Consider the following 72,089-nt stretch of genomic DNA (forward strand, 5'->3'; position numbering starts at 1 on the left):
ATCTTCTTCTGAACCCTCTGTGAGTAAGGTTGCGAGTGAAACTGTCAAACCACCTATGAGTGAGGTAGTCAAACCCGTAGAAGTTTCACCTCCTAAGAAGATTAGGGTTGATTTGAGAGAAACTAAACCTACCCTTTCTAAGGACAAGATGCATGGTAAACCTGCTTGGGTTTGTCATTTTTGTAGTAAGTCTGGACACATTCGTCCTAACTGTTACAAGCTTCAAGCTGCTAAGAGAGCAAACAAACCAAAAGTGTCTGTGTCTCAAGCACAAGATCCTATGGCACTTATTGGTGAATTGGTAAAGGCTTTGAACCTTTATTCCAATCCTGGAGTTGGAAATCACTCGAATGTGAATAAGAACTCCAATGCTCGTGATGCATCTAAAAGGTTTTGGATGCAAAAGACTCGACCTAATTGAGTCTTTCTGACATGGTCCTTGTGCTTCATTGTTCATTCCTTTGTGACCATTGTTCTTTGGTTTTGTGTTTCTTTTGTTTTGTTTCTAGGATTTGCATTACATTACATTCATGCATTTCATTCTAAGATTTATTTGTTTTCTCAAAAAAAAAAAAAAAAAAAAAAAAACCCACACACACACTATGCAATAATCCTAATACAAGTAGTGCCTTTCAAGAAAGACAAGTTAAAGCCAAGTCAAGATTCTAAACCTTCTTTTTTGCAACAACTTCCAAGGTTCAGATCTTTTAGACTAGGCTTATTTATTCTGTAATCTTGAGTAGAATGTATTGAAGGACATTCAATGCACTCTTGTTGTTTTGTCATGGATTGCCAAAAGGGGAGATTGTTAGGGACATATTTTATGTAATTGGCATATCCTTTGATAAAATGCACTTTACTTATATTTGGGTAAATCTAAGTAGGTTCAAGATGATCATTACAAGTGGTTGAATTGAAGACATGAAGATTACTCAAGAACTGCTCAAGAAAAGTGCAATCTGTAGGTCTCGATACCTCCTCAACAGAATCTCGATCTGTCGAGATTCATTAAAGCTTGACAGATGTCTCAATCGATTGAGCTTATAGGTTTTTAGATTATAGCCAGCAACGTTTTTATTCTAAAAGGCTATTTGTTTGTGGGTTTATATAATCCTTATTGAACAAGGAAAAGCCCAAGGTTTGTGTAAACCAATTAGAAATAGGAAAGCCCATTAAGCTCCTATTTAAAGGAGGTGGAAAAAGAAAAACCTAACCCTAGAGAGTTTCATAAGGTTTTCTTTTTGAAACCTTAGCCTCCTCCTACAAAAGAAAGAGTTCTTGCTGCGTTTCTTGTATGCCTTTGGGTTTTGTAACCAAGCAAAGTCTCTTGCACCAGCATTGAAGATCTTATTGGTGTTTCTATGTGAAGCTGCTGCAAGCCCAAGCCCAAGCGCAAGCGCAAGCCCAAGCTTAAGCTTTTGTCTCACGGTTTCAAACTCCCTTTCTGTCTCCTCACCTTTCAGTTTACTGTGTTTCACGATTTCTCTCTCCCCACCTTTTAAACACCAACCCTTCATCAGCGTTAATTTTTTAGTGATTTCAATCCCTCAACAGCAACCCTTCAGCTTTTGCTAACACCAGCCTGTAATAGCAATCTCTTCGTCTTCTCTTCTTTGTCTCTGCCTCCCCTCACAACATATTAATACTGACAAAAGGTGGATGATTCAATTCAAGTATCTGTGCTCTATTCTTGTGACTGCCAGGCATAATAATTCAATGTAAGGGTTAGATCATTTTGATTGAATTTTTTTTTCTTTTAAAAAATTGTTATTGCCTCTTTCGTGATGTGATATGGATGATTGTTATGTCGATATTTCTTTGTATTTGATTTATTTTAGGATGTTGATTTTTTATTGCTGGGTTTTTTAATTGGAGCTCTACCTCATTTGTATTGTGGGTCGTATATGGGTTAGTGTGATTCTAATTTCTTCGTGTAGTGCTATTGTGTGGGTACCTCACCAATTTGGTTTGGTTAACATGTGGGGAAGTTCTTGCTAGGGATATGCCAACTGGATGTTTTAATTGGAGTTCTTCCTCTTTTGTGTTGTGGGTCATATATGGGTTTATGTAGATATTGTTTAATGAGAGAGGCTGAACAGTGTATGTAGACTTATTTCCTATATGATATGAGGGGTTGCCCTAAATTAATAAAAAGTGAATCCGAGTGGCCAAAAATTTCCTATATTCGATGTTTTGGTAATGATGCTATTAAAATTCATCCCTAGCTACGTAGATTGGTCCAAGACAGATCCCAGCCGTAAGTTTTCTCGTATTGAATCAACCAAACAATTATCAAAGATTGCCAAATTACCTTTTAGTGTTTTTTCCTCTCTCTTAAATTTCCATTTATACTTTAAGAAGTAATAATAAAATGGAATGTTCTGTTCTCTTCAGCTGCAAATGATCAAAATTCAAGAGCTGCATGTGATGACAAACCAAATAAGAGAAGCTCCAGATTTGTTTGCGCAATGGTAATACAAAAAGAATGAGGTTAGTCCATCTTTTACTCTCTCTTTTCTTTTATAGATTTCTTAATTTTTTTTCTCTGTTTTAATTTCAAGTGTAATTCCCAAATTTTAAATGTCTCTGTAGGGTTATTTGATGATTATCCAGTTGGGGAGAGGTAAGAAATTTTTTTAGCTGCAAACAAGTTCAAGTATTTAAATTTCTCCTTCTGCCCAAGTCATTATTTCTTTCTTAGCATAACACAATGCAAGACTAATGCAATGATATATTTTTCTAGCTTAGATTATTGGTAGAATTTATGTGAAACAATCTTGGACAATATTAAGGGTCTACTTGGATCCATAGGAAATTTTAGGAAACATATGCATAATTTTTCAGATCTGTAAAATTTTCATTTGCCCAAACTCAAACACTCAAATACACCTTATACACTAAAAAAAAAGTCTTTTTTTTTTACAAATTCCTGATGCAATAAGCTATTCTTGGTATAAAGTATGCATAATAAAAGAACACCAAAATCTGCTTAAAATTCTGCAGGGCAAGGATTTTGTTATTATAAAGAAAACAAACCTTTCCCTATCCTAGCTGTCTTGACTAAGTTAAGCAGGAAGTATCATATTCTTTTTTCCTTTTCCTATCTTGGATTTTTTCATTTTGCATGATAATTAAGGTTTGTAATTCCATTTATCAAAAGCAAAAAAAATATGTCTCTAATTCCACTATTTTACTATTTCATTTTTCCATCTACTCTACTTAATAGAGTGGAAAGTGGCCCCATTTATGATGACTCAATTCTTGATAGAGTCTTATGCAGGAATTGAAGTCTCAATTCTAATATCCCTTAAGTCCAAGTAATGGAATGGACTGGATTCATTTGTATAGTTTTGTACAAGTGATTTTGGTGTAATTTGGGTTCTCCTTTGCTGTAACAGTATCAGTCTTTGTGTTGTACATGGAGGTTGTAGGTTGCAACTAGAGCTGTAATATGCTGTACAGAACGATGTAGAGTTTGCTTTGTTGTCTGGTTGTTTGGCTAGTGCCAGGTTTTCTTTTTTGGTGGTTAGATAGGGATTAATTTAAAGATTTTGAGTTTATTTACGTTGCATGCATCATGTGAGCCTAGATTTTTGGGTTGGGTCTTCTCCTATGTGATTTCAACGACTATGTGTGTAGGTATGTGTAATTATTTTCTGTCATTTTTGTGTGTATGTATTTGGGTTGGGTCTTATCTTGTGTGATTTCAACGAACATGTAGTGTAAGAGTATAACTTTTGCTGTCATTTGTCAACCACTTTGTTTTATGGCTACTGAAATTGTTGTATAACTTAATTTGGTTCTTTGAATTGACTCTGTTGTGGACCTATTTTATGTGTAATTTAGTAATTATATAGAATTTGAGTTTGATTCATTTCTATCTGTTTAAAAGATTTTTATATATCAAAAAAAAAAATTTGAGATGTGGGTTTGTTTATAAATCCATTATAGGATGCTGGGTCTTGTCTATTAATATTTGAATTGTTGTAATCTAAGACTTTTAGGGATTTTTATAGGTTTGGGGTCATCAGGAATGATAGGTTCTAAAGATTTAGGAATTTATGTATTTAGAACTCTAATTTGTATTGTTGGCAAATCATGATCAAAACAGGTTGTTTAGTTTTGTTTAGGCTTGCTTAAAGTTGTGTCTTTCATGTAAAGTTGGAATCGAGAGGTTGCAAATGCATTGGTGCATTTCGGCTTGGCTTAATCGATCGAAAGAAAGACTCGATCGATCGAATCTTGGGTAGAATGCTTTTCTGCAGAATTTTCCAACTTAGCCCTAACTCATTAAACGTTTTGAGTTTTCTGTTTTTACCCTAGGTATATAAAAAAAAACCCTAGCCACGTTTTTAGAGTTGCTCCTGTTGTATTGTTGCTCATACTTTTCTGTTTTGTGTAAATCTCTTGTAAGATCTAGAGGAGCTTTCCTTTACACAAAACTTAGGGTTTTCAAGGTAGAGATAGTATCAACATCTTGATGATCAACTCGGTTGTTGCCATTGGAGTTTAAAGAATAACAAGCATGGGTGCTTGTAGCTGATTGGAGAATCCAAGAAAGAAGGAGTCCNTATGAGAAATTGGTAAAATTTCTTTAAAAACATACAAGTGTATCAAAGCGGGTAGCTATTTTATTTTAGATCTTTTGATCTAAGAGCTGATCCTTAACCCCTGTTGTCATGGATAATTTGAAGTGTCTTTCTGATCATGTCTCTGCTTATGCTTCTGTTGATTTTATTGATGCCTGTGAAACTCTCAATAAGGAATTATTGAAATCTATGAAAATTGCTAAGAAATTCAAGTAATAGTTAAAATTGGCTAATCTTGAAAAAGAGGAATTGGCTATTAGATTAGATGAGTCTAATAAAAAGAATGCATTTTTGAGAAATCAAATTTCCTCTCAAGATAAGAAGATGAAAAGCTTGGAACAATAGTTAGTTAATTCTAAAGCTAAAATTAAAAATTTGACTAGTACCAAGCCTGCTGTTGATAACAGAAGTGTTTCTGTTTCTCTTAAACCTAAAACTGAGAAAGTTTATATCCCTCCTTTTAAGAATAATAATAAAGAAAAGGCTTATTTTGCTAGGTTAGACAAAAGTAAAAGTTCTAATTTAGATGCAGAAGTTTCTAAATCTAAGTCTAAACCTATTGTTAGAAAGCATAATAAATCTGTTTTTGTGCCTACCTATCACCTTTGTGGTATTGTTGGTCATATTAGACCAAATTGTTTTTTGTTGAGGCAAAAACCTAAATCTTAGACTAGATTTGCTGTTAGGAATACCGATGTTCCTAAATTTGTTCCTGTTTATCACTTTTGTGATGTCTCTAGTCACATTCGTCTTAATTGTCATAAATTGAAATTTAAGCATTCTGTATGTCAATCTAGGATATGTGATGATATTTCTCCTACCATAAGTCAATATAAATTGTTTCATATTCTCTTGAAAAATTTGAGCTTGTTGGCTTGTGAAAGGAATTTACAGGATTTTAGTCTTTCTCAGAAGATTGGTGTAATCCCTCAAATACATTCTACTTCACATGGATTTTCACCTACAAAGCCGAAGACTCGTGCTAAATGGGTGAGAAAAGATTCTCCAAGGAGAGTGTTGTTGGCTTGTCCCTGATTTAATTCTTTCAACTATTTGTGGACATGTTTTGTTTCTGTTTTTTAGGTTGTTTTGTTTTTTAGGTTGTTTTTTATTTAAAAAAAAAATCCAAAAACATTGAAAATTTTTCAAAAAGACAAAAATATTTTATTTTGTGTCTTTTTTTTTTTTTTTTTTTCTTTGAGGATTACATGAATCATAATATCTCTCTCTTGATTTAGAACATACTTGACATTGTGGAAAAACTTGAATAGCATGTGTTATATAAGTGATAAGCTATTTTTGATTTTGCGTGAGTATGTACTAATTTGTACATGTACTCATGAGTTACTTAAGAAATTGATATTTTTTTGTTTGTGTACCCTCTATAACTTAGTTAAGCACTATCATGCATTGCTTTGCATTGTTCATTTAGCATAATGTGTGCTTTTTGTTTTTGGTCATAAAATTTGTTTTAAACCAAAAAGATTTTTGTGTTTTGTATTATAGATCTTGGATTTGAAATCAAGGTTGGCCACCTTATCTTTACATAACATGTATATGTACCTTGTTTAGCTTGGATGAACTTATATATTGCACTTTACTAGTTGAAATTTTATAGTGCATGTTGTGTGAGAAAGATGTTTATGGTTTTTGATCACTTTGTCTTGATCTTGAAGTCACATGTCTTTGACTGTCGGACTTGAACCTTTTGAGAAAGACATAAATAACCATCTCACCACTGTTCACTAGCCAATCATGAACACCTTAGTACATATCGTAAGATTTTATGCTCGAGAAAGTATAGCACAAGCACAAAATGAACATAAGGTGTAGCCTCGGTTAAAATGCTTAAAATTGGTATGTACATTATTGGACTTAAAACTAAATCAAATAATAAAATTGGTGTGTACAATATGAGGCAAATTCAAGAAACTTACATGATTGAAAACTTATGATCTAAGAGATGTGGGAGTTATATAATGTAACTCTTTAGGTAATAGTCTTTTTTAAATTCTATGTTATGAATTTTGTAGACTTCGGGTTTGATTACTATTCACATATCACCTCACATCTATCTCAAAATTTTGCTAGTTGCACACACTACACAAGTTACTCTTTGCTAAACTTGGTACTTTATATTGTGTGATCTTGTTGTGGCCATCCAAGATTTAAAGTTTCTTGATTTTAATGCAAAATGTGTTTAAAGTTTAAGAAATTGGAAATTCTAGAGCTTGAATATACCTGAATTGGGGATTTTGTTCAAATTAGGTTTAATTGATGAAATTGGCTTGTTGATTTGATGTAATTGATCATTACTATCTGTCCACTAACTTGTGTGATAATCAATTGGTCAATTTTTTATAAAAACAAACGAGTTTTTTTTCAAATTTTGGGGGTTTTGTTAGAAACTCTATGCTCAAGCCAATTTTGTGAAATTGAACTAATTTGAACTTTGTTTACTGCATTAGTACATGCATCATGACATTGTAATTGGTCATGCATCATATAGATTTTTGTTTTATATTTTTTTTGTGCTAACTTGAAGTCTGCTCTTGGTTTTGTTTTTTTTTTTCTCTTTTGGTTTTCTCTGTGTGTCTTTGTCTTTTCCTTAGCACTATGCCTAGGAAGACTAGGGCTCGTAGGTCTGTCCCCACACCTACTCCTTCCCCTCCTCCCTTTGACCGAGAGAAGTTCCTAGTGAGAAAAACTAGGAGATTTATGATAGGCTGAATCTTAGGAGAAAGATATGGTCTGAGCGTTCTGTCATCTTAGATGAGCTTGATCCTACCATTAGGGCAAACTTTGAGCGTAAGGGTTGGTTACCCTTGGTGGATATTTCTGATCCTCCTCCACCTGCTACCTTGATTAGAGAGTTCTTCTCGAACATCTCTATCTGCGTCTATGATTCCAACACTTTGGTAAAGAGTTGGATACGAGATGTAGAGTACACATTAATCCTATGGTAGTGGCTGATGCTCTAGGGGTACCCTTGGTCCAGCACCCAGTCTACTCATATGATGAGTCTCCTTTGTTAAGTGATGTCATGTCTTACATCACTGGGTCTTCTATCCAGTGGGGTTTTGATCCTAGGATCACCTCTATTGAGCTTTTTGAGTTGCATTATATCTTCTTTAGGATAACGTGTCACTCTATTTGGCCCATTTCTCATCTTCACACCATTCCTCTTGAGCGGTGTATTTTTGTACGCTCTAATTACTGATGCTCCTATCAGTTTTCCATGCTTGTTTCTTCGTTCTTTGAACGAAGTGTATAGGAGTTCATCTTCTATCTCATGCCCTTGTTCATCCCATTTTTATCCATAAGATTCTGCTTTATCTAGGTCTAGATGATTTCCCTTCCTCGGAGCCTATTCATGTTATTGCTCCTATAGGTGCGTCTTTTCTTAGACAGAAGGCTGCTCACCTTCGAGCTGGCTCTAAACACCCTAGCTCTGAGCCTTCTGGTTCGCACCTCCTCCCTCTTCTTCTACAGGTCCTGCTAGTGAGGCTGTTCCTGATCCTGATGCTGCTGCTGTTCCTCCACCTCCATCGGATGACTTTGATATCCGTCTACTTTGGAGACTGTCATGACCGTTCAGGCGGCTCATGGTCAGCTTTTGGTGGACTTATTTGACGAGATCCGTGCATTGCGAGCTGATTTGGCACATCTTCGTCACCCCCACCACCTCCTTTTGATGATGGCTTGTGATTTCCCTTTGGCATTCGTCACAAAAAGGGAAGTAGTGTTTGTAAAGGAGTTTTGTAGTTAGGGAAGAGTTTTTTTTTTTTTTTTTTTGAGGAGTTAGTGGAGATGTTAGATTGTATCTAGGCGCTTCATTGTGTATATCAATTTTTTTGGGGATATTCATGTTAGGGGGAGTAACATTGTTTTGATATACATGATATATACATGATTCTTGTTTCTTTGGATTCACTGTTTATTGATTTATATTTATGAGTTATTCATTGATATAGGTCTTTATTATGTGTTGTGTGAATCATACAAGAATGTTATACCTGTTTATTTACTATTTTCTGTCACACGTGTTTATGCGTTTGTTGAGTATTTCAGGAATATACAGGTTGATTCAATTGAGCTGCTGTCTACACTTGCAACTGATAGATAGTAGTTAGGATTGAATTTTAGTTTTATGAGCATTATTTTTGTAAAGGGCTTTCACTTGTAAACTTTGAGTTTTGTGTTTGTGTTTTGTCACCTATTGCCAAAGGGAGTTTGTTAGGTTCTAAAGATTTAGGAATTTATGTATTTAGAACTCTAATTTGTATTGTTGGCAAATCATGATCAAAACAGGTTGTTTAGTTTTGTTTAGGCTTGCTTAAAGTTGTGTCTTTCATGTAAAGTTGGAATCGAGAGGTTGCAAATGCATTGGTGCATTTCGGCTTGGCTAATCGATCGAAAGAAAGACTCGATCGATCGAATCTTGGGTAGAATGCTTTTCTGCAGAATTTTCCAACTTAGCCCTAACTCATTAAACGTTTTGAGTTTTCTGTTTTTACCCTAGGTATATAAAAAAAACCCTAGCCACGTTTTTAGAGTTGCTCCTGTTGTATTGTTGCTCATACTTTTCTGTTTTGTGTAAATCTCTTGTAAGATCTAGAGGAGCTTTCCTTTACACAAAACTTAGGGTTTTCAAGGTAGAGATAGTATCAACATCTTGATGATCAACTCGGTTGTGCCATTGGAGTTTAAAGAATAACAAGCATGGGTGCTTGTAGCTGATTGGAGAATCCAAGAAAGAAGGAGTCCGTGGATTCGGAGCTTGCACGTGGTCGTGTTAGTAAGTTCTACTGGTGGGTAGCATTAGGAAGTCAAGCAGGGAGCTTGTAAGTCCTTTTGTATGAACTTCGATTCTTTGCATAGTGGATTTAGGTTTACCTTGAGGATAGCTAGTCAAATCCTCCCCAGGTTTTTACCGTGTGGTTTCCTGGGTGATCATATCTTGTGTTATTTATTATTCCGTGCTTTATACTTTTGATATGATTGTATTTTGTGATAACCTAGAATTGCTTAAATTGACTAAGTTAATCACTTGGCTAATTAACTAGGTTAATTCGGTTGGTTTAAGGGGTCTAAAACGTTCAAGGAAGATGGGTTTGATTGAATAAAGAAAAGGGGTTGTTGGCACAGTATTTGTGAATTCATTAGATTTCAAAAATAATTATGTTTTGTTTGGTTTTTGAGATAAAGTTGGAATAGAAAATTAATTTGGGTTTCTGACTGTGGATTGATTTTGATGGTCAATGTAACAGAACCTTGTGCTATTAGGGAGCTTGGTAGAACTTTTTTTTTAGTCCTAGAGTGGTTGTATAGCTTGGGGATTGAAACAAAATATGTAGTAAGATTAAAGATTTTGTTTTTTTTTTTTTTCCAAGCATTTTTCTCATCAACCAGAGGGTTGTTGTAATTTGATTCAATGGACCACTTTATACTAGTTGATGACACATTGGGCGATAGTTTGGATTTAGAAGTTGATGACTTCATTAAAGTGTGACAACATAGCAAATAAAGATGTGAGTGATGAAGAGATTGAAGCAGAAGAATTGGAAAGGCGAATGTGGAAGGATCATATCAAGCTTAAGAGGCTTAAGGAAAGACAGAAGATTGCAGCCCAACAAGTTGCAGAGAAGCAAAAGCCTCAAGCAGACCACTGAGATCAGGCTCGGAGGAAGTAGAGCACAGGATGGGATTCTCAAGTATAGGCTGAAGCTGATGGAAGTTTGCAAAGCTAACGACTTTGTCTATGGTATCATTCCTGAGAAGGGTAAGCCAGTGAGTGGTGCTTCTGACAACATTAGAGCTTGGTGGAAAGAAAAGGTGAAGTTTGATAAGAATGGCCAGCAGCCATAGCCAAGTATGAAGCGAAATGCCTTGCCATGGTGAGGCAGGAAATAATTAGAATAGGAACTCTGAAAGCATTCTCCAAGACTTGCAAGATGCTACTCTTGGGTCACTTTTGTCTTCTTAAATGCAACACTATGACCCCCCTCAAAGGAAGTACTTGATAGAAAAGGGAGCTCCGCCACCTTGGTGGCCAACTGGAAATGTAGATGGTGGGTGAAGTTAGGCTACCCCATGGTCAAAGACCTCCTTATAAGAAGCCACATGATTAAAAGAAGATGATGAAGAAAGTTGGAGTATTAACATGTTGGATCTGAATGAATGCAATCACATGTTGCAATCTTAAAAAAAAAAAGTTGCACATCAATTTCAAGGATTCTACAATGACATGTCGTTGAATGCATATCAAACTTGAAATGTCATATTTACATGTTTGCACATACCAAATTAAAAATGTCACATTAAGTTTTATTGCTCATATGCATATTTATTCTTCATGTGCTGCTACTTTAAAGTAGTGAGAAGGGAATTTGAATCATGCATGTCAATCTATAGAACAAATGGGGTTTAATGGATAGCTTAGTGTCATATTTGATACTTTTATGTTCTGGTCTTTTGTAGGATAGGTGAATAATAAAACACTACATAGTGATTGACTGTGCAGATTATAGAAGGATTCACAATTCTAAGATATTTCTGAATGCACTTTTTTTAAGTATTTGCTTTGTCTTTGCCCGTCAAACAATAAGTTAGAGCAAGAGTTGCACTTATCAAGTTAAAAAAAAAAAAAAAAAAAAAAAAAAAAAGAAGAGGATAGAGAGCTGCATATTGAGAAATTGATTCTTTCTATCTTTGATCTTAAAAAAAAAAAAAAAAAAAAAAAAAATCAGATTCAATTCTAGTTGCATTAACAAATTTTATTATTTTATATGGATTGTAAATAATATAAAATGTGTTTTTTAATGAATGTTTTATGAATTATTATTTGTATTAGTTTAAAATATTATTGATTGATGATTGTGAAAGGGGGTTTTTATTTTTGCTCTGTTTTGTGCTTTGTCAATGGGTATCATGGCAACAATCTAAAATCGAACTATCTTTGCAAGTAGAAAATTTGAATGGAAAAACATTTGTTTTCCAAATATAATTAAATGAATATAATCTCAAGTTTGGATGCGAATTCTACATAGTTAAGAAAGTTTTTGACTCTGTTATAGAAATTGACAGTAAAATTTAGCTTGTGAAGTGCATATTTTTTTAATATAGCAAACTTACAAATTTGATATCTAACTTCTACATGTCGTAATACATTTCTTAACGTGTTTTATTGACAAGCTTATATTAGTGGTACTTCAAATGAATGTAAGAACAACAAAGGAAGAAGATACAAAAAGTACTTTAAAGTTGTCTTTCAATTTATTGGAAATTGATATTTTAGCATTTATTGGATATTTGAGGATGTAAAGGATTGAAATCCTAATTTTAATTTTAATTTAAGTTTGATTTATATTTTCCATTTCGTAATTTAATGTTTCATATCAAGTGTAGGAATCCTAATGTGAAATCAAAGATGATGAAACAAAGAATTATTTAAATCTTCGTACACAATAGCCTTCCCATGCATCGCACGGGTTAGCGACGTAGGCTAATAAAAACTGTGATTTGATCGATGCAATTATAGAGGAAAGACATTGAACAAAGAAAATTGCAAAAAACAAAAGTAGTGCTTTTAAGATAATTGTTAAGGATATGTTAACAATAAGGTGCCACTTAAGCAATTTTAGAGAATATAGAGTCAATAAAGCTAATTTTTTTTCAGTTTTATTTATCATTTTAGTACTATTTTTAATCACCTTATCAATTTATACAAGTTTTTTATTAGGTGGACATCACAATAAATCATTCTTAATAGGCACTATTTCGTAAAAAGTTTTCTAAAATGAATAATTTATTTATTCCTTAAAGGCATATATCAACTAAATCCTTATTAATAAATTATAAATCATGTTAACGTGTGAATGATAAATATTTTTTAAAAAAATTAATACTGTTTTTATGAGAAATATAAATAGTTATTAAAAAAACTATTACTCTTATTTTTTTCATAAAAAGTTTATAAAAATATATTCTAAGCGAATGTCCTGAAAACTTTTATTAACTTTAAAAAATCATTAAAAAATAATTATTTTTATTTTTACATAAAAAATTTTAAAAATAATTTTTAAATCTAATATATTAGTTAACTTTTCTCAAAAAGCAACTAAAAAATAAATAAAATAAGAATTCTTCTGGAGCAAAGACAGGAAATCTATATTATTGTCTCATTAAAAGCCTCTTTCCATAGTCTCCAAATTATAGACGAGAGAGGTTTGTGTCCAATGGTCAGTTTCATCGGACACGTTGAGATGTAGACACATGTCCAATTTTAGACACGTGTCTGTATCCTAGCGTAATGTCCCACCATCCACTTTCACATGTATAGCTATCCGGAAGGCACAACTAGTATCTTTTATCTGGATGAATTTAAGGTAACAGTAGTGCTTGCTAAACGAGAATTCCTAGATAGCAATAAGTTTTTGTAGTGAAGCATAGGTAATAAAACACATGGTTCAATGCAAAGGGATATATATTATGTATTTGTTTATGATTCTTGTTAATGAGTGTTCTTAAGGTATTTGTAATTGGGTCATTTTAAGAAAGTTTTAATAATATTCTTGGAAATATTAAAAAATAATTGATGATGCCGAAAATATCAACAGTGAGTTGCACAATGCTCGTACCCTCGAAACGACACCTGCACAAAGAAAAGAGGACCTAACGGAGAGCACCGGTGTGGAGCCGGCCAAATACCCTCCAAAGGTCAAGTTAGAACTCCTTTCAACTCTAGAGTGCTAGAGAGGGGTTAATTATGCGTACCTTGATTTATGAGAGTATTAGGGTTTTTATAGTAGTAGAGGGTTGACCTCTCTTTCTTGGAGTAGAAGTCTTTTCCATATAGGAATTCTTATGAGCGTAGATTACGGAATCCTTTCCTTATAGGACTCTATCATTGAGCGTGGAGTACAAGTCATGGTTTTATTAGAACCGTCGGCCTCTGACCCGTCAGCTTATCTCATTCCCTTCAGCCATGAAGGGTCATCAGCCTTTGAACGAAATCAGCCCCTTAAGCTCTTCGCGGATTCCCTTCCCCGTCAGCCTGTCCCTGTTCGTCAGCGTTAGAGAGCATCCTTCATGACTTAACCCTTCAGCCTGAGTAGAAGCCGACGGGTTAAGCCTATGGTGCTGTGTGCTATGATTTCTCCTTATTAGTTGCCCCCTACTCCATATCTCCGTCAGTTATAATTGACGGGTTATGGAGTATTCATTCGTCACTATCTGTTGCTTTGGCCAGGAGAGAGAAGATATTCCAAAGCTGACACCTCGAGCAGCCAATATTAAATGCTCGGACACGTGGCGTGCTCGGGTTGGCTCCGCGTCTAGACGAGGGCGTCGCTTCATCTTCCGTGTGTTTTCCTTATTATATATAGTGTCCACCTCTCTTCATTTTTCCTATTTCATTTTCATTGATTTCTGAAGAGCACATCTGTCACCTACCTTCCGTCAGCAGCGCCAATATTTCTGTCGTCACTTCTTCAACCGTTACTTTTGGAAAACTTGTAAGTTTCTTTTCTTTCCTTGCACACTATTTCAATTATTTTCTTTAAAGTGAGGTCGTCATCCTAGGTGCTTAGTTTACACCCGTCACTTGTAGGTAGATGTCGAGTGAAGCGTCGAGTGACCAGTTGCCGGTCCGCGAAGAAGCGGGCTACGACGAGGTATTTGGTATAGGCTCAGGTAGTGAGTCTGGGAGTTTCTCCTGGTCGTCAGAGAGGGAGATGTCGGCCCATACTCCCGTCAAGGAAGTAGGAGGTCAGGGAAACGGCGGCCAGGAGGAAGAAGTAGATGAGGAGGGTGAAGTTGGAGTAGGAGAAAGAAATAGTGACGGGGATGAAGGTGACGAGAAGTCTTGTGAAGGGACTTCTGGAAGTCCTGGAGGCAGTCGTCCCTTCATCCTTCCCAAGGACTGCGTTGTGAATAAGTTCCTTCCAAAGATGACACTTAAAATTTTTAAGGAATTACGCACTCGTTTCCAAATCCCCGACCATATTCCCATCCGTCTGCCTAGGGAGGGTGAAAAATGTTATACGGGAAGAACTGCAGACGTTGGCATGTACGACGCTATGTTTGCTGCCGGGTTGAGACTGCCTCTGACGGCTTTACACCGTCAGCTAGCTGATTTCCTTGGTTTATCCGTCAGTCAGATTGCTCCAAACTCGTGGAGAATCTTTATTAGTGCTGAGGTACTGTGGGGTCGCCTAAGTGGAGGCCACCGTCAGCTTTCCTTGGATGAATTTTTCTACTGCTACAGACCTCGGCACCTTTCTTCCTCAAAGGGGATGTATCATTTTGCCGTCAGGGAGAAGGAGTTGATATATATATATACATGTATATATATATAATATATACATGTGTATATATATATATATATATGTAGAAATTTTATTTCATAGGTAATGACCATTAGATCACATTTCTACATATTTCTATAAAGGTAAGCCTCTTAATTTTTAAAGCCTTTGATTATTGGAGAACTATAGCATTTTTTTTTTTTTTAGTTTTTATTTATTTTATACACAATGATCTGTATATCCTTTTACATGGACATTAATTAAATGATTATATTCGCTATTTACTAATAGTTAAAAATTTTGGGACATAGTAATTTATCTTAGTAGAAGAGCAAGTGATCTTCAGTTTGAACACATTCATATTCCAATTGAATGTTCAAATAGTGTTAAACAACACTATGAACATTTAGACGCCAAATTACAAATTATAAATTCAAGGTTATTATCAAACAATTAATGTGCGAAACATGAACATAAGCCAAACACAAAATTGATAAACAATCTAAGCCAAATATAATCACATCTACAGCAGAAATAAAAAGCAAAGATAAAGGGAAGAGAGATGCAAACATAGGGACAACACACGATGTGTTATCAAAGAGGAAACTAAAGCCCTCGGCGTAAAACCTCTCCCCCGCCTTCCAAACGGTCAATAATCCACTAAAAAATATAGTTGGGATACATGAATAGCAATAGACCCTCCAAGCCTAATCTACCCAGGTGCCTAAGCCCTCCAAGCTTCTTGCTCCAACGATGTTGCGCCGAACCTTTTTCTTTTCTAGCTTGCCGGATTCCGCTATGAACCATAGCATCAACTAATAGTCATTGGTCTCTTTCAAACTACTTCCCTTAGCACTAAAAGAACCTTCTCAAAGATGTGGGTGTGGTGAAAAAAGGATTTGGTCAAGAACCTCTCAAGGATATATCAATGGAGAGGAAGAGAGTAGAGGAATTTGAAGAGTCTCTCGGGTGAAGATTGTGGATGAGGCAATCTTGTTTTTTTTAGGGTTTCTCTCTCAAAATTCTCTCTGGAACCTCTCTACATTTCGTGGGAATGAGGGTTATTTATACTAGGGTGAGTATGGAATGTGAAACGTCAATTTTTCCCAAAGAAAGCATTTTGGCGACTTGACCTCGTGACTAGGTTGAGTCGCGAGTTCAAGCCGCGAGCTAACGGCTTAGCTAGCTTGGAACTTTTGTCCTGTAGTGCAACAGCTGGCGTGACTTTTTAGCTTCTGACATGCTTGGCACGTGTGCAACTTCTGGCGACTTGCAAGCCGCAAGCCACCCGCGAGATCCAGTCACAAGCAAGGGAGTCAATTCCGTACTGTACGGCCGATACCGCCGGTATATACCATACCGGTAAGCAAACCGGTACATATAACCCCCCTGTTTTGTATTGGAAAAAATACCGACCGTACTGGCCAATTTCAGGCAATACCGGCCGGTATAGAAAAAGGTTTTTTTATTTATTTTATTTATTTTTAAGTTTTATAATTTTTGAATTTTTGTTAGGGTAGAATGGTAACTTATTTGCATTAACTTATTAGTATTATTTGTTTTCTTAGTATGCAATAGTAACTTTTAAGCTTTCTATTTTTTATATTGTGTTTTTTTTTTTTTCTTTTCTTTTAATTGATACTAAAGCCTAAAACCATGAATAATTAGTTCTAAATTGAGGAAATATTTTATGCTAAGCTTTTATATATATTATAATATAATATGTGTGTGTGTGTATGTATATATATATATAATATATTATTTATAAATATAAAAAATAGCGGTAAACCCGAAACGGTACACCGGTATTGACCGGTATCCGAAATATATCGTACCGCTGGCCAAACCGGTACAGCCTCCGATACGGTATTGACTCTCTTAGTCGCAAGTCTCTGTTTCTTTACACAAACTTGAGCATTTCTTCACACTCACTCACTTACTATCCTTACAAGATTCCCACTTAAATAGAGGATTACTAAATGCTAAAATACAAGCAAATTTGGAACGGAATAAAGCCAACAAGATGGTTGATTAAATTCAACCTTACACCAATAAATTTATAATTTCATAATAGTTTTAGAATTTGAGACAATTAATAACTGATCATATCCACATTACTTATCTTTTTTTTTTAGACTAAGTACATTCCTGACATTTTTCTTTTAAGTTTCACGCATAGGAAATGTACAGTGTGAAATCCTAAATGGTTGAATTTTGAAGATGATATGCCTAACCCCATGCCATCGAGTCTATGGGTGTGCATGAATGTCAACGCACATCACATGGTTAGCTAACTACATTGCGTGCAACAGGGAAACCCTGAAACAAGGTCCAAAACAGTGAGTAGATTGTGTTGCCAATGTATCGAAGACTGAACTCATAAAACTAATTGGTTTATAACAATATTATTTAGCAAAAGACCATGCATTTTGTCTGCTCATTGGCCAAGCTGGGTACAACTAGGAATTTTGGGTCCTTGTGGAAATGCAAGCATGTCCTTACTTGAGCATGTGAGCAACATTAAATGCAAATATTGCGTTAGAGATTAACAAAATCTATTCCCCTATTTTTACTAATATTTAAAGGATAGAAATTAAGCAATCATTTACCAAAAAAAAAGAGCAGCAATCATTGAATTAAGAATTTGAACAAATGATTTTGATGGGATCAATCTAAACCAAAGTGGTATGCACTATGGGCTGGATACCATAATCATGGAGGCAATCTATCAAGCTTTAAATAACAAATAGTATATGGGTCATGTTTACCGTATTCTTAGAGCGATTGTTAATAAAGTGTTTTAAGAAAGTTTTGACTCTACTTAAAAAAAAAATGTAAAAAGCAGTCAAAAGAAATATATATATATTTTCATAAAATGTTTCTTTAGAGTATCTGTTAACTTTTCCCATGATTTATATATTCATTGATAAATGTTTAAACGTTGAGAGCAAACTTCTCCAATCATTATCAATTGATCTTCAAATGGGATTGAATTTTTTTTTTTTTTTTGGGTTAGGAAAAACCAGTGGCTAAGGAACTTTATCACATGATTAGTCATTAGTATACTAATTTTTCATTTATTCATACGAAAGTGTTCATCATTGAACTTGAGATTGAAGTGTCACAATATTCCCATCATTTTGAAATTAGTATCCAAATTCCAAAATCCTTTCCAACGTTAGCACGTTAATCATTAAACTCAATAAATAAATTCCTAAAATAAATCTTTTGTTCACACAATGCTTACATTTGTGGAATAGTTTGAGTCTTCATTAAATTAAACATTTTTTAGAGTCAATTAAGTAATTTTGTGTTTTTAATTATCATAATCCTATTCACTCTTTTTATTTTAGAAGAATAAGTCTGTTCACTCTATTATTTTATTTTTTAATATTCTATAATTATCATAAGTTCCGATCCCATGTTGGCACTGCTAATGGACTAAGCAAAAATGGCAATGTGATGCAGGTAGCTTGGGTATTTCACATAGTCCAGGAGTATTTTACTGGTTTCGTATTAGGGGAAAAAAAAATCTGATTATCAAAGTCTTTAACGTGGGTCCTATAAAAAAAGGAATAATGTTAGAGATACAAAATTTTTTACAAGTTGCCGATGTGGTAAGTCGTTATTAGTAAATGAGGAAAACAGGAAGTGATGTTAGTGGTGGGCTTAGCAAAAAATTGATAAGTTGACATGGCTAAAAAAAACTTTTTTATTTTTATTTTTGAGATAGTGCAAATGTCGTGAAACTTAAATAAATCTTTGACAAAATTGGTTTTGTTCCTGTATTTCCGGTTCACATGGCTTACTGATCCACTATCAATTAGGTATTATGCCGCCTGGAAGCTTAAGAGCTCCCCCAAAATCAGCCCGGAAGTCATGGAAGCAATCAAAACTAGGAGTCATTGATTAACATTCTATCAATTATATTCACGAAAGCAAGAATATATATCCAAGTTTTGAATGATTGAATCACATTGGAGTCTCCACATCCATCATGGGCTAGTGGATCAAAATTATAATATTGGGATGAAGAAATGGAATAAGCCACAATAAGCCTTCAAAGTTTCGAAGATTCATTACAGTATTTCTTTCACATATGCTTGTGTCGGACCTTTTGGTATTGGCCAAAAAAAGGGGCTGTGCTTTCTGTTTATACCAAGACATATGGGTAAAATGCCTTGGACTGGAAAGACAAAGAAATGTAAAATAGGTGTTTAGCTCGTGAAATCGAACTAGATTAGGACTTAAATGGTGAAATTATTTGGTCTATCAAGGGAACTGCTGAATTGGTTTTTCCAACCAGTAAACAATACCATTTATGCAAGTGTGTGAATTAACTTCCGAATCAGTATATGAAAAAAAAAAATCACCAAAATATATCAAATTTGCATAAATTCTAGCGTTTTATTAGTTGAGAGGATTAGAGAGAACCATCGCAATCTTTCGATGGACGAGACCTTTTACAGTTGGACTAAAAATAAAAATACCTTTACAGTTATAGACGGTTTAGATATGATAAACAATAGCTTTATAAAAAAGATATGATAAACAATGATAAAGTATGTAGGCCATTATGATATTGAAAAAGAGGAGGTTAGAAAGGCCGCCGATTTCTTCTCCATTTTCTGCTCCGCATGTCACGTCTAAAACTGCATGCCTCTCTAAAACAGCCCTAATAATGAGGTGTTCCAAATTACAATAATAGCATACCAAATATGTTCTAGTACTTGTAGCTGTTAAACGTATCCAATAAAGATGGATAGGGCAGTTTTAGATGATCATCATGCGGTTACGGTACCTTACACTAACCATAAATTATTCTTGGTATTTACGTAATGGACAAAGTAAATAAATCATATAGTACCCACTACTCATCTAGTAGAAGCTAGAATTCACTAAATATACAAACAAACATATGGAAGAATCCAATAATGAAACAGAAACATTAATTCATTTGGTGGACTATATTACAAATCCAAGTCTCTTAGGAAATTGTGTCACATTATCATAATGTGCATTACATTAAAAGCACGTCACCACGAATCAAACGTCCCTTAACCATTTCAATTAACCAGGTCAATTAACCATTTCAATTAACCAGGTCGAAAGCACATCAAAAGCAGGTCAATTAACCAATAACAGATTAAAGAAAAAGGGGGGGCCAAGAAAAATTAAAAGCTGATGATGTGTATGAGGGTATGGGACTGTGAATGATTGATAGGGGCTAGAGTTAAGAGGAGGAGGTGTTGATCTTGTGCTTAAAGCAAAGAAAGTTGCTTTACATAACATATCACCCGGAAACAAGAATAAGGAATTTGGCCTGGGGGGATGTTTTGTTTGCTTTGTCACGTTAATTGTCACTACTTTCATTCCCTTCTTTGTAACATATTATAACAAAGCTTAGCAAACCTAACATCCATACGTTTGTTTGTCCTTTCCAGAACTTTAGGTCGAGATCACGTACCCTATCTCCTTTGTCGTAGCCAGGTTTTCATGTCTTATTTTGACAATGCTATGTTTTTTTATTCTCTTATTGTTTGTTTTCTTTAGTCTTACAACTGCTAGGGATGGACAATATTGGGACCTCATATTCAAAAAGTCATTTTTCTAAATATAAAGTATTGCAATAAAATATAAAAAAAAAAAAAAATTGAAAATCCAGGAAAGTAGGACTACAATTAGAGGATATGTAACTTATCTCCAAATTTTTAAATTAAAAAAAAAAAAAAAAAAAAAAAGTCAGATTTTGAAATAACTCCAACCTAGAAAAGTCGGTGAAAGGTTGTGAGACTTGTGTGGCAAAACATCCAGTATTTTATCTCTTTAATGCAAATTTACTTTAATCAAAACGGTTACGTTGCAACCTTGTGTCACAGAGAAGCAAATAAAGTCCAGTCATGAAGAAAGTCTGGAAAAAGATATTTGAAATTCTTTTTTTTTTTTTTTTTTTGAAAATCCAATTCAAATTCATCCAATTGGGCAAATCTAATTAAGCTGTGACTAACGGTCGAAATTATAATCTACTTTTGCTTCCAATTTAGGCTGATTATCTGGAAAATAGATCAAGGGGGAGGCCAATGACCACTGTATATAATCCATAAACTGATAAACATGATAGGCATTATAAAATTAGTAGCATCCAAATAATAAAATTTATAAAATACAATATAAGGTAAAACAACAATATTTTTCTTTTCAAACTTCCGCGCCGGCCGCTTTGTGTATTTGTTTGATATTATATTTATATCCGGTAAAGTGAGAAACTAAATGTACATTCAAATCCTATAAATACCCTTAAACACTTCATCTTCCTCATCACCTCCACAACTCTCAACTTCTAAACTCACTAAGCCACTTCTTCTCTCTCTTACACTACTTACACACAGACAGACAAAGTTACAAACAGACACATTATTTTCTCATCCAAATTAACCAAAATGGCATACCTCAGAAGCTCTCTAGTCTTAGCACTTCTCTCTATGTTCATTTCCATAGTGCTTGCTTCTCCTATGGCATACAATGTGGTGAGTTTGGGAGCCAAAGCAGATGGGAAATCGGACTCGACTCAGGCTTTTGTTAGTGCATGGACAAAAGCTTGTGCCTCAGTAAAGCCTGCAATTATTTATGTGCCAGTTGGAAGGTTCTATCTAAGGCAACTGGTTTTCACTGGACCATGCAACAACAATGCTATCATTATGCGCATAGCTGGGACCCTTGTGGCTCCATCAGACTATAGGATCCTTGGAAATACAGGAAACTGGATTGTGTTTGAACAAGTTGATGGGGTTACCATATCTGGTGGAATTCTTGATGCCCAAGGCACTGGTTTGTGGGCTTGCAAAGCCTCTGGCAATAGTTGTCCTTCGGGAGCCACGGTATGTGCAAATGACTAAATTGCCTTTTCTTACATATTTACAGTTTAACTTGTGGTGATCTTAATTTTTTCCTTCACTTTATTCTTTAAAAAATAAATAAAAATAAATAAAAATCTCTTTATACTGGGAGTGAGTGGGATTTACTGTTTTGATTTTCGTTTGAACTTTTGACTGATTTTTATCTTCTTGATTTCGGAGGAGATTTTTGTAATAATGAAATAACTTTCAAGGAAATCGTATCGACTATACTGGGAATAATCCCATGTGATGGAGTAGAATATTTAATTGTGTGCATTTGTTGATGTTGCTTGCATTGAAAGTCTATCCCGTTAAGGTCAACATATATACTCCATATATTTATAGTTGTGTTTATAGTTGATTTAGAGCAATACTCCACATATTTACTTTATTTGTAAGTTTTAAAACAACAATAATTGGAACATTTTCTTGTGTGAATGCAAGCAGACACTGGAATTTTCAAACTCAAACAACATTGTGGTCCATGCATTAACCTCCCTAAACAGCCAAATGTTTCACATAGTTGTCAATGGCTGCCACAATGTGAAAATGCAAGGTATCAGGGTTACCGCTGCCGGAAACAGTCCAAACACCGATGGAATTCACGTTCAATTATCTTCAAGTGTCACAATTCTCAACTCCAAGATTAGGACTGGTGATGATTGCATCTCAATTGGCCCTGGTACCACTAACTTGTGGATTGAGAATGTTGCATGTGGACCTGGGCATGGAATTAGGTATTTAATTCTTTTAATCTTCATTAAAATATTACATATTTGAAACAACTATATTATATGGTGATGCTAAATTGGTCCCATTTGTGTACTTAATTGGTACAGCATTGGGAGTCTAGGCAAGGACCAGCAAGAGGCTGGGGTACAAAATGTGACAGTTAAAACAGTTACTTTTACTGGTACTCAAAATGGGGTGAGGATTAAGTCATGGGGAAAGCCTAGCAATGGGTTTGCTAGGAACATTCTATTCCAACATGCTGTTATGACGAATGTCCAAAATCCTATAGCAATTGACCAAAATTATTGCCCTGGCAACAAAGGTTGCCCTGGTCAGGTAATATTTTTTCAAAAGCTTATTTTGCATACAAATACAGTTTAAACCAAAATATGGTTGCTTTTGAAAACGCCCAAACATTTTCAAGTATATCACACAAAATAAATTCTAAAATTTTTATTTCCCATGAGCATAAGATTTTTTTAGTTGGAGCTTGCATGCTATGACTATCATGTGGTAAATTGACACATAGATTTTTTTTTTTTTTTTTTTTAATTTTTTAACAGGTTTCTGGTGTTCAAATTAGTGATGTGACGTACCAAGACATCCATGGAACATCAGCAACAGAGGTTGCTGTGAAATTTGATTGTAGTCCGGGGAATCCATGCTCCAGAATAAGATTGGAGAATGTAAAGCTCACTTACAAGAATCAAGTTGCCCAAGCTTCGTGTAGCCATGCTGTTGGAACGTCTGCTGGTTTTGTCCAGCCTACAAGTTGCTTGTAGAGGGAAAAAACTGATACATAATTCATATCTTTGAAGGATAGAAAAGGAACCTACATTCCTGCCTTTCATCCTTAGAGCAAAAAATTGTACACATTTTAAGTTTTTGTAATATGAAGGTTAGTATGATAGGTCATTGAGTGCTAAGTTGATTGCTTGAGCCTGTGGCAGTGCTTGCCCATTCGGCATTCTTGGAGCTTGCCTGACCTTGCAATCAAAATATAATGTTGAAACTTGAAACCTTTATTTGGGTGTTTGTAGTTTGTATATCGAATTTTTATAAGAGATATGATTGTGTTTAATTTTTATTTTATTTTCAATTCGACCCCACTTATTGGATTTATAGATTTTTATTTTAATAATTTATTGTTGGTTCATAAAGTTTGTTACTAAGCTCTTTTGTCTATGAAATTTTAATTTAGCATTATTAGTTTCTAAAATTTTAAAAATGAGTATTAATTATTGGTCAATTTGTTGACTGTAGTTAGTTTTCTAGTCTCTTTTGGTCTATGAAATTTCAAGTGAGTATTATTAGTCTCAGAAATTTAAAAAAAATTGCATTTGTTGGTCCATTTGTTGACTCTAGTTAGTTTTATAGTGATCTATGTGTTTAGTGGATTAATTACACTACATGGTTGAAAATTTTTCAATGACATGACAACTTTTTATTATTAAAAAATTACGTAGCATAATTTACACCTTAGAAACAATAAATTTAGCACATTAAAAGGTCTTTTAAGAAATTAATTAAGGACAAATTTTAGTACAAAATTGATTGTAGTCTTAGGCTACAAACTCACTCAATAAAATAAATATTACTGCATATTTCAAAAATCTAATCGATGAATTGCATGTTCTTTACACTCTTAATACATATGTCAAATTTTATATCAATCGGATATTATATATTATATAATTTATAAACTTATATTTTATACATAATTTTAAATTACAAAAAATTTGCAATTTAAAAATGTATTGATGACATAGCTATTGATTTTTAATTTTCTTGAAATTTTGCAAATATGGAGGATATAAAAAGAGGATGTAATTCAATGGTGGATTTGTCAAAATTCACCTCAAATAAAAAGATATTGAGTGAGTTTGTAGTCTAAGACTATAACCAATTTTGTAGCTAAGTTTTGTTCATTAATTAATCCCTACTCAAAATTCCAAATTCTCTAACATGCCAAGGCAATGGAGGAATCGACAATTTACTAGACAAATAAATCTAGGGTCTCACCACTCATGAGCACTTTACTATGAATAGCCCATTTAAAATCTTCTGCAGGTGGCGAGCTCTTCATACTGCAATCCCAACTTTGGAGAATTTGAGGAGAAAATGTGTTATTGAACATGTGTGGTGCGTTCATGATAGCCAAGTAAAACTGAATGTGGATGGTGCTATCCTCTCAGATATCCAAACAACTATAATTCGGAACGACATGGGATAACCTATGTTGGCAAATGGCAATGCGTGATAGGATTGATAGAACAAGAATACCCATGGAGATAGAACTGCAAGCCGTGATTTCAAGTCTGCAACTCGCATTGTATATCGGGTTTTGACCGATTGTTTGCAAGGCCGGTGTCTCTAAGAATGTTCTAAATGCTCTACAGAATTGAGATTGAAATTGCTCATAGTTAATGGTCGTGTTTGTGGAAGGCAGTTCTCTGTTGAGTAAATTTGATGAGTGTGATTTTTCTGTTGTGAGGCATGCTATAATGCAGAGTTACGAATACAAGTATAGGTATGATACAGGTACGGGTATAGGGATAAAACATTTTTTTTTAGAAAACTTAGGGTATGATATGTTAGGGTGTAGGTTTTTAGACCCCTTAAAACACAACCAGATTAATCTAGTTAATTAACTAAGTGATTACTTAGTCAGGTTATCAGATCTAGGTTAACACAAATATATCATATCAATGTAAAGTATAGAAAGTAAAGAACATAAAGATATGATAACCCAGGAAAACCAAACCTGTAAAAAACCTAGGGAGGATTTAACCTAGCTATCCTCAAGGTAAACCAAATTCACTATGAAAGAATTGAAGTTTACACAATAGTGACTTAAACCACTAACATTTTATTGCTACATCAAGTAGGAAACTTACTACTATGACCATGTGACACAGTGACAGCTCCGAGTCCACGAACTACTTCTTTCTTGGATTTCCAACAAGCATAAACACTCCTGCTAGTGTATCTTTAAACTCTTGAATCTGCAACTGAAACGATCACCAAGTTCTTGACATAGTCTTGATTCTTGATAACCTTAAGTATATGTGAAGGCAAACACCTCTAGATCTCACAAAAGATTCACATACACAGCATAAAGAGCGACTTTAAAAAGTGGCTAGGGTTTTTTCTTTTATACTAAAGACAAAACATAAAACCCTACACATCAAACGGGCTTGGGCTAAGTTGGAAAATTCTGCAAAAAAAACAATCTGCATGACTTTCGATCAATCGAACCTAATTTTTGATCGATCGAGCTAGACAGATTTACACAGTAAATCCTGAAGAACACTCAATTCCAACTTTTCATATAAATACACTTTAAGCAAGTCTAAACAAGACTAAAACGTTTTGATCATGGTTTGCCAACATTACAGATTGAAGTTTTAATACATTAGTTCTTAATTCCTTAGAACCTAACACAACAATATATGTATTCATAACTTATTAAATATATTTTATTTATATTTTTAAGCATTTATTTTATATATTTTTAAGCGCGTATAAATTTAAAAGTAATAATGAATAATAAAGTGAATCCATGGCCATTAAATGATGTTTAGAATACAAACCAAGATCAAAATTAAAAGAGTAAATAATAGATAACTAGGTAAGTGTTCAACATTGAAGCCAACATATAAAACATATAAATAAAAATTCTTACAAGTTCAGTGTATCTCTTACTATCGGGGGTTGTGTTAGAACAATATCCAAGTCATATCATGGGTGTATCGTAAATGTATTGGTTTTTTTTTTTTTTTTTTAAATAATTGGGTATGTATCTAGAGGTATTTGGTACTATACTAGTATGATACATATCAGATATAGGTATGTGAGAAAAAATGAAGTATACGTGCATCCTAGGAGGCATGCAAAACTTGTATTGGGTCTTGTAGTTTGGATGGAGGAGGTGCTTCCTTTTGTCTAGGTCCAATTACTTGTTGATGCTTCAAACTGATTTATTTAATTTAATAAAATAATTTATGTTTTCTCCCAAAAAAAAAAAAAAAAATCCCACTAGTCCACTACCCAAACAGCCAAAAAATTTAATTTCCTATTTCTTCTTTCTTCTTTAACGTCGCTAGGGCCTAAGGGTGGCAAATGGGCGGGTTGGGTCATAAATGGGTTGGGTGTATAATTACCCATTTATCCATTTATGACCCATTTATATATAAATTAATTATCTATTACCCGCCCAGCCCATTTAATTAGTAACCCATCCATTTAACCCATTTAATTTTAATATTGCCACTAACGCATTAGTGCATGTGTTGAAACACTTCTCTAACTCATTTAAACTTTCCTTTCTCTCCTAACTTTCTTGGAATCCAAACAAAGCTTAAATTTTTAATAAAAAGAAGAAAACATGAAGACGTGTAGCTCACCTGAAACAAAAAGAAAGGGATTTTGAGCTCGCTGTCGCCGTACCTTGACCAGAGCGCGAACACAGCGGCGTAGCAGCTCGAGGAGATCGAGCCAATCTCTGAGTTCAAGGATGGCGACGGTCCGATTCTTTGAGTAGGACGAGATCGACAAGCCCGAGGAGATCGAGTCGCCTTTGGCCACCGTGTCTTTCTCCAGGCTCTTCGCTTGCGCTGACAACCTTGACTGGGCGCTCATGTTCGTCGGCTCCTTTGCCGCCGCCGCTCACAGCACCACCCTCGTCGTTTACCTTCACTACTTCGCGAAGATCATCCACGTCCTCAGTATTCATCCTAAGAAAAGAAATATTTGGATTTGGATTTTTTGTTTTTGCTTTTTTAATATTTTGTTATTAGTTTGGATGAGTGATTTTCTTATTTTCAAGGTCATCAGCTGTGTTCTATAGTGTTTGTTTGGTTGCTGAGAATGTGACTGTGTGCTATTTTGGTTTTGTGTTTGTTACGAGTCTGTTTGGATGATGAGAAAATGTAGAAATGTAGAAGAGTAGTTGGTAAAGTGTGTTTGATTTTAGAAGGGTTTATTGGGTTTTTGTGGGTTTATTTAAATTTAAATTTTAGATGGGTTTAGTGGTTATTAATGGATTTATCTATTTAGACCCATCTAATTAAATAACCAAATGGGTCTTTACCCATTTAAGCCAAATATTTAAATGTGTTGAGTTAAGACTTATCCAAATAAGGTGGGTAATGGGCAGGTTCATGGATATGGATACAAAATTGCCACCCCTACTAGGGCCTGTGCTACTCTTCAAACTCTAGCTTTACAGAACCCACTGGAGAATAGGGTACGGGGTTTGCAACTACACAACATGGGGCTCAAGAGCGTGTTTATTGTTTACTAGGGGCATTGAACATTGCATCAGAGTATGATGGATTTATCTTGATCCCAATTCAATTTTCATCAATTACTCAAGTTAGTTAATTAGTCAAATTATTCAATGGTCCAATTAAGGCCTGATAGGCACATGCAACCATAGATGTCGCTAAAACTAAATTTCATGCAGCGGGAAAATAAATTTTAAAACACGACGCGATATGGTCACGTTGTGGGAAATCCTAAAAAAAAAAAAAAAATGTTGTGGGAAATCCAAAAAAAAAAAAAAAACAAAAACACTCAATGAATGATATATAAGTCATCACTCCCTTGAAAACCCACTGACAAATATTGAGGTTCCAAGTACAAGGGATATACTTAATCCAAAGTACTTACCTATAGTTGAACTTAGCTATTGAGCTATCTAAGAGTAGCTCCAAACTGGTTGGACTACTCTTCTTGGGGGGGAGGGGGTCATATATATATATATATATAAATATATGTATGTATGGACTCAAAAAATAAAGACCCAAGCCCACTTAGATCAGTGGTACCTTGTCCTTCGAATCAAGCCCAAACAATAGAATGTTTAAAGAGAGTAAGAAACTAATTTAAATGCAATTCTAAACTAAGGCCAAGTTTAAGGCTGAGAAGTTCAAAGTAATAGAAAGGTGTAATTTAAACAACAATTGGGGATAATGACCTCCTCGGGCTAGTTCGAGAATTAATTTCTTATATATAGATATAGTTCAGGTTTTACATCAAGTTATTCACTGTTCTCTTTTTTGTTCTTATAAGTTCTTAGAAAATATTCATCCCCTTTTTCTGGTGGATTCCTTTCCTTTTATAGCATTTCTCCATGCATCTCAGCCCTCTAACTGTATGTTCCCAGGCAATTTTCAAGATACTTGTCCCATTAAAACTCTATTGAAGGTGGCAGAAGGAGATGATAGCTGTGAAGTTACTATTTAGGGGGTCATTTCCACATTAATGTAGCTGATAAGGTTGGTGAAGAGTATTGAATGCAAAGGTGGGAGGTATACCCTTCAGGGTGTTTCCTCCCACCATCCTTGTCCTCGCTGCCATCTCTTTTCCTCTCCTTGGGCCTTTAAGAGATAACGATTGTCCTAATACTATTACCCTCCTCGATCAAATGGAGTCCTCGGAATTCGTTTTCCCTCCTTCACATGGGTTATGAAGATTATTCCTTGGTTAAGACTCCTTGGTCCTCAGACCCCATGCAATATATATACACACACACACACTTTTGTGTATGAAATATAAAATAGTAATGTACAATACTTCATAACTCAATATGTGCTATAAACAAAAGTGTACTATTAAATATTGTAATCGAAAGTTGATGCTACAACATTAGAACCCAAAAGTGTATTATTTTCTGAATTACTATCTTCATTTTTTTTTTTTTTTTTTTTGAAGAATGAGTCAATAGGCCTAAACTTGTCCATGAACCTAGATTTATCAAATTAAATTATCACTCATAAAATAAAATGACAAAAAATAGTCCAAAGATTGCAAAATAAAAGACAAACAATCATTCAAATGTCAATAAAAAAAAATAATAAATAACAACTAAATACATGTTAATATAGTAGTATAAACTATATATTTTAATTAACTAATCGAGTACATTTATATTTTATAAGTTCATTTATAATATATAATGCCATTAGGTATATAATATATTGATTATTATAATAATAAATAATATATTATAAGGAATATAAAAAAGAAAGAAATCAAAAGTAGAGTAAAAAAAATCAAAACAAAGCAAATGCAAAGTACTCGGAAAAGAGTTAAAAAAAAGGGGTTAGCTAGTCAACTAGGGGCATATAGCACTGCACAGTCAGGGAATGAGGGCCCCGTCACGGAAGTTTCAATCTTTCACTCTTTCTTGTCTAGTTTAGTCACATAGTATAGAACCTATACTTTTAAACAAACTACAGTAGTAGTAGGAGGTAGAAAAGGAAAGAACTGAAAAGAAAAAATAAATAAATAAATAAATAAAGGTAAACGCCAAGTCGCCAATGAAGACAGAGAGAAAGAGAGAGAGAGAGAGAGAGAGAGAGAGAGCACTTGTGTGAGGTAAAATGTTTCTACAATGTGTGGAGGACTTGGTGGTGCAGCACATTAATAAAAAAATTTACTTTCCAATTTTTCTACTGCTGTGTACAAATAAGCCTTAGATGTGTTGGAATGAAAATAAGATTTTTTTTCCCCTTTTATTTGTTGAGGTAATTGTTAAAAATGCAATGTATTCATTTTAAAGATATTGGATGTTTAATTATTGTAATTTGTTGACATATGTATTTATGGATTGTAATTTCTTTAAATGAAAATTATGTTTAGTTTTACACTTTCTTAAATATATATGTATATTATCAGGTATGGAGGGGCCAAAATGATAAGGTTATTTAAAAAATTCTCAAATTATTTAGGATATTTCCCAAAAAAAAAATTTATTTTTTTCAAAAATTTTGGGCGCGCCAAGCCCCCTCCGTCCTCAAGTGGCCCTGCCACTGCTCGAAGAAATCTTCAATATGGTGCTGTAGATGATGCTTGTTACAAAACCATTGGCTCACAAAAGTCATTGCAAAATCTCCTTCTCTTTTGTACTAAACTTTCCTAGGTACAATAGGTGAAGGTTTAGGTTTTCTCTTTGAATCTCTTTAGGTTTCTGCTCTAACGTCTTATATAAAGTGAGGTTCAATGAGTCCTAAAATAGCTCCATTAGGATCACAAAAACCTATTTATACAGCTGGCTTAACAATGTCTTCAGCCAAAAACAAAACCCGCAATTCTTGATCAGTAGACTAGTGTGAAGCTTAAAAGCTTGATTTGTCATGCAGACATGGATGTTAACTTAAAATTGCCTAAGAAAAAAATGGAAAAAATAAAGTTTAGCCTCTTCATTAAAGCCTCTATTATTGGCAATCTATAGCATAATTCAAATTTTGCTTCTATAAACATTGATTTGTGTATCTTATTTGAATATTTGTTGAATAATTATAATCAATTAAATTCACTATTTTCTAATCTCTTAAATCTCTACCCTTCATTCAAAAAAAATCTCTTAAAACTTTGGGATAAACGGTAGTTTAATTATCTTAATAGCAAGTGGGATCTTGAGTTTGAACATTGTCTCTACTCTATCTCATTAAATTTGCAATTTCTTAATTTCTTAGATTATTGAAACATTAGTTTTTGAACATATCTACCATCCTCAATGGCGGAGCCACACACAAGAGTGAGGGGGCCAAGGCCCCCCCTCCCCCAAAATTTTTAAATATTATTTTATAGTATATATATTATTTACATTTTTTTAAATGTAGCATGAAAAATTGAAGGTCCCCCTCCAAATTTTGAGTCATTTCAATGGTGCTCTTAAAAGAAACAGAAATTATATTAAAATCATATAATTTAAGAGGTTTAACAAATTAAACTATGTAGAAAATGATAAATTTTTATACATGTCTAATAGAAGAAATACATGACTTTTATATACTCATTAAAATTTAGAAGATGATAAATTCTTTTAGTAAATTAATTTATGTGTGTGTGTATATGTAGAGGTTTGTCTTAACTAATATATTAACATCACAACTTGCCCCCCCCCCCCTAAACCAAAATTTCTGGCTCCACCCCTGACCATCCTTATCTTGCTCTTCTAAGTGGAAGACTTATCATTTTAAACTAATTAAGTACATTCGCAAAATTGTTTACAATTATCTATTTATTATTATATTTCTTTAAGTTTCACCCTTAGGATATATATATATATATATATTGACGAAAACAGGAGGTCTTATTTATATAATATAAAGTTTATACATCACCAACACTCGACCATCGGGCACATAGCCTATTAACCCCGAGGTCGGCCAAATCCCTTACATAACACAAATATACAAAACTGGGACAGGTACTATATACAGATAAAAGTTGTTGTTGGTAAGCTCCCCGCTTCACCAATGTGTCCGCACATTCATTAGCTTTACGGTAAATGTGTTGCACTTGCACCTCCCAATCCGAGTCCATAAGGCTCCTACAATCACAAATTAAAGGCATCATATTAGTAGGATAACATGCTATTTTATTGGTTAACCATGATAGCACTACACTAGATATTGTAATTTGTACAAAGTGTCAAATCCTAAATGGTTGAATTTATAAAATCATATGCCTAACCAAATGGACTCTATAGGTGTGCATGAATCTCAACGCACATCACATCATCACATGGTAGTTAGGTAGTTACCTCTGCTAACTGACATTGCATGCAACAGGGGAACCCCGAAACAAGGCCAAAAACAGTGATTGGATTGTGTTGCCAATGTATTGAAGACTGAACTCAGAAAACTTGGTTTATTGTATATTCTGAACACAAAAAATTATTCTTTAGAGAAAGGCCGTCCTTGTTTGCTCATTGGCCAAGCCTGGTACAACAAGGAAGTGCAAGCATGTCCTTGGTTGAGAATAAAGAAATCTATTGTCCTATTTTAACTAATATTGAAAGGATAGCAATTAAGCAATCACTAATTAAGAAATAAGAATTTGATCAAATAATTTTGAAGGGATTAATCTAATCCAAAGTAGCACCTGCTACGGGATAACAAATAGTGTATATATATATATATTCCTTGATGAACGTTGAGGGTAAACTTCCTCACATCATTATCAATTCATCTTCACATGGGATTGTATATATCTATATTTTTTGGTTAGAAAAAAAATGGTGACTAAGGTACTTTATCACATGATTAATCATTAGTCCACTACCTTTTCCTTTGATTTTCATTCTAAGCAAATTGTTGATGAAATAAGTGTTCATCATTGAACATGAAATTGCGGCGTGCCACAGTTTTCCCATTATTGATACTATTTTGACCTAGCTAGTTAAAGTAATGAGATTATTAGTGTCTAAAATCCTTTTCAACGTTAGCAAATTCATCAAATGCATGAACTAGTTGGATTGCAACAATAGTTAAAGCCCTTGTTCAATTAATTAAAATAAACAAATAAAGTCCTGAAATAAATCTTTTGTTCACACAATTTTCAACGTTAGCAAATTCATCAAATGCATGAACTAGTTGGATTGCAACAATAGTTAAAGCCCTTGTTCAATTAATTAAAATAAACAAATAAAGTCCTGAAATAAATCTTTTGTTCACACAATGCCTGCATTTATACAATAGTTTGATTGTTGATTGAGTACGTAACTTATTTTCCGCAATTCTCATACTTTAAGAGACTTTCAAATAAGCAACAAACTACTTCCAAATGCACAATAAATCACATTGGACACTGTCAAGTAGTGCCAAGCAATTGGTTAAAACTTAAAAGTGTTAAAAACTTTTTGTGAAGAAGAAAAAAGGGTTTTATAGTGGGAATTACTATTGCTTTAGCTTACTTAGACGAAGCAAAAGAATATAGAATTTGAAAGGTTTTAACTTTTAACTATTTGGGGCTGGATGTGAACACATCGGGGTTTGCATTAAAATTGTTATTTTACCATTTAAAAAATTATTTTATCTATTATATCATCTCACTCTATAATATATTTAGGGGGTGTATCGTACTATGGTTTCAATAACAATTTTTAGTATTTAAACAATATTACACGTATTTTCATATATTTTTCACTTATACGTATTTCCATAAAACAACAGCAACGATACTAGAAATCTTTTACCAAACAAGCACTTAACGTCTCAGTTACTTAACGTCTCAATTTTTATTTTAACATCCAATATATTAAAATAATATAAATACACAATAAAATAATATAAAGAGAGAGAAGAGAGAAGAAAAGTCATTAAATAAAGAGAGACAGAAAGAAAGAGAGAATAAAAGAATATATATTATATATTTCACAAACGCTATAGTAGTTCTTAAAAATGAATTAAATTCTATAAAAATGTGGTGTAAAACTCAATTTTTACCTCTCTAATCTCAACATGTCACATGATTATATTACATATTATAGAATAGACACAACCACACTCAATAAAATCCAATATCCATTTGAAAATCCAACTTTTTTTTTTGGAGGAATATTTGAAAATCCAACTTAATTGTGAGATTATTGAGATATTATTATATGTTGTAAGATACATTAAGTTTTAAATAAAATGTTGATGTGACAATCTCTTATTAAATGGTGTAAAACATTAGTTTTATACCCCGGTCATCCTTACCAAATTTAAACTCTTTTTAAATATATCAACTTACTGATCAAAGTTGCTAAAAAAATTTAGTAATACCAACCGGGGTAAAATGCAATTTGAGCATGTTTGAATGTAAAATATCAATTTGGTATTTTACAACCTTAATGCTAATGCTCCCTGATCTTAATTTTCCTCCATTCTATAAATTTAAAAAAATAGTACTTCTCTTTGTTTTTAGGTAACTAAGCTGGGAGTGGGTGGGATTTATTGTTGTAACTAACATTGCATGGAACAGGGAAACCCTGAAATTTTTTAGCAAAAGACCATCCTTCCCTGCTCATTGGCAAAGCCTGGTACAACTAGTAATTTTGGGTCCATTGACCTTTGTAATGTGGTTTGTCCTTGTGGAAGTGCAAGCATGCATGTCCTTGGTTGAGCTTAAAAGGCAACATATATTGATTGTATTAGAGAATAATTAACAAAATCCATCCCCCCTATCTTAACTAATATTTAAAGGATAGAAAGTAATTAAGCAATCATTGAATTAAGAATTTGAACAAATGATTTTGACGGGATCAATCTAATCCAAAGTAGCATCTGCTACGGGATACCATAATCATGGAGGCAATGTATCTAGCTTTAAATAGCAAATAGTATATATATATATATATATATTCCTCGATGAATAACGTTGTGGGAAAACTTTTCACATCATTATCAATAATTGATCTTCACATGGGATTGTATTTTTTTTTTTTTTTTATATTAGGAAAACCTAGTGGCTAATGTACTCTATCACATGATTAGTCAGTCATTAATTAGTGTACTACTTATTCCTTTGATTTTCATTACAAGCCAATGGTTGACGAAAGTGCTAATCAATATTGAACATGCAATTGCGGCGTGCCACAATATTCCCATTTGCTAATGCATGCCGCAATTGCATCATGTTAATGCATGCCGCAATTGCAATTAAACATTATGCAATTGCGGCATGCATTAGCAAATGGTTGAGGAATGTGCTAATACTGCTAATAGTATACATGAAATTAATACCCAAAATCCATTTAAACGTTAGCACTTAGCACGTTAATCAAATGCATGAACTAGGAAAATTGCATAACACTTTTTTTTTTTTTTTTTATAGAAGATAAAATTTCTACTCTAACTTAATCTAAATATATATGTGTGTGAAACTTCCTCCTAGAGACTTGAACTCCACAATCATTTATACTTATAGAGTGACCAATTCACCAAGGGTATGCGGTGGTAATTACATAATACTTAAAGTTCTTATTCATTAAACTAAATAAATAAAGTCCTAAGGCTAAATTACAACTTACCCACCAATAGTTTGGCTAAAATTTAAATTGCCTTCTTGTAGTTTGAAATTTGACACTTTAGCCATTTAAGGTTAGTTCAGTTAGAGTTCCGTAATCCACATCTGTTAAAAATATGGTTAAATATGTAATTTTGCTTCACTTTTATATCTCTCTCCTCCCAAAACATAAAAAATACAAGATCAAATAAGATAAAAAAGAATCAAACGGAACACTTGCATCATGAGATTTCAAACCATAAGTAAGCAACTTAAAATTTAGTCAAACTTTAGGTGGGGTATAGTGTCAAATTTCAAACCACAGGTAAACAACTTAAATTTCAACCAAATCACAGGTAGGTAAGTTGTAATTTACCTAAGTCCTATAATTAATCTTTGGCGAAAATGCATTTTTGGTCCCTACATTTTGGGCCAATTCTCATTTTGATTCCTACTCTTTTGAAAACCCTAGTTTAGTCCCTGAAAATTGAAAACCGTTACCATTTTGGTCCATGCCATCATTTCAAATAATGAAAATATCCTACATGGCAAATAGAGTGCCTTACTTGCTAATATGATGCTAACCTGGCCGTTAAAATATTATTAAAAAAATTTATCTGGCAGGCATTTAAAAATGCCACATCAACATTTTAATTATTTTTTTAAAAAAAAGCCATGTTAGAAAAAATAATAATAATAAAATGATTCTATAATTTTGATTTCTTAAAAAATAAAATAATTAAATTAGAAAAAAAAAATCATTATTATTATTATTTTTTTTTTTTGTGTGGAAGATTTCATGTTCTTCTGATAAACATTAATGTTCATGTTTTTATTTAAATAACATGTTTGGTTTCCTTTAAAATTTAAAAATCAAGATTTTATTTTCTATTCTTGCATTTTCTTAACAACCAAGCCCATCAAATTACCAAAACACTGAAACCCTAAAAAAGGAGCAATCTGAAACCTCCAGCAAATCAAACTAAAATCTCAAGCAAATCGAACCCAACAAACCAAAACAATGAAACCTAGGAAAGACACAGCAATCCAAAACCTCTAGCAAATCAAACCAAAACCTGAAGCAAATTGAACCCAAAAAATAAATCCATAAACCCAATAAGGAAACACAAAACACGCACAAATAAAAAAAAAAATCTTTAACAAATTTACAAATAAAAAATTCAAAGCACAAAGATCTTCAACAATATAGACTTTCAATTTCTAGTACAAACTAATTCTTAATTTCAAATGAAAACCAAAGCCCAGCAATTTTTTTCAATTTCTTAGTACAAACATATCTAAATGAAAACCCAACCAATTCTTTTGATTTCTCAGTACAAACATATCCAATTGAGAAGCCAAACCCACATGAATAAATCAGACCACCAATCACAATCACTGCCATCGACTAGTCACCAATGAACACATCAAGCCACCGCAACCCACACCAACAACAAACCCAACCAACGATCCACCCTTACCCACCACCAGACTGACCACCACTTCACATCCACTACCACCAATCTCATCCCCTCTTGCTCTATCTCTCTCTCTAAACCCAGATCAAAGCCATATCCCAACAAGAAGTGAGAGAAAGCTCAAAAAGAGAGAGATTTTTTTATTCAAGAGAGAGAAACCTTTAGACGAGAGAGATGGAGAGATAGGAAAGTGAAAAATTTAAAGGTTGGTCACTTTAACCTTTTGTGGCTGTAATGACCAAATAGTGTGTGGCATTGTGGATGTTGATAAATTTAAAGGTTGATCACTTTAATTTTTGTGATGGTGTGTTTGACTACCAAGAAATTTAAAAAAAAAAAAATTGAGAAAGTTAGTAAAAAAAAAAAAAAATCTCAATCTTTAAAACTAGTAAAGTTTTTTTTTTTTTTTTCTTTTTTCAATTAAAATTAAAATTAAGGAATTAATTTTTTTTTAATTTTTTAATTAGACTTTGGACGTGACATTTTTAAATGCCCAGATAATTTTTTAATAATATTTTAAGAGAAGTGCTATATGAACAACATTTTCACAATATTTTCATAACAAATCACATGTGATAAGTTAATATTGGTTCAAATTTAATTTATAACTTAAATTACTTTTTGCCCATTCATACAACCAATAACAACCTACTACTTAAAATTTGTTATGAAAATTTTTGAATATAACATTTCTCATATTTTTATTTCCGTTGCAAAGATGATAGTACGGACCAAAATGGTAACGGTTTTCAATTTTCAAGAACTAAACTAGTTGCTTCAAAAAAGTAAGGACTAAAATAAGAATTGATCCAAAATATAAGACCAAAAGTACATTTTTACCTTAATCTTTTGTTCACACAAATCTTAAATTTGTCAATAGTTTGAATTTTCATTAAGTAATGATTTTTTTTTTGGAGTTCATTAAGTAATTTAGTTTCCATAATTATCATAATTCCATTACTCTATATGTTACTTTTGATCATTTTAATATTACTAGTATTATCTCAAAATAGTATTTAGTCTATTATTTTCTTAATTTTTAATTATACTATATGTGGGGAGAAAAACCCAGCCCAGCTTATTCGGCCCAAGGCCCTAAAAGAGGAACATTCTTCATCCGAGGAGATGAAGCCTTCAGTCGGAAGCCCACGCCAATGGGGATGCCTGGAGACGAACACGTTACCATCCGAGGAGATGCTCATACGTCCGAGCAGTCATGAGTCCTCGGATCCGAAGAGGTTGATCAAACGCGAGTATGGGAGTTCAAGTGATCTATTTGACAAGTGTAAGGAGGAGAGAACTCGAACACACATGAAGATAACAGCAACAGGGGAATATCAAGGAGGCGTACTTCAACCACCACATTTAATGCCCTGTACCTACCTTTCTGGCCGCATTTATGTGGACAGGACACCTGAACGGTGCTTTCTCAGCTACCGCCACTCACATAAGGCTAAAGTGGGATGATGGGACAGTACTCGAGTGGATGCCTGGATGATGAACAAGTGGACGGAGGAGATGTAAGAAGTAATGCTATATAAGGAAGGGTACCTCTGATGGAAGGGATCGAAAAACAGGAGAGAGAAAGGGTACCTTAGATGGTTGTAGCTCCAGCAATTGTAACCCTTGATTATCAATGAACAACTTCTCTTCGGACAGAGTACTCATATTAGTCCGAGAGCACATTAATTCAACTTCTCTCATTGATGTTGCTGTTTATACTGTCATTTTCATTATTTGCCTAGCCCTTTCGCCCACTCTCTACAAATTTATTGTTTGGGCTCAGAGGGTTCCAAATCCATACCTCCTTGGGCTTGGCCGCAAAAATGACCCTACACTATATTATTATAGGTTTTACTAAGGATGCCCTTAGGGCATATATTAGTAACTTATTTTAGGAAACCTTTATAGGAAAATGAAAAAACAATTTGATTTACCTCTAGTCTTTTTTAACTGGGCATGTCCTTTTGTTTTAAATATACAATGACAAGTGTAGTAAGTTTTAATCTTTACCTTTTATTTAGTTAATGGGTGATGATGTGATGTTAGTCTCTTATTAAAATAAAAAGATTTCTTTTTAAAAAATACTGAGGTAAGTCAAACCCATGAAAAAGTAATGACTTTTTTTTACAACCTTTTCAATTCTCTATGAAAATTTTCTTAAAAAGATAATTATATATGTCTAAAAGCATACATTAATTAGACTCATTATTATTAAGGAATTTAGGGGCCGTTTGGTAATGTTGTTTTAGTAAATTGTTTGTATTCTTTTAAAATACGTATAGATGAAAAAGTGTTGAAAATACATTAATACTGTTAAAAAACTGAAAACATATTGTTAAACCACTCTACCAATCGGAGCATTAGTTTCCATAATTATCATAAGCTCCGCTGTTAGCTCTGGCAATGTGATGATAGGTAGCTATTGGGTATTTTACATGCTCCGGGATTTTATTAGGATATTAGGAAAAAAATAAAAAAAAAACAAATTTTCTAATTATCAAAATCTTTGATGTGATAATTGACAGGGCTATAAAAAGCTATTTGATCATTCAGAATATTTGTTCACTATATTTCATCCAAGAAAAAATAAAAATTATTCACTATATAATTTCCTAAACTTTGACTTGTATATATTATCCAATGAGACCTTTCGTGCAAATGTCGTGAAACTTAAAATAAATCGTTGACAACTTTGGGTATTGTGCCTGTATTTTCGGTTCACATGGCTGACTCTGATTGATAAGAACTCTATCAAATTCACAAATGGAATTATGCCACCTGGAACTTATTAAGCCCAAAAATTTGCCCGGAAGTCATGAATCTGAATCACATTGGAGTCTCCACATCAATCGTGTTCTAGTGTATTTCTTGGGTGAAAGCCACAATACACCTTCATGGGGTTCACACTTCAAAGATTCATTGGAGTAATTTTTTCACATATGCTTTGTTTGGTATTTGGCCAACAATAACGGTTGTGTTTTCCGCTATGCTAAAAATAGAAAGAGGAATATTACGTATATGACATTTTTATAATATTTTCACAATAAATATTAGGTAGTAAGTTTTTATTTGTTGTTATTGATTGTTAAAAACGTCATTTCAGTTGTAGATTCAAATTAAAAACTTATAACAGCTTTTTATTAAATTTATTGTGAAAGTATATTTTAAAAATATTACGTATGTAGCACTCCTTATAGTCAATAGCTCTTGAGATTAAACAAGGTTAGTAATAAAATGTCTAAGAATAATAAAATGAAAACTTTCCAATCAAATAAATAAAAAGAAAAGAGAAAAGAAAAACGACTTTTATGTTGCACAAGATCAGTGATAGAAAATAGAAAGTATGTAAAAGCATTCATTATGATGTTGGAAAACAAAAATCACGCCCAAAAGAAGAGGTTTGTTTTTTGGGGCCATAAATTAGGGGCAGAGAAAGAGCACCGATTTCTCCTCCGTTTTCTGCTCCACATGTCACGTCTAAACCCACGTTGCTACAAATGCATACATCTCTAAAACTGCCCTTATCAGGTGTTGCAAATTACAACAATAGCATACCAAAAATTATTTAGTATTTATTTTATCACAATGATAGAATTATTAACCTCTTTCTTTTTAGAAGAATAGAATTATAAAGCTGTCAATTATAAACCTGTTTTAACAAACACTTTCGGTTCTTTTAATTTTGTTTGATTTTGATATTTGTCCTTTAAATTTTCAAATTATTATTTAGTTTATGAAAAATTAAGAACCATTAATTTCATTTGTTTGTTCATTCGCTCTTTTTCTTTTTCTTTTTTCTTTTCTGATAATTCGAAGATTCACAATAATGTTAATTGTTAATCAGTTTGACTAGGAATTGTTTTGTGAGACAGTCTCCCTTTGCAGCCACACAGCCACTCCTTCAAAAACATCCTATGAAAATTTAATTTTTAAATTGGGTAAATTACAATTTACTTACTTATGGTTTGACCAAAATTTAATTTGCTTGTCTATAGGTTAAAATTTAATACTTTACCAGTTTACCCCACTAAAGTTTGACTGAAATTTAAGTTGTCTATTTGTGATTTGAAATCCTATAATACAAGTATTCTACTGGATTCTTTATTATCTTATTTGATCTTGTATTTTCATTATTATTATTTTTTTTTAGAGAAACATAAAAGTAGAACTAAATTACATATTTAGTCATCTTTTTAACAGAAATGGGTTACAAGAATTGAGCTAACTTCAGGCAAGTAAAGTGTCAAATTTCAAACCACATATAGGCAACTCAAATTTGGTCTAATCACTGATGGATAAGTTGTAATTTGTCCTCATAAATTTGAAGTTGAATTTAAAGAGGTGAAATATATGTTTTAGCCATAAAGGTACATATTACGTTTTCACAACCATTCCACTATAGTTAGACCTTTTTTGTTGTTGTGATAAATTGATAATTACAATGGTGAATGATGAATTTGTATGTTAGATGTTTTTATTAGAATTATTGAGAAGTACCAATCAATTGAGTTACAAAGCACGAGAAAGAGTTAAACTATATTCAGATTAACAGTAATTCTTTGAAAAATAGAAATTGAATTTTAATCAAGGAAGTCAATATCATATCGAATACTGTTTTGATTTAGTTAAAGAAATGAAATATTTCAATGCTAGTCGATACCAATATATCGTTTTGGAGTTACCGTTATATATCACAAATATTTAAAATTTACCTATTTTTGCATAAGTTTAATATATTAGTCACTATACATTACTCCAATATATTAACATAAATAGTATATTAAAAAAAAAAAAGAAAAGAAAAGAAAGAAAAGAAAGAAAGAAAGAAAGAAAGATGCACAAGTGAAAAGAAGCAGCCAAATGCTTTATCTCACACCACTCCCTCCTACCTAACCTCTGACATAGTTTAATGAGAGATTTTAAAATACACAAAAGCACAAAGCTGTCATGCATTATCAGTGGAGATATCAACAAGCAGAAAAGGGAAACGAACAGAGAAGGATAAGAAAGAAGAAGCTGTAACGACAAGTTGCTATGGAGGCTGAACAAGATTCAAATAAGAAAATGTTTAAGAAGGAAAAATGAAAGATTTGGTGCACAGATCAAAACCCACAAATTAGGCACTGTGTGGCTAACCCATTCTTCTCCTTCTCTTCTTCTTTTTCTTCTTCTTTTTTTATTTTATTTTATTTTATTTCTCTGCTCTGTACCGGTCCGAATTATCTTTTCCGGCCGAAATGTCCCAGAATGGCCGAAACAGACTAGTACAACCCAGTATCTGAGGTGGTACGAATTACAGCTATTTCTGTAACGATTTGGGCTCCGGTGCAGAAACTTTTGGCTGTACTGACCAATACGAAACGGAATTCACTCCCTTAGTTTTAATTATAAGCTTTATTGATTTATTGATTTATTTTCCTGATTTAATTATTTAGAAGAAAAAAAAATGGATTGGAGTGAAAAATATTATAATTCAATAGTCATGCACCATTCGCGCGATTGTCATTTTGCAAATATAATATACATATATACTTAAATTAAATTAAAGTAAAATTTTATCTTCTATAAAAAATAATAATAATAATAATAATAATAAGGTCAGAAGGAGAATTTAAATTATGAATATCTCATTTAAAAAAAAAAAATGGCTCCTTGCCAAATAGAATCTTATGGAACGAAGATTTTGTGTGGCAAAGTATATATAATTGATATTTTAATAAAATGTATAGCTAATAAAGCTAAATTTTTAATTTCACTTCTCTTTTTTTTGAGAAAAGATTTCACTTGTTATATCAGTAATATTTTCAATTCCCTCATTAATTTATGTCAATTTTTTATTACTCAAGAAATCACTTGAAAAAGGATTAATTTATTTTCTATATAACCACTGCACACCCTTGATGCGATGGTCACTTCACAATTATAAGTGTGCTTGTGAGGTGTGGAGAGTAAGGGTCGGAGTTCAAGTCTTCAAGAGGGAGTTTCACATACATATACACTTAGATTAGACTAGAGTAGAAATTATATCTTTTATATATATATATATATATGGTTCATACTTCATAAATTGGGCATCGTGATATTCAAGTAATTCAATGCATATAAACATTAGGGGAAAATAATAACAATCTTTATCATTTAGGTTTATGTTTTGTAAGTTTTCTTACGTACGTTAACGGTCACGGCTTTCTTCTTTTTTGCAATTTATTATAACAAAGCTTTTTTATCATAAAAAATTAAAATAATTAAAATAAAAAAATAAAAAAATAAAAAAAAAAATAAAAAATAAAAGAAGCTTTAGTTAGGAAATCTCACATCCAAAGCAACAAGGTCCATGCATGTACGTGCATTTTTCCTTTCCATACCCTTGGTCCTTTGTCGTAGTATTAGGCTTTCATGAATTATTTGGACAATGATATATATTTTTATTCCCTCCTTTTGTTTGTTTTCTTTATTCTTACAACTGCTAGGGATGGACAATGCCTTCTCAATACAGATATGATTTCTCTTATTGGAACCTCATATCCATGAAAGTAGGACTACAATTAGAGGGGATATGTAACTTATCTCCAATAATAAAATGTCAAATTTTGAAACAACTCCCATCTAGAAAATTCTGTGAAAGGCTGTGTATTAGAGAATATATAGATGAACCTTGGTTGTGTAGCCAAACGTCCAATATTTTGTATCTTTTTAAATTAATTTAACATTTTAACTCCTCCTCCTCCTCCTCCTCCTTAATTCATCTTTCGGTGTCAATGATTATTATAACTAATAATTATCACACAAAAATTACTACTAATGAAATACTCACATCCATCTTGCACAATTTCGATTTAGGCTTACACATATCACATATGGCGTAGTTCCTAAAACACATATAATAATAAAATACCATAACAATTTGTAAAGTTTCTTATTGTCAAATAAAGGGTTTGGGTCCATACAATAAACTAATTGTTGTCATACAATATCGGGTCTAGGAATTTTTTTTTCAGAATAGTAATTAAAAGTCTTAAATTAAAAAAAAATTTAATAAAAATAAAACTAAAATATATTGACTTCACAAAAAAGAAGAAGAAGAGAAAATACATAAAATTTAGGATTAAATCGATGCAATACTCCACTAATTTCGTTTTTAGAGAAATTATGGCCAAAAGGTTGAAAAAAACATCTTTGTCAATACTATTTTTATTTCATCTTGATCATTAATATGAAAATATGAGACATTTTCTTATAACCTAGGATCTAAAAGAAGATTATTCAAGTCAATATAAATTTACTTAGACGATGAATCTTGTAATATATGTAACTTTTTTATAAGAAATTTGTCCATAGTGCTAGCAAAAGAATAAAGGATAAACTATAAATTCGTTCAACATATTCAACTTAGGCATTCAACTATTATATTATTCTTGTTCAATAACGTATCCAAACTTTATTTAGTGCATATGCATATGTACAATATGTATCACATAAATCCAACAAATTCAACTAAAGATTAAAGCAAGCACTAATAGATTAACTATTTGAAAATTTGTGTTTTAAAATAAATGATTTTAAAATATGCCTTTAGAAAACACAATATAAAAAATCAAAATTAAATATTTAATTTGGGGGTTTTAAGCTAATTTGTTTGTTTTGGAAATTTTTTATGAGTGCTATGTCCACAACATTTTAGCAAAATTTTCACAACCAAGCCTAAATAGCAAGTTGTTACACTAATATTAATTTTTTGTTCACCTATAACAACCTACAACTTAGGATTTGTTGTGAAATTAATTTTAAAAAGTTGTGAACATATTATGAAAATGTTGTGAACATAACTTTTTTAACAAGTTTTTGGTTTAACCTTCAATGGACCAAAATTTTGGAGAGGTAAAACTTTTATTTAGGGTTGTCAAGCTTGTATTTTAGGGTGGTCAGTAACCCATATCAATTTAAAATTTAATTTTTTAAGGTATATATTAAAAAAAAAATCAGGTTAGGGTGATCAAGTGACCACCCTGTGCAAGGCATGGTGCCACCCTTGTTGTCATAGTCTGAGAATAAAAGAATAATTATCATGGAGAGAAAATAAAAAATTTAAATTTTATTATATCTATAAAAGAAATAGCATAACAAGAAACAAATAAAATCCAATCAAAAAAGTCTGGAAAAAGAAAATGAAGAGATTAACCAGTGCATCCAATTGACAAATCTAATTAAGTAGTGACTTATGGTCGAAAGTATGACCTACTTTTCATTCCAATTTAGAGTGATCTTCTAGAAAATAGATCGAGGGGAGGCATAATCAAGACCTCATAAACATGATAGACAATATAAATTTTATAAATATGTGTATATATATATAAATATATAAAATTAAAGTCAAAATTTAGAGAAAGTCCAATTTGATTCTAATTGTCGTTTAATTTTGTACCACGTATCCTATATTTTTAATTTCTTAAAAAATTTTGTTTTAGGTTAGTGAATACTGTGCAAAAGACGATGAGTTTAATATAAACAAACCATAAAAAACCCAATAAACAAAAAAAGAAAAAAAGAAAAAAAAAAAAAGATTCAACTTATGTGTATATAAAAAACTAAAAAAAAAAAAAAATAAGAGAGAGAGAGAGAGAGAGTAAAACTTGTGTATATATCTATGTCTTAAAAATTTGTAACTCTTACGCCAGATATGTACAAGTTATACACTAGTGTGTGTGTGTATGTATATATAGCGAAAATTTAGAGAAAATTCAATTAGATTCCAAATTGGATTTCAACTGTAGGCTAATTTTGTATCATGTGTCTACTAAGTTTTTTTAATTTTTGTGCCAAGTGAGTTAATAAATACAATATACTAAGAATCTAATATTAATGAACTATAAAATAAATAAATAAAAACCAATCACATCTAGTCAATAAAAATCATCACACAACAAAAATCACCACACATTCTTTCTTATTAAAAATTAGAAGTAAAAAAACGATCATAAGTTTATTAAAATTAGGCAAAAATTTTAACATGTGACTAATTACGTTTACTTTGTTTTAATAATTTGATTAATAATTTATATTTTATGATAAAAGAATGTGTTTAATTTTTAGATTAAAATTTAAGTACAGTACTTAAGTAGGTGTTGTGTCTTTAAATTCATCTCTTAAGATTCAATCATATGGTAGTTCTTAATTGAAAATACACTTCAATCCTATGTGAAAAAAGCTATGTAGTTGAATTTTAAGAGAAAAATTTAAAGAACAGTACATAAATACTATATCTAAGTTTTGTTATAACATTAAGTGCATCCAAGAGGATGCATTGGTTGCACACTAGTCTATATATATATATATATACACACACACACATACATTTATATATGTGTGTGTATTTAATTGTGATTATTTTTAAATATATTTGTGTATATGTACCAGTTACACACTGGTTAGTATTGATAACGATAGTTTGTCAATTTTCAACTCATTGGATGCTAGCTATTAAAAAAATTAATAGCATAAAAATTCAATCCTTAAATTCAAGCCATGTATCAGTATCTCCAACGTAAAGGTATTTTAGCAAAGAAGAGATTAAAAAAGTGTAAACGTAAAACAACAATATTTAAGTTCGGCGCAGCTTTGCGTAATTGTTTGATATAATATGCTAAAAAAGTAAGAAACTAAATATGCATTCAAATCCCTATAAATACCCTCTCAAACCGTTTCAACTTCCTTACCTCCACAACTTTCAACTCCTAAACTCCCTCCTAACTCAGTTCTTCTCTCTTTTACATACAAAAAGTCACAAACAGACACATTATTTTTTCTCACCCAAATCAACCAAAATGGCATACCCCAGAAGCTCTCTTGTCCTAGCACTTCTCTCTATGTTCAGTTCTTTAGTGTTAGCTTCTTCTGTGACATATGATGTGGTGAGTTTGGGAGCAATAGCAGATGGGAAAACTGACTCAACTCAGGCTTTTGTCAGTGCATGGACAAAAGCTTGTGCCTCAGTAAGTTCTGCAATGATTTATGTGCCAGTCTCTCTATGTTCAGTTCTTTAGTGTTAGCTTCTTCTGTGACATACGATGTGGTGAGTTTGGGAGCAATAGCAGATGGGAAAACTGACTCAACTCAGGCTTTTGTCAGTGCATGGACAAAAGCTTGTGCCTCAGTAAGTTCTGCAATGATTTATGTGCCAGCAGGGAGATTCTATCTCGGGCAAGTGGTTTTCAGTGGACCATGTAAGAACAATGCTATCACTGTGCGCATAGCTGGGACACTTGTGGCTCCATCAGACTATACGGTCCTTGGAAATACAGGAACCTGGCTTTTGTTTGAGCAAGTTAATGGGGTTACTATATCTGGTGGAATTCTTGATGGCCAAGGCACTGGTTTATGGGCTTGCAAAGCCTCTGGCAATGGTTGTCCTTCTGGAGCCACGGTATGTGAAAATGACTAATTAAATTGCCTTTTATCATTTGAGTATAACAGTGCCTTTTTCTTTATTTTTTATAGTTCATTATATATATATATGTGTGTGTGATTTTTTAAGGGCTTATTTATTTATTTTATTTTTATGTACAATATACTTTAACGGACTTTCAACAAATAATCTCTCACAAAATAGTTAACATTGCACACTAATCAGTTTCAATTGGTTAAAAAGAGTTAGAAAGTTTTTGTGAAAGAAAATTAAAAAGAAGTGTTTATAATGAGCATTACTATTAGTTTAGCTTACTTAGATTAGTAGATAGAGCAAAAGAAAATAACATTTTGAAATGTTATCACCATTTGGGATGAATTCGTCCATTATGGTAGTCTTAATTCTTCCATTTTATTCAATTAAAAAAAAAATAACTTCATTTTCTAGGTAGTTAAAATGGGAGTGGGTGTGGATTTTGATTTAATTCACTAGTGGAAACTGGTGTGCTTTTCAATCTGATTTTCAGTTTAAACTTTAAACTGCTATTTTGCTCTTCTGGGTATGGGAGGAGATTTTTATCAGATTAAAATAACTTCCTTTTACTGCCATGACAAGCCGACTTCTAAGGAAATCGTATCGACTATACTTAATTGGGAATAATCCCATGTTCTGGATCGTAGAATATTTCAGTTTTGTGCATCTATATAATCTAGCCCTTTAATGCCAATCTGACTAACGTTTAATTAAATCTCGAGCCTTGTGATGATCAAATAAAAACTGATGAGAATGTCAAAGGTCAAACAACTTGCTTAGGCTTTTGTTGCTTAGATTGATGGATTTTCACTCTAAGATCCACATATTTAATTGAATAGCCAGATATAGTCATATTCATCATTAATTTAGAGAAACACTCCGTATATATTTTAACAATAATAATTGGAAGATTTTCTTGTGTTTATGCAAGCAGACATTGGAATTTTCCAACTCAAACAACATTGTGGTCAGTGCATTAACCTCCCTAAACAGCCAAATGTTTCACATAGTTGTCAATGGCTGCCACAATGTGAAAATGCAAGGTATCAGGGTTACCGCTGCCGGAAACAGTCCAAACACCGATGGAATTCACGTTCAATTATCTTCAAGTGTCACAATTCTCAACTCCAAGATCAGGACTGGTGATGATTGCATCTCAATTGGCCCTGGTACCACTAACTTGTGGATTGAGAATGTTGCATGTGGACCAGGGCATGGAATTAGGTAACTAACTTCATTCAAATATTACCTGATTGGGCTATTTCCGGTCATTCCACTAACTTGTGGATTGAGAATGTTGTATGTGGACCAGTCATTTCTTCTTTTCTTCTTCTTCTTCTTTTTTTTTTTTTTTATTTTTTTATTTTTTTAAATCTTCATTCAAATATTACATGATTGGAACAACCATATATATTATATGGTGATGCTACATTGGTCTCATTGGTTCAATTAATTGGTGCAGCATTGGGAGTTTAGGTAAGGACCAACAAGAGGCTGGTGTACAAAACGTAACAGTCACAACAGTTACATTTACCGGTACTCAAAATGGGGTGAGGATTAAATCATGGGGAAGGCCTAGCAATGGTTTTGCTAGGAACATTCTTTTTCAACATGTCACTATGCAAGATGTCCAAAATCCAATTGTAATTGACCAAAATTATTGCCCCGGCAACGAAGGTTGCCCTGGTCAGGTAAGACAATTTTGAAGCATATTTTACATGCAAATGTTTTTTTAACCATGATTTGGTTACTTCTAAAAAGGACTTAACATGTTCAAATAAATCACACAATATAGATTCTCTTAAAATTTTTGCTCCCATGTGTTCATGTCGATAACCTTTAAAGCTACTCATACCCACTATATAGTTGGTTCCATTATCATCGCAAACTCAAATCTTACTCTGCATTAGTTTCAAACCCAAATTGTACCCCCAAAACATTTTCAATGTTTTGACTTCATAATCCGTTCAATATTTTTCTTTTATCAAATGGAAAATTGACATATAGTTTTTTTTCTTTAACAGGTTTCTGGTGTTCAAATTAGTGATGTGACATACCAAGACATCCATGGAACATCAGCTACAGAGGTTGCTTTGAAATTTGATTGTAGTTCGGAGTACCCATGCTCGGGAATAATATTGGAGAATGTAAAGCTCACTTACAATAATCAAGTGGCCCAATCTTCATGTGCCAATGCTGCTGGGACATCCACTGGTTTTGTCCAGCCCACGGGTTGCTTGTAGAGGGGAAAAAATTATTCAAAATCCATATCTACGAAGGATTGAAAAGGAATCTTTATTCTTGTCCTTTCATCCTTAGGGAGAAAATTTATGCTTCTTTTTAGTTTCATAGTATGATTGTTAGTGTGATACGTCATTGAGTAACAAGTTAATTGCTTGAGCCGGTGGCAGTGCTAGTCCATTGGGCTTCTTGAAGCCTGCCTGACCTTGAAATCAACATATAATTTTGAAACTCATATATCGATGTTTCTGTGCGAATTTTTGTAAAATGTATGGTTGCGTTTAATGTATTATTTTCATATTTTAAACAATTTGTCGTTGGACCTCACTTAATCAGATATTTTTATCATTCCATTTTGCAATGTCAAGACACATAAAGCATATTCAGTTATATAATGAAAATAATTTTATCAAGGAAGAAAAGAAAAAGAGAATAAAAATTCAAAGACATTTTAAAATGGCTATAGTGAAGTGGTCTATTTAACGCATATATTGTGTCAGCCACTGGAATCTGAATAGCGGATAAATGTGGTTTGCCAAAGCCCCGGCCCTTGGGCCAAGAAATTTATTTTTTTTTTAAAATCCCAGAAATATCCATCACAAAAGTATGCTAAAAATATGAAAATATATAAGAACATAAACATAAATACACTAAAAAAAAAACTGATTTATGCCGGCATTTATTTTCAGCATTTTTAAAAACCCCGCTATAGAAGTTACAACTTCCAAAATAATCTCAAATAGTCAAATGTGTAAGCAAAATAAAAAATGGTAAGTCAGGATATATATATATATTGGTTAATCGTTTAAATATATTTTTTTTAATTATATTAGCTTACTTTTTTATTTTTTTATAAATTATTATACTTTATTTTATAATTCCCATTTGAAGTTAACTTTATGCGTTGGGATCCAATATATATAATTGGGCAAATATGTGTTGGGCTTCACTCAATGATGAGAAATTCGAGTCCATACTCTTTTTGTTGGGCTCGGGCTTTATTTCTTTGTAACTATAAAAATATATTGGTAGCCATCTCTTTTTGTTTGGGCCGTTGCTGAATTGCCGAATTCTAAACTTGACTTCAGCAACTCCAATAAGGCTAATCATTCATCAACTAATACACACACACACACACAAAATGATGCAATAGGTTCACATATAAACAGTAGCTTGGCCCAAAAAGCATAACCATTTTAGATGTTGCCTTTTGGGGCCCATTTTACCTTTTTTTTTTTTATTATTAGCATTTAACCAATTTTTAGCAAACTTTACTCTATTTTTTCCTCCTTCCTTGTCAATATAAACATATCCTAGATTTTTTTATTAATCATTAATGCGACCAGTCTTCATGCCTCTTTTCTTTTTTTGATTTTTTATTTACCTACATACTTTAATGTCTAACATGCATGCATGGTAATTTAAGCATGATTTTAGTTTAGCCTTTTATTTTCTTACAATAATTAGTAGGGGAGAGGGAGATGGATTAAAATCCAGATTCTCTTCTATGAGATCAAGAACTTGATGCATGTATGCTTGTCAATTCTTCCAATTACCACATCACGAATAACATCACGAATAAGGTTTAAGCTTTTGTGCATGAAGTTCATAGTTCACCAAAGACAAAGTAGGGATAATTTAATACAATTTGAGGTTTAATACTACAATTTTACCTAGAGCTTTTTCTTAAAATTAATTTTAAATATGAATCAAATAAAATTTATTTAATATATTACATAAAAATATAATTTTTTCCTTTTTAGAATTAAATTTATCTATTAAGGTTTTTTTTAAAAAAAAATAGATTTATCATTAAAAAAAATTATATTAAGAAGATGGAGACTAGAGAGGCATTGGGCTGGGGCCCAACGCGTGGGTCTATACAATAACAAAAACGAAAGGTGGTATTGTTATGTTGTGTTTATTTTGCATATCATGTTTGTTTGTTTGTTTTGTTTTGTTTTTTTTTTTTTTAAATATAAATTTGAACTGCATATATTCTTCATGTGGATCGATGGATGCCAATTTTTCAAAAGGAGATGTGCTGGAAATCGAACTATTTGCAATTTCCAATAAATAAGTCTCTTGAGATTTTAATAAACAAGTCTCTTGCAATATTTGTAGACCAAGGCCAAATTGATGAGATCGAATGAGTGCATGGGAACCCATCAACAAAGTGTCAGCAATCATGGGGAGTTATTTGCATGTAGCTATGACAAAATTGCCTCCTTCATCAATCATCATGCAACTTAACTGGTTGCATGACTTAATACACTCTGCTTCAAAGGATAATAAAACAGAGTCAATGAGCCAATACTCCTCCCAAATTCTCACCTTCTCCCCCATTACCAATTCACCATCTAGATTCTAGACCTTATTCTGATTATATGACGTGCTTGAGCTATGCTTCGCCAAGCAAATGAGGCAATTTGGCATAGTACCTTCTAGGAGATAGCATGTAGGAAAGTATTTAGCTTTCAAAACTCTGTATAGAAGAGAATTTGTGTTGCAGGTTAGATGCCAACCTTGCTAAGCCAATAGAGCCAAAATAAATTTCTTAATATCTTGAAAACCAATACGACAATCCTGTTTTGGTTTGCACAAATTGTTCCACCTCATCCCATGAATTCTGCTCTCCTCCTCTCTTTGATCCCACCAAAATTGGCCGATCTTAGAATTTAGTTCCTTACATAAATTTTCAAGAAACAAGAAACAACTCATTTAATACACTGGAATTTCTTAAGCTACGACTTTTATCAATATTTCACGTATGGCTTGGGAATTGGGATAGAAGCTTCCCCTTCTAGCCATGAATTGTTTTGCTACATGTGCTTCATATAGTCAAAAGCTTGCTTATTCTCCCTCCCTATATAACAGGAGGAAGCCAAGATATGTTTCTAGATTTGCAACTTGTGAGTAACTGGGTCAGATTTGACGTGAGTCATAACCCATAGTTTATGAATTGTTTACATGGGTTATTTGATAAGTAGATTAAATTTAAGTTCAATTTAAAACTGAGCTTGATATGAGTTGTTAGTAGTGGGGTGATTGAAGATGAGTGATTGAGCATCTTTAAGACCATTGATCGTAATATATCTTTAAATACTACTAAAAGCCTACAACAATTAGGAAACTAATTACACTAAAAATAAATTTTTATTTCTTTTGAAATCATGTACGAGAGAAATAAACTATATGTACATAAAAGGAATAAAAGAACATACGACACCATCAATATGTAGAAATAGAATTTTGACCTGCAGTTAATTTATGTCGGACTATATATATGTAGCATTGAATTAAAAATAGCGAAGTAAAATTCTCTCTCTCATAATATGTTGTACTAAGTAAAATTCAATGTCGGTTAGGGGCTTTCCAATTAATATTTCTTTTTTTATTTTAGAAGATTCCAATTAATATTCCTTTATTACCACGTGCACTTCATGAGATTCGGACCAACCCAAATTAAAGAAAGGCAGCACTATTCAATTCTTGTTTTTTTTTTTTTTTTCGTTTTTTTTTTCTTTTTTTCTTTTTTTTTGGTCGCAACATTAATTAATTATATATATATATATATATATATATATATTTAGCATTGAATTAAAAATAGCGAAGTAAAATTCTCTCTCCCATAATATATTGTACTTAGTAAAATTCAATGTCGGTTAGGGGTTTTCCAATTAATATTTCTTTTTATTTTAGAAGATTCCAATTAATTAATATTCCATTTTTACCACATGCACTTCCTGAGATTCGGACCAAACCAAATTAAAGAAAGGCGGCACTATATTCACTTCATGGTTTTTTTCTTTCTTGCTGCAACATTAATTTAACCTTCACCTCCTATATAGATAAGGAATAGTTTTTAGGGTTAACACGTTAGACCAAGAGCAAGAGAACGTACTCCCTTCGTCTTTGTTTTTAGTCTCACACAATTTGGATTGCAACTGCACTTATTCGAATTTGGGTACGCTCTTCTTTCATCATCAAGTGGCAGAATTTATGTAAGTTCATGGTTCATGCAAGCATATTGAGTAATTTAAGCATGATTTCAATTTGTTTTTTTCTTTCTTACATTAATAAGTAAGGGAAAGAGATTCAAATTCATATTCACCTTAATGAGAACTTGACTAACTATTGTATGCAGAAGAAGCTTTAATATTTTGTGCGCTAAGTTCACTCTTCACCAAAGTAAGGATAATCCGAGTCATCACTTAATATATTCTGGTGCAGAATTTTTTTGGGTTATGTTATATTCATAAATTTTTTTTTTCATTATTATTGCAGGGATCCACATTGGAGGTGGAATATACAGCTCATGTTATAGGGCGGTGCTGTTGTTGAGCTTTTACCTAGCCGCAACCTTCAACCCTAACCTATATATAAAAGGAAAGGTTTCAAAGCAACACAACGTTCGTTTGGAAGAGCCTCGATAGGTGCTCCCTTCTCCTTCAGGTATCTTTCTTTATATGGCACAATTTGTCTTGCAACTGTTTAGAATTTATGTAACTTGCATTATATTAGCTCTACTTCCATCAACATCAAGTACTAGAATTCTCATGCTTTTATTACTTCAATTTTATTGGATTCTGTCTTCCCAAGTCTTTTTTCTTTATTTTATTTTTCAGAATATATCATTGATCATCTATGTTTACGCCTACTTTTACGTGGTTAACGAATGCATGGTACTTTAAACATGATTTTAATTTAACCTATTTTTTTCTTACAATAAGTAAGGAGGTGGAAAATCTAGATTCTTCTTCATGAGAGAACTTGGGGCTCTTCGCAACCCATTGGAAACTTATCAATCCTTCTAATCACGTAAGTAACGTTACAAGAAGCTTTAAGATTTTGTGCTTGAAGTTATTGTTCACCAAAGTAGAGAATCTTTATAATTGTTACTCTGGTTGTGTAGTTGTAGTAATTTTGATCTCCGCTCTCTTTGGGGTCATCCTAATTGTTGAGTAATATGTTGAGATTAATGTTAAAATAAGTGGTGTTAGTGATAGATTAAAAGTGATGTTAATATGTCTAATCAAAAGTTACCATATTGACAATGCAAACCATCCATGTCTTGAGCGATGGGGGGGGCATGCATATTTGATTCTCTTTTGGGGGAGGAGAGGAGTCCTGTAATGAAGTTATTTATTTATTTAAAAATAAAGTAATTTCCATTCTACTCACAGGGCATCTATATATAACAAAAATTGGTGGTGAGGTTGGTTGCTTCTTCTCCTTCAATTAATGGTTTAGGACTATGCGACTTGCAATAATCAATACTAGAATTGGTGCAACTTCATGGATTGGCTTTATTTTTTCCATGGATGCATTATACTTTAGGCATGATATAATTTAGCTACTGCATGCATATGCATCATTCTAACCTCATGAGTAACGTAACAAGAATCTTAAGGCTTTTGTGCATGAAGTTTATTGTTCCCCAATTAGGTATAATTAGTGGTAGAGTTTCCACCTTTTATTTTCACCATGTACATTATGTCATTGCAACTTTCTTCTTCTTCTTCCTATTCTTCCCTAAAGATTACAAGCAATTTAATCAATTCACTTTCAATATGGTATTCTTTTTTTCCCCCACAAAAACAAGATTCTATACCGTTTTACTTCTACTCAAATTTCAATATGGCATTCTTTTTTTTTCTTTTCTTTTTTTATATATGTAGGGACTCAATTTGGATTGACTCTGAATACGAATGGGTTTTCAGCCCAATCCAGCCCAAACAATAAATTTATAGAGAGTGGGTTAAAGGTTTAGACGCTGACCGTCGATCATCATGCGTGAACTTTCTTAAAAAATACTAAGAGTTTCTTTACAAATGGGGGGATGCTCCTCGGCCTGTGGCCAAGGAGACCTTCATCTTTTCCCTTTTTTTCCCCCCTATTTTACTTTACTTGCTTTTCTTATATAATCTTCATCTTCCTATCTCCTTCTTCCATCTGTTGATCATCCATTTGCCTTTCTTCTGGCCGTCCGTCCCATCAGAGGCCTTATCAGTACTCAAGTGGTTCACTCTGATCAACGTTATCCTGCCAAGGTGTTATATCCCCATTAATGCGGCCAGGGGGGTTAGGTGAATGCATTAAATGCGAGGATGACAGCTTACTTTGGGCTTGGTCTTCCCCAAAAATCATCCTTGTTAGGCCGAGGATGAGGAGGTTCTCAGCGTGGATTGGGAAAAGAGGCTTTCCCTAATTTAGCCTTGGATAGTCTGTGTTCCTCGGCATGGGCCTTGAGCCTGCTACACGATGGGCCGAGGCTATCAGGTCCACGAGCCCCACAATATATTATTGGATTGATTTACGTATTAATTGTTTCTAGCATAGTTGATCTTGCTAATTTTTGTAGTTTGTTCCAAGCTCTTTAACCGCCCTATATATACTATTACTCTTGCCATCCCTACTACGTTATTGTCCCTTTCATTTACATAACAACTTTAATATATGTACTTTGATATCCTTGTATTCTGTAGTGCTAGCTTGTATACCTTTATTTTCCCTTAAATCCGATTCAAAATTTTCTAAGGACTGTACGCTTTATATTTATGTTTAGAACCACTTATGAACACCCAGCTATTTTTGCAGATTAAGCAATGACAAAGCCAAAAGAAGATTTCTCCATTAAGGAGACCTCGGCAAACATTAGCGCCACAAAGTTTACTATAGGTCCAGCAACTGCCTATGATCTTGTCGAGCACTTGAACTACTTGCTTGTAGTTTATAGGCTAGAAATTGTGACCCTATGTTTATAGTTTACAGGCCACAAAGTTGTTGAATCAGCAACTGCCTATGTTTATAGTTTACAGGCTAGAAATTTGATAAACAATTGTGACCCTCATGTTGAAGTGAAGCTCGGAAACTATAAGGCCACGACTAGATTCCTTCAGAAGTAGTCAAACCCTGAATGGTATCAAGTTTTTGCTTTTAAGAAAGAACACATTCAAACAGCTAAAGTGGAGATTGTAGTCAAGGATAGGGCTAACATAACAAATGAAATCATTGGTAAAGTTTCGTTCTTGGTTAGTGATGCTCCTTTACATGTTCCACTTGATAGTTGTTTGGCACCACAATGGTATAGATTGGAGGATAAGAACAAGAAGAAGGTTACAGCGGAGGTGATGATGTCTTTTTGGATGGGAACGCCGGTGGATGAAGCCTTTTTCGGTGCCTGGCAATCTGATTCAACAATTATCAGCAATGATGGTGTTGCTTTAACATGTTCCCAACAATATTATTCACCTAGGCTTTGGTATCTTAGAGTTAATTTGATTCAAGCTCAAGACTTGGTACTTAGAGATAAGAATATGAAAGACCAAGAAATCTTTGTGAAGGCTACACTTGGGACTGTGGTTGTGAGGAATAAAGTATCGCCAACGAATAATGTGATTCCCCCATGGAATGAATACATTTTGTTTGTTGCAGCAGAACCTTTTGATGATTCTTTGATTTTGAGTATAGAGAATAAGTTGCATCCAAAGAAGGAGGAAAGTGTGAGTTTAGGGAGGTATGTAATGGCTTTGTCAAATGTGCAAAAGACGATGAATAATGCACCTGCATCTAGCAAGTGGTATAAGCTTGATATGCCAGAAGAATTAAAGACTGAACAAAAGCAAGTCAAGTTTGCTAGTAAGTTTAATATGAGGATATCTTTGGATGGTGGGTACCATGTTCTTGATGAGTGCACCCAATATAGTAGTGATCTTAGGCCCACTGCAAAACCATTGTGGAGACCTGTCATTGGTATTTTGCATTTGGGAATTTGGAAAGCTACTGGGCTGCCAGAAATGAAACCAATGGAGAAACGCATAGATGCATATTGTGTGGCTAAATATGGTTCACGTTGGGTGCAGACAAGGACAATTGTTAATAGTCTTGCTCCATAATGGAACGAACAATATACATGGGATGTTTATGATCCATGTACTGTCATTTCAATTGGAGTGTTTGATAATGGTCATATACAAGGACTGGATACAGTTTGAGGGCCATGGCATCAAAGGATTGGGAAGGTAAGGATTCGCCTATCCACACTTGAGATGAATCGTGGTTATACTTTCTTATTTGCTTGTTATCCTACAACCTTCTGGATTAAAAAAGATGGGAAAAGTTCAATTGGCTGTGAGATTTTCTTGTTCATCTTTGATTAATATAATTAATACTTATTCGCAACCACTACTGCCCAAGATGCACTACTTAAGCCCACTTTCAGTATATCAGCTTGATACTTTAAGGCAACAAGCTATTTACTTGATCTCCTTGAAATTAATCAATTCTCAGCCGCCATTAAGGAAGGAGGTCATTGGCTTCATACTAGATGTTGGATCACAAACATGGGGCATATAGAAAAGCAAAGCGAATTATGATAAGAGTCACAACACTCTTGACTGGTTTTCTTACTATGATGAACTGGTTTAAGAAGATACGCAATTGGACAAATCCTGCCAGTACTATCTTCATTTACATATTATTCCTACTGGTGGTTTTCTTTCCACAAGTAATATTACTTGCAATGTTTCTCTTCCTTTTCTTAACTGGGATTTGGCGCTATAGAAAGAGACCAAGACTTCCTCCTCATGTGGATGCCAATTTATCTCATGCTTATACAGCAAATGAAGATGAACTTGATGAAGAGTTTGATTCAATACCATCTCGGAAGACAGGTGAAGTTCTTAAATGGAGATATGATCGATTGAGGATCATTGCTGCAAGGATGCAAACGGTGTTGGGTGACTTGACAACTCACGGGGAGAGGCTGCAGTCTTTGTTGAGTTGGCGAGATCCTAAAGCTACAGCTATCTTTGTGTGTTTTTCTTTGATTGTTTGCTTGGTGACATATAAGATTCCGTTCCACTATATGATTGTTCTTACAGGTACTCATGTGCTAATGCATCCAAGACTTTGTGTCGATTTTCCTTCAGTTCCCCAAAATTTTTTAAGGAGGATGTCTGCAAAAACTGATAGCATGTTTTGAGAACTCATATATTTTTTGCTAATTTTGGGATGTTCCATTTCACTTTATTTTTAATGGATTTTGCATTGGAGTAGGCACAATTTGTGGAAATATTGTTTTATTTTGTTGGTGGTTGGTGTTGTTTTTTCTTTTATTTTTAATGTATTTTGTATTGCACTTCTAAGTTTTAGGCCGAGGGTTTGAAGGCAAAATCTTTCAGTTCCTTAAAATTGCATGTACTTGTCTTAACCCCTCTACTGTTCAAAGGCCAACAATGCTTAAATTATGTAATGCAATCAGTATTTTGGGAAGAGATATGGCGACACAAATTAATTACACTAAGACACTGAGGAAATCTGAAATTGCTACCCCAAGTACCTAGAATCAAATTGTTGAGGTAGAAATTATTGAATTGAGAAAATTATGTAACATATTTGCTGCGGTCTCTGGACATTGTTAAAGTACGCTTGCCTGCCGAAATATTTTTTTTGTCGTAAAAAGGGAAATAACAAAGTTGTACTGAATCTATATATAATGATAAATAAAGTCATATATATATATATATATATGCATCGAAGCACGGATCACTTAAAAAAAATATCAAACTTTTTCTACATGTATGTCAGTTATCCTGTTTCTTGGCAATTTGGCATTTTTGCGTTTAGAATAATTTTTCAAACTTCCCAGATAGATTTTATTTTTTTACTTCGTTGAAATCGGATGCATCCTTATATTCTAGATCTGTTGGTGGACTACATGTATAGCTACTATTTGTCAGAGTATGATCAACAACTTATGGGCAATACTCAGCCATCATTTTTGATAATAAAGAGTAACCCTATCAATTTGTAATTTGTTTGTTTGCATGGGCCTCTGTTAAATCATTCTAGATCTATAATCATTGACTATATGATTTGAAAATTGGGGTAAGTCTGATCTATAAGGACATAATAACCCTGCTATAGTTAATCATTGCTACAAGGAAGGAAACAAGTTTAAAAATTCTAATTGTTAAACAATNTTTCAAGTTTTTTTTTTTTTTTTTTTTTTTTTTTTTTTTCCTTAATTAGAGTTTTTTAACGCATCATTACCATTATTGCAACTTGCAAGGTCAGTCCTAAACTCTCTAAATAAAGGAAAAGTGTCATCTTTGTTTGAAACGGATCTATTTATGATTTAGATCAAAGCATAGTTGGTCCTCATACTCCTAAATTCATCTTTGATACCTAATGTAAATTAATTATTTTAATAATAACAGATATTAAAACTGGCTGAGAATTTTTTTTTTTTCTCATGCATTTCTCATTCTTCACACTCTCAATTTGTCCCTAGGTTTCTCTTGCAAATGTTAATTGAGTGAAAATTGAAAAAAATAATTTGAATTTTTAACCTATCTTTGTTCCACAATCATTTAGGTAATAGACAAATATAAAAATAAACTATAATAGAAAACCTAAGTATCTTTATTTCAATTAAAATCCATAAAATATATGAACTAAAACATTATTTGTTTTTCCTCTTTATTGTTGAGATAATTTTTTCGATAACTAGGTCTTCATTGTGATTGTAGGAATATCTAATTAGTTTTAGTAACTGATACAAAAAACTCCGGGGTTATTTTGGCCATTTTTTAGGTTTCGATGGTATTTTGGTCATTTTTTAGGTTTTGGGAAGTATTTGGGTAATTTTTTTGGATTTCAGGGGTATTTTCATAATTTTTAGGTTTCGGGGATATTTTAGTCATCTTTTAGATTTTGGGGGTATTTTTGTCATTTTATGGACTTCAGGGATATTTTGGTCATTTTTAGATTTGGGGGGTATTTTGGTCATTTTATCAGTTTCAGGGGTATTTCGGTCATTTTTTTTTTGTGTTTTTGGGGTATTTTGGTCATGTTTTTTGGGTTTTGGGGTGTTTTAGTCATTTTTAGATTTTGAGGCTATTTTGGTCATTTTTTTAGGTTTCGGGGTTATTTTGATCATTTTTTTAGATTTTGGGAGTATTTTAGTCATTTTTAAGTCTCGAAAGTATTTTGGTCATTTTTGGGGTTTTGGAGGTGTGGGGCCCGTGGGCCTGATAACCTCGGCCCATCATATAGCAAGCCCAAGGCCCATGCCGAGGAGTGTAAGCTATTTCTGAGGGGAAGGGGGGAAAGCCTACTTTCCTAGGATCAGGCCGAGGATACCTTGTCCTCGGCCTGACAAGGGTGGTTTTGGGGAAAGTTTAACCCCAAAGTAAGGCGTCACTATCGCATTGAATGCACTCAACTAACCCCCCCTGGCCGCATTAATGGGGAGGTAACCCTTTGACAGGATAACGTTGGTTAGNATTTTGGGATCATTAAAACCGGATGACCCTACAAATTTTTCAAGAGATCTTTTTTTTTTTTTTTTTTTTTTTCTTAATTAGAGTTTTTTAACACATCATTACCATTATTGCAACTTGCAAGGTCAGTCCTAAACTCTCTAAATAAAGAAAAAGTGTCATCTTTGTTTGAAACGGATCTATTTATGATTTAGATCAAAGCATAGTTGGTCCTCATACTCCTAAATTCATCTTTGATACCTAATGTGAATTAATTATTTTAATAATAACAGATATTAAATCTGGCTGAGATTTTTTTTTTTTCTCATGCATTTCTCATTCTTCACACTCTCAATTTGTCCCTAGGTTTCTCTTGCAAATGTTAATTGAGTGAAAATTGAAAAAAATAATTTGAATTTTTAACCTATCTTTGTTCCACAATCATTTAGGTAATAGACAAATATAAAAATAAACTATAATAGAAAACCTAAGTATCTTTATTTCAATTAAAATCCATAAAATATATGGACTAAAACATTATTTGTTTTTCCTCTTTATTGTTGAGATAATTTTTTCGATAACTAGGTCTTCATTGTGATTTTAGGAATATCTAATTAATTTTAGTAACTGATACAAACAACTTCGGGGTTATTTTGGCCATTTTTTAGGTTTCGATGGTATTTTGGTCATTTTTTAGGTTTCGGGAAGTATTTGGGTAATTTTTTTGGATTTCAGGGGTATTTTCATAATTTTTAGGTTTCGGGGATATTTTGGTCATCTTTTAGGTTTTTGGGGTATTTTGGTCATTTTATGGACTTCAGGGATATTTTGGTCATTTTTAGATTTTGGGGGTATTTTGGTCATTTTATCAGTTTCAGGGGTATTTTGGTCATTTTTTTTTGTGTTTTGGGGGTATTTTGGTCATGTTTTTTGGGTTTTGGGGATGTTTTAGTCATTTTTAGATTTTGAGGCTATTTTGGTCATTTTTTTTAGGTTTTGGGACTATTTTGATCATTTTTTTAGATTTTGGGGGTATTTTAGTCATTTTTAAGTTTCAAAAGTATTTTGGTCATTTTGGGGGTTTTGGAGGTATTTTGGTCATTTTTAGGTTTTTGGGTATTTTGGTCATTTTTAGGTTTCAAAGTTATTTTGATCAATTTTTAGGCTTCGGGGTTATTTTGGCCATTTTTTAGGTTTCGAGGATATTTTGGTAATTTTTAGGTTTTGGGGGGTATTTTGGTCATTTTTTTGGATTTTAGGGGCATTTCGGTCATTTTTTGGGTTTTGGGGGTATTTTGGTAATTTTTAGGTTTCGATGGTATTTTGGTCATTTTTTGGACTTTGGGGATATTTTGGTCATTTTTTTTGGATTTTGGGGGTATTTTGGTCATTTTTATGGTTTCAGGGGAGTATTTTAGTCTTTTTATTTTTATTTTTATTTTTATTTTATATGTTTCGGAGGTATTTTGATAACTTTTAGGTTTTGGGGGAATTTGGTCATTTTTTGGGTTTCGGGAGTGTTTTGGTCATTTTGTAGGTTTTGGGGTTATTTTGGTCTTTTTCTGGGTTTTGGGAGTATTTTGATCATTTTTAGCTTTAAGGGGTATTTTGGTAATTTTAGTGGTTTTGGGGTATTTTAAAGTTGGTTGAATTGTAGAAATGATACTTGGATCACATTATAAACATGATCTTAGAATTTGAGGTCATTGATCTATAATACTTCATATTATAAATCCCATTTATCTTATAAAAAAGGCGAAAAGCACATTTTCGTCCCTACATTTTTAGGCGATTTCTATTTTGGTCCCTAAATTTTATTTTTACCGTTTTTAGTCCCTATTTAGAAAAACGCCATCTATTTTAGTCCTTTCCGTCAGTGCCCTAACGGAAAATCCTAGATGACAGACGAAACTATTAAAATAATAATAAAAAATTTTATTTTGCTATTAAAAAATGCCACGTCAGCATTTAAATTAAAAAAAATTAATTTATTAATTTTAACTAAATAAAAAAATATTAAAAACAGAATTAAAAACCAAAAATCATTGAAATTTCATCATCAACAACAGCCACAACAGATCCAAAACTCTCAGATTCAACACCTCCAGAACTCACACTTCGACCCCAACAACACCCACGATGACTTCTTGGAGCAAATGTTCTCTACCATCCCATCGTGTTCTTGGCCTGACCTCAACCCAAAAACCCCGTGGGACCTCAAGCCCAGAGATCTCTTTTGCCCTCACTTCCAAGCTCCGTAACCACCAAATTTTCGGCGCTACTAAGTCCTCCACTGCAGCTGCCGCCGCTACCATCATGCTCCAACAGCAACTCTTCATGTCTTGCGGTGCCGGAGCCGGAGCCGGAGCCGGCGAGTCTGGTCTGATTCAGATCCGCTTTCTTTGGGTGCCTTCGACGACGTCGTTGATGGGTCCTTGTCTTTCAAAACTCAGATCTGAGTTTTAGATCTGTTTGGTTTATTATATTTAATGAATTGTTATGGTTTTTTTTTGTGTGACTTTAGAATTATTTGTTCAATTTAGTAAATTTAAGTTATTGATTGTTGATTTTGTCAGGTTTGGATGATGATGATGAGCGGTTTGTTGTTGGGGATTCTTTGATTCTAAAAGATCTTGGTTGGGTTCAGCAAAAGAAAATAAATTTTGGAATTTTCCTCTTTTTGAATTTTTTCTGTTGTTTTTGTTTATTTGGACAGTAGAAAGGTTTCACCTAAACTTAGATAGAAATGATCCTTCGCGGTTGTTTGGTTCTTGAGAAAAGCAAAAGAAAATGAAATTTCAGTTTTGGAGTTTTGTTTTTTTTTTTTTTTTTCTTCTTCTTCTGGGTTTGTGTTCTAAGATTTGAGTTTGTGTTCTTGTTATTCTTGTTCAATACACACTTAAATCTCAATTCATTTGATTTTTGGATTTTAATTCTGTTTTTAATATTTTTTTATTTAGTTAAAATTAATAAATTAATTTTTTTTTAATTTAAATACTGACATGGCATTTTTTAATAGCAAAATAAAATTTTTTATTATTATTTTAATAGTTTCGTCTTCCACCTAGGATTTTTCGTTAGGGCACTGACGGAAAGGACTAAAATAGATGGCGTTTTTCTAAATAGGGACTAAAAACGGTAAAAATAAAATTTAGGAACCAAAATAAAAATCGCCTAAAAATGTAGGAACGAAAATGTGCTTTTCGCCTATAAAAAAAATCCCATTTAAAGTTAACAACTTTATGTGTTGGGGTCCATATATTTTCCCAAATATATGTTGGACTCCACTCAATGACCGGAGATTGAGTCTGTACTCTTTTTGTTAGGTTTGGGCCTTATTCTTAGTAAGTACAATAATATACGGGTGTATTTTTCAAAATAATAATAATTATAATAATATAAATATACGGGTGTAAAATTACATCACATAATTAAGTGGAGTTCATGTGTAGTTCGCCTGGCACATGAAAATTGGGTTTTATTAACATGTGATTTTAGAGCATAAAATTTTTTATAAAAAAATGAAAAAATGAATAATTGTTTTGACAATTTTTTTAATTTTTTATAATTTTTTTTTCAAAATAACTGGTTAATTTATATCTTAAGAGCATAAATTAACTAGAGCCATGAAAATTTTTCCATCTTATGAGAACTTGGGCTCAAGGTCAAGTTCCGTAGGGCGTTAAAGATGGTATCAGATAATAAGGGTAGTAAACTTAGACCTTTCATAGACAATTATTGGACAAGGCACTCATGGAAATGTGGCTTACATGCATTGATGATTGAATTGACAGCTTTATTTATTGACTTCGTTTTCTATGCTCCGGACTCCAGAGTTTCTACCAGAGTTAACGGTGCATGACTTTGAAAACTAGATTCGTAGTCAACATATTAACCACTTTATTATCACACGGTAATCAGAAAACTATATCATTAATTATCTATTGTTGATGGTATAGAGTTGGTTCACGCTTGGGCCATGTCTTCTAAATCGGTTTTGTTATATGTTCTTTCTTCAAGAATTTATTGGGAAATGATCTGTTTTCCAACTTGAAATTTCCTGAAGATGATTTTGTTTCTTTCTCGTTTTAACTTGTTACATACTCCATATATGACTTTTACATCTGAGTTTTCTTGATAGACTCCTGCAAGCAACTGGCTCGTAGTCCCAGACTCGTCACAGCTTTACTCCACATAATTGGTTGGTCATTTCTTGACATCATTGAAATAAGCAATGGCTACGAGAGTGATATCAGCTGCTTGGTCATCTCTGTTTTATTGATAATATACATTAATTAAGTTTGTCTTTTGGGAGTACGGTGAAGAAGTATTTTTTAAATATATATACTATAAAAAAATTTAAAAGGTCAATTAAGTACTTAACAATCCAATATGTGTACAACAAAAAATGAATTTATTAAATTTGATAAATTATGTAAATATTGTAAAAAAAAAAAAAAAAAAGAGCACACAATAATTTATGTAGTTCAGCCCGATGACCTATGACTACAATGTAAAAATCCTTAACGATTACATATTGTTATTAAGTACTTGTGTTACAGTGAATCCGATGTAGGATTTTTATATTAAATAAGACTTTAACTAATCCTAGATTAACCATAGATGAATTCAGGAGTACATTGCTCGATCTACAAATACATGGACCTTTGACATTTGATAAGTTTTAATTTGTCAAACATATTATGTACCGAGAGTACCTAAAAATTATTCCCAACTCACAATGACTCATGAAATAATGCACGCCCAGTAGAGCTAGTTTGGTGGTTGGCATATCAAGGGCATTTTTTGCACATCTCCACTGTAGAGAATAAATTGTTAATATTAAGCATTCACATCAACTCGTGCATTTTTTTTTTTTTGGTCTATTTTAGTATAAGAACATATTTTTTTCTATTTTATATACTCACTTTTCAAAATAACCCACATCAAATTATCTATTTTACATTACATTTTATAAAGATATCAATTTTTCTTGATATTTTTTAATTGTTTCTCTTAATTCATACACACACCAACCATCATCCACTTTTTTCTTTTATTCTTAGAATACGTAAAAATTCTAAAATCTTAAATGCAAAATGAGTAGTGTTAGTATAAATTTACACAATTACTATAGCAACTATGAATCTTAACACAACTTTGCATGGCATGTTGTCTTTAAATTTTAAATTTAATTGGCTAAAACTTAATCATTTTTCTATTATAAAACACTTATACAAATACTCTAGAAATACTAAATATTTGTATTGTATTTCTCAAGAATAAATTGTATGGAGGTACTTTTTATTCAGGAGACACATAAGTGTACTACAAGTTAATATAAGAGTGTTTTTACAACCATGGGCAGTACAAGTAAACATAAACAGGGCGAAAGCCCAACGAACCTAACTACACTAACTATAAAATTTTGAGTAAAAATTAGTCCACACACCTTATTATACTTACACACACAATGTGCATAAATTATTTTTGGGTGTAATGATAAGAAGATTGAGTGGTTAATATATTATAGTTGATCTCATACCCATTAGGCTTATTAGGTCTTTTGGGTTAAGTATGTCTCTATATGTTATATTAACTACTTAGGTAGTATCTTAATAGTGTTTATCTCCCCAACAAATGGTATTAGAAATCCTGGTGATGTGCAACAATGATGATAAGGTTAAGGTTATTGAGGTCCCTTTTGCAAATGGAGAGGGGATGGTATATTGCACAAGGCAAGGCCTATAAACCCTACAAAAACGATCACACAGAGTTGCATAGACTCATATGTGAAGAGGAGATTGTTGGGTATACACGTGTGAAATGAAATCCTGCATTGAATAATGATGAAAAAAAATTAGTGTTTAATATAATTAATATAATTGAGCTCATACATATTAGGCTTATGCCATTTGGGTTAAATATGTCTCTAATTCTCTATATGTTATATTAACTAGCGTATAACTCATGCATATGCATGGTACAATTAAAAAAAAATCATAATTACACATATATATAGGTTCAAATTATATCAAGTATAAGAGTTACATATTTTTTAAGCCAGAAATATATACATGAGTTTACTTTCTCCTCTTTTTTTGTTTTTTTTTTTTTTTTTTATATACACATTATTTTACTCTTTTTATCTTTTTTTTTGGGTTTTTGAAGGTTTATTTATATAACACTTTTTTTTTTTTTTTGCACATCATTAACTCACTTAGAAATAAAATTTTTCAAATAACTTAGATACAAGTATATGACACATGGTGCAAAATTAAACAACTATTAGAATCTAATTTTGAAAATAATTGAATTTTCTCAACTCTAGCTTTATATATTATATATAATATATATAGTTCAAGTTACTTCTAACGTAACTCTAAGTAATATTACATCATCCAATAATTTGTTATTAAATTCATATTTTTAAAATCTTATTATTAGATTACATATTTTATATGTTCTTAATATACAGGTCAATTTTCATACTAATTGAATGTTACTTACTATTTTATCAATAAACTTATTTTTTTATGTATTATTTTAATCTATAAAAATATAAATTTAAAAAAATAATATGACTATTAATATTTAATTATTTTAAAATTTTACTAATATAAAGAATATATAAAGGTAACGTGACCCACGTGTAAAGATGGACGTTCTTCTTGAAATGTAAAACCAAAAGGGAGTACTTTTAAGACCGTTGAAAAACAGAAACAGAACCGGACTTTGTAAAAAGATGAAGAGAAACGAAAAGAACAAAAGCAACAATTGCTGGAGACTTCCTCTGAAGTAATAGGATTGATTAATGTTTGATTTGACACCTTTGTTTATTGACTTCGTTTTTCGTGCTCTGGCCAGAGTTCTTCAAAGCACATGACTTGGAAAATTAGACGCATCAACCACTTTATAGTCTTTATTAGTACACGGTAATCAAAAAAAGTCATTTTACTTATCTATTCTTGATGGTACAGACTTGGTTCAATGTCGGCCATGTCTTCCAAACAGATTGGTCTTACATGTTCTTTGAAGCTAATATCGAATCTCCTATCGAAAGAAGAAAGTTTCTCTGCAACCTGGATTGCAGGAACTCTCTTCAACCTGTGATGTGTCTGCATCAGAGCGGGACACCTGTCCAACCTACTAAAGCTGAAATTCAAGGAGTAACTCCCGTTAACTCAAACGTTATACCACTTTTCTATATATTTTTTTATTAAAAAAAAAAATTTCTCACCATCATCACCTGAACAAACACTCTGTCCTTCCTCTCTCAAAAATCTCACCCTCCAAAGCCAAATTCCCCTCTTCACTATCCCACTTCACACACCTCCTCACGAACCCAGGCGGCCTCTGAAACCCCAAAAAACCACCACCACAGCTCTCCTTCGCCGCCACGAAACTCGAAGACACGAGCTGTGTATGTGCCTGTACCGTTTTCCTCCTCTTTCTTCTTCTTCTCAAATCGGTAACAAAGACAACGGAAGGCAGGGAACGAGACTGGGGCCGAGACTTTGGCGAGACTAGGAGGCGAGAGCAAGAACAAAAGGTTGTTGTTGTGAGAGAGAGCATGGTTCAGGCTCTTATCGGTACTTAAGTGGCTCACTCTGATCAACGTTATCCTGCCAAGGGGTTACCTCCCCATTAATGCGGCCAGGAGGGTTAGTTGAGCGCATTAAATGCGAGAGTGACAGCTTACTTTGGGGTTAGCCACTCCCTGAAATCACTTTTGTCAGGCCGAGGACAAGGTATCCTCGGCGTGGATCCAGGAGACTGGGCTTCCCCCCTTCTCCTCATAAATAGCTTGCGCTCCTCGGCATGGGCCTTGGGCCCGCTATAAGATGGGCCGAGGCTATCAGGCCCACGGACCCCACATATGTCATTGATAAATTGTTTAAATTGCAAGTTTTTTGTAATTTAAAATTATACATAAAATATAAACTTATAGATCATATAGTAAATAATATCTGATTTACACAAAATTTGACATGTGTATTAAGAGAGTAAAGAACAAACAATTCAACGGTTAAAAATACGTGTGGGTGAAAAAGTGTCTTTAATAGACATGTCAATATTACCAAACGGTGGCTTTAATAGGACAACATTACAACTAATTTTGTAGTTAAACTTTGTCCATAACTTTTTTTTCTTTCTCCTTTATTTTCTTGCTATTAAAGCCACCGTTTGGTAATGTTGTCCTGGTAATGTTATCCTGGTAATGTTATCCTAGTAATGTTGTTTAAATATTGTAAAATACATGTGAGTGAAAAAGTATTATAAAAATACATTTGTGTTGTTTAAATTAACAACGAAAACTGTTGTTTAAATAACACAGCCAAACACCTCCTAAGAATCTTCTTGGTGTTTTTCTCTACCTAAGCAACACAACAAATGCTCTTTAAAACCATCCCCACATGTCCTTTGTGGATGGATTCGTCCTAGCCCTTCACACACCACTACTAGTCATTTTTTTGTCCTAAATGATCACCAAACTCAGTTTTACATCATCAAATAGGTCAGTCTATCTAAACAACACCACAATTCAAGGGTTCATGCACTCTCATCTGCTACCACAACTTTTTGGAAGTCAAATCATTTGCCTTAACACACCATCGGCACGTTACATTTGCTCGACTATAAAAATTTACACAACAAATTGTGACAAAATTTATGTAAATTTTTGTGATGATAGCATTTTTCCACATGAATTGCGGCACTGGCCACTCTCACCTTTACACACTCACATACACCAACACCGATTTTCTCGTGTCATTACTTGATAAAGCTAGTCGTCTTTAAGCACTCCAATTCCCATACAACCAACCAACACTAATTGTCACATGTCGTTACTTGATAAGGCCACATTAGCCTGATTACCACATTACTTAGCAGCCATGTCAACACAAAACCTTTGACAATGCCTTGTTCATAGTAGTGTCATATCATTGCCACGTCAACTAACACAACATCTGCCATGTCAAGACCTTGGCTGTTCATGCCACGTGACCTCCTTTGTGCTCAGGAGTGAGGGAGGACTCAGCTTTGTACCCGTGGCCTAAACTGACCCGTTTCCATAACTCGATCTCACAATTCCAATATGTAGCCTACCGTAATAGATATGTATCCCTCATCAACCCAAGATCTTATGGCTAACAATTTGAGCTCACAATCCAGATTTCCTCTCTGCCATATCTAACCACATCCACAAAAAAAAGGAGGGGGAAAGAAGCATTTCTTTTTCCTTTTCTTTCTTTCCCGATTATTTTCTGTTTTCCACAGTTCAAATCAATGATGTCAGTATGTCACTCATCCCATTAAAATTATTTTAAAATTTTAATGGGCCTAAACCCTAATAATAACAAGAAGAAAGTTTCTCTGCAACCTGGATTGCAGGAACTCTCTCCAACCTGTGATGTGTCTGCATCAGAGCATGACACCTGTCCAACCCACTAAAGCTGAAATTCAAGAAGTAACTCCCATTAACTCAAACGTTATACCACTTTTCCATATATTTTTTTATTAAAAAAAAAAAATTCTCACCATCATCACCTGAACAAACACTCTGTCCTTTCTCTCTCCAAAATCTCACCCTCCAAAGCCAAATTCCCCTCTTCACTATCCCACTTCACACACCTCCTCACGAACCCAGGCGGCCTCTGAAACCCCAAAAAACCACCACCACAGCTCTCCTTCGCCGCCACGAAACTCGAAGACACGAGCTGTGTATGTGCTTGCACCGTTTTCCTCCTCTTTCTTCTTCTTCTCGAATCGGTAACAAAGACAACGGAAGGCAGGGAACGAGATTGGGGCCGAGAGTTTGGCGAGACTAGGAGGCGAGAGCAAGAACAAAAGGTTGTTGTTGTGAGAGAGAGCATGGTTCAGGCATTTCGTCGAACACTTCGAGGGAGCATTACCATCGGAAACAATAGATAGATCAAATCCCTTCTCTCTCTATTGGTGCTACTCCCTCCAAACCACTCTCATTCTGCCGTTCCCATCCCCCACCAACACTGTCACCGCCGAGAACGACCCCTCCAAAGCCTTCTTTTTGTGGCAATCCCTGTGTGATGAAGATAATTATTTTTGCGGGTTATATCTATGACAAAGACAAAGACGATTCTTTTCGCAGTTACCTCCATGACGAAGATGTATGATTTCGTTCGCAGTAATCTCTATGACGAAGACAAAGACAAACAACTGCCCAACCTTTTTTGAGGTTTGTTTTCCATTAACAGATTTGAGATTTTTAATTTTTTATGCGTGGTTTTGTTATTTTCATTATTGTTCATTGTTTGTGATTCATTTTCAAAGTTTGAACTTCTGAAACCCCAAAAAACCACCACCACAGCTCTCCTTCGCCGCCACGAAACTCGAAGACACGAGCTGTGTATGTGCCTGTACCGTTTTCCTCCTCTTTCTTCTTCTTCTCGAATCGGTAACAAAGACAACGGAAGGCAGGGAACGAGACTGGGGCCGAGACTTTGGCGAGACTAGGAGGCGAGAGCAAGAACAAAAGGTTGTTGTTGTGAGAGAGAGCATGGTTCAGGCATTTCGTCGAACACTTCGAGGGAGCATTACCATCGGAAACAATAGATAGATCAAATCCCTTCTCTCTCTATTGGCGCTACCGCAAGCGGCACAGCTACGCCACCAAATCCAACCAACATCGCGTCGTCAAAACCCCTGGTAAAAACCCTTTTAACTTTAATTTGTTCTCAATTTTATTGGGTTATGGAATTTTTTATTTATTTATTTTTTGAATATAATGATTGTAGTGTGTGTATGTGAAAGATTTGGTTTTGTTTTTTCTGATTGGTTTTATTGTTGTTATGATTTTGGGGTGTATTAGGAGGGAAGCTAGTGTACCAGACCACAAAGAAGAGGGCAAGTGGGCCCAAGTGTCCTGTAACTGGCAAGAGGATCCAAGGGGTATGTTGTTTTTTTGTTTTAGTTTTTCAATTTTGTGTATTGGGTTTTCTTTAATACGTAGAGATCTGAGCCTGTGTTGTTGCTTTGATGGTGTGATTGAATGTGTGGAAATAGTTGGAAATGTTGAGTTTTTGAGAGGAATCTGATTGCTGTTATTGATAATTATTGATAAATATAAAAAATTATTGAGACGCTGTTGATTTTTTGTTGTCAATTAGTGTTTATGAGTATTGTTGAGTGGATTTGGAGATGGTTAAGTAGGAATGATTAAGTTATCTGTGAGGAAACAGTAGTGGATTGGAGTGATTGGGAATGGGAATGTGAATGGAATCTCTTTTATTAATTTTGTTTTGATGAATGTAGGGTATAAGATAGATCTAATGGCAAAGAACATTGATTGATATTGTTGCGGAGTAAGGTTTATAA

General features: G+C 33.2%; 3 protein-coding genes, 1 long non-coding RNA gene and 1 pseudogene across 4 annotated transcripts in view; all 5 read left to right on the forward strand.

The window, feature by feature from the left end:
* Positions 1 to 10,023: 10,023 nt before the first annotated feature.
* On the forward strand, positions 10,024 to 10,765 carry LOC112025765 (ETHYLENE INSENSITIVE 3-like 3 protein; annotated as a pseudogene).
* A 10,436-nt stretch (positions 10,766 to 21,201) lies between these two features.
* LOC112031766 (polygalacturonase) lies at positions 21,202 to 23,592 on the forward strand. Its single transcript, XM_065764694.1, has 4 exons — positions 21,202 to 21,774; positions 22,240 to 22,529; positions 22,632 to 22,860; positions 23,088 to 23,592. Exons 1-4 carry the CDS (start codon positions 21,337 to 21,339, stop codon positions 23,304 to 23,306), a joined length of 1,176 nt encoding a protein of 391 aa, XP_065620766.1. The 5' UTR covers positions 21,202 to 21,336; the 3' UTR covers positions 23,307 to 23,592.
* Positions 23,593 to 46,502: 22,910 nt separating this feature from the next.
* LOC112008157 (polygalacturonase) lies at positions 46,503 to 49,780 on the forward strand. The gene is made up of 5 exons (XM_065764693.1): positions 46,503 to 46,727; positions 46,832 to 47,208; positions 48,158 to 48,447; positions 48,686 to 48,914; positions 49,248 to 49,780. Exons 1-5 carry the CDS (start codon positions 46,610 to 46,612, stop codon positions 49,464 to 49,466), a joined length of 1,233 nt encoding a protein of 410 aa, XP_065620765.1. The 5' UTR covers positions 46,503 to 46,609; the 3' UTR covers positions 49,467 to 49,780.
* Positions 49,781 to 57,429: 7,649 nt separating this feature from the next.
* On the forward strand, positions 57,430 to 58,450 carry LOC111995161 (FT-interacting protein 7). The gene is made up of 2 exons (XM_024027069.2): positions 57,430 to 57,488; positions 58,030 to 58,450. Exons 1-2 carry the CDS (start codon positions 57,430 to 57,432, stop codon positions 58,448 to 58,450), a joined length of 480 nt encoding a protein of 159 aa, XP_023882837.2.
* An 11,774-nt stretch (positions 58,451 to 70,224) lies between these two features.
* The window catches only part of LOC111986778 (uncharacterized), a 3,446-nt gene continuing 1,581 nt past the window's right edge, over positions 70,225 to 72,089 (forward strand). The window contains exon 1 of the long non-coding RNA XR_010625443.1: positions 70,225 to 70,950. This is a non-coding gene — a long non-coding RNA (uncharacterized LOC111986778). The remainder of the gene's footprint in view (positions 70,951 to 72,089) is intronic.

The sequence above is a fragment of the Quercus suber genome, unplaced genomic scaffold (assembly GCF_002906115.3).
Source record: "Quercus suber isolate HL8 unplaced genomic scaffold, Cork oak 2.0 scaffold_578, whole genome shotgun sequence".
In the NCBI taxonomy this organism is placed as follows: Eukaryota; Viridiplantae; Streptophyta; class Magnoliopsida; order Fagales; family Fagaceae; genus Quercus; species Quercus suber.

Coding starts and splice junctions, on each gene's coding strand:
- LOC112031766 (XM_065764694.1), top strand. CDS start 21,337: ATGGCATACCTCAGAAGCTCTCTAGTCTTAGCACTTCTCTCTATGTTC. Junction 21,775..22,239: donor GTTGTCCTTCGGGAGCCACG/GTATGTGCAAAT, acceptor GAATGCAAGCAG/ACACTGGAATTTTCAAACTC. Junction 22,530..22,631: donor GGACCTGGGCATGGAATTAG/GTATTTAATTCT, acceptor TAATTGGTACAG/CATTGGGAGTCTAGGCAAGG.
- LOC112008157 (XM_065764693.1), top strand. CDS start 46,610: ATGGCATACCCCAGAAGCTCTCTTGTCCTAGCACTTCTCTCTATGTTC. Junction 48,448..48,685: donor GGACCAGGGCATGGAATTAG/GTAACTAACTTC, acceptor TAATTGGTGCAG/CATTGGGAGTTTAGGTAAGG. Junction 48,915..49,247: donor ACGAAGGTTGCCCTGGTCAG/GTAAGACAATTT, acceptor TTTCTTTAACAG/GTTTCTGGTGTTCAAATTAG.
- LOC111995161 (XM_024027069.2), top strand. CDS start 57,430: ATGGTCATATACAAGGACTGGATACAGTTTGAGGGCCATGGCATCAAA. Junction 57,489..58,029: donor GGCATCAAAGGATTGGGAAG/GTAAGGATTCGC, acceptor TTGGCGCTATAG/AAAGAGACCAAGACTTCCTC.